Source organism: Hypanus sabinus, unplaced genomic scaffold (assembly GCF_030144855.1).
Source record: "Hypanus sabinus isolate sHypSab1 unplaced genomic scaffold, sHypSab1.hap1 scaffold_93, whole genome shotgun sequence".
Taxonomy (NCBI): Eukaryota; Metazoa; Chordata; class Chondrichthyes; order Myliobatiformes; family Dasyatidae; genus Hypanus; species Hypanus sabinus.
This window is the reverse complement of record NW_026781783.1, coordinates 645168-717256: the sequence shown is the minus strand read 5'-3', so window position 1 is coordinate 717256 and position 72089 is coordinate 645168. Positions and strand designations below refer to the sequence as shown.

Below are 72089 nucleotides of genomic sequence, written 5' to 3'. Positions count from 1 at the left end.
AGGAGCTGGTGTCGTCAGTGTAGAAGCAGCCGCGTCGGGGCAGCGGACAAAATAGGCGACCCCGGAAGATTCACAGGTGAAGTGTCGCCTCACCTGGAAGTATATCTGGACAACGGAGAGAGTCCGGCTGCCCGGCCCTTTCACTGTGAAACCCCGAACTCCAGATCAAATCCGTTCAAACGAATCTGGGCGAACTTTAATGACCAATAATTATAATTCCTCTCAGCGATCAGCTGTCTGAGTGATTCCCTGTCTCTGAGAGGAAGGGGTGTCTATGGTCCACATTGTCAGGGACGGGAGGTTTTCTGTTGTGATAATACACCGTGTGTGTACCCCGCTGGCAATTCTGGTGTTGTGACCCGAATCGAGACAAACACCAAGCAGCCGACTCCACGAACATCACGGCACAGCTGGACACATAACCGGGGACTTAACATCTCACAACACCGGATTCAGTGATGAAACCCGTGATAAATACGAGCGCTGTCCCACAGGTGACGTCACGCAGACCCCCCCCCCCCACCCCCGAGCTATTAAACCTGATTCTGATATAGATATGGGAGACCCAGTACTGGTCACATGATCCCAATTACCGCAAATCGTAGTGCGAGATTGAAGCCTTTCTATTTATTTGTGTTCCTCAGAAAAGACAACAGTTCAGTTAAGTTTCCTTATGAGGTTCCGAATCAGAAGCGCAGTCTGTCTAATATTTACACAGTAAAAGCGGGAATTTGTTTATTCTTATCACGTACTGAGATACAGTGAAAATCTTGCGTGACGTACCATCCACAGAGATCAATACATTACGACAGTACATTGAGTTGATATACGACAAAACAATAACTGTAACAAAGCATTATGGCTGCAGAAAAAATGCAGTGCAGATAGACATATGGTGCAGGGTCATGTTGGGTTACATTGTGAGGTCGAGCCATTTTATCGTTTAGTTGGCTGATAACCACAGACAGGAAGCTGTCCTTGAGCCGGGTGTTACGCGCTTTAAGGCTTTTGTGTCTCTTCCCCGATGGGGGAGCGGGTTTGCAGCAAGAATGTCCAGGTTGTGAGGATCTTTGAGTTCATATCCTGCTTTTCCGAGGCAGGGGAAGTGTAGGAAGAGTCCATGGAGGGGAGGCATGTTTTCTCTGATGTTCTCTGTTCTCCGAAGTTCTCTGCCGTTCCTTGCAGTCATGGGCAGAGCATTAGTTAGAGGAAGGCGTGAAGTATCGACAAGAAGCTCAGAGACTTCGGCCTTCACCCTGCCTTGCGTAGCTGAATCCTGGACTTTCTGTCAGATTGCCGGCAGGTGATAAGAGTGGGCTGCCTCACCTCTGTCGCTCTGACCCTCAGCATACGTGCCCCTCAGGGTTGTCTCCTTAGCCCCTCCTTTACTATCTGTGCACCCATGATAGTGTCACCACCCTAAACACTAGAACACTACAGCACAGTGCAGGCCCTTCGGCTCTCGATGTTGTGCCGACGCATATATTCATTAAAGAAAAGTACCAAACCTACGCTACCCCGTAACCCATTATTTTTCTTTCAACCACGTGTCTGTCCAAGGGGCTCTTAAATACCCCAAATGTTTTAGCCTTCACCACTATCCCTGGCAAGTCATTCCAGGCACCCACAACCCTCTCTGTAAAAAGCTTACCCCTGATGTCTCCCCTAAACTTCCCTCCCTTAATATTGTACATACGCCCTCTGGTGTTTGTTATTGGTGCCCTGGGAAACAGGTACTGGCTATCCACCCTATCCATGCCTCTCATAATGTTGTAGACCTCTATCAAGTCCCCTCTCATCCTTCGACACTCTAAAGAGAAAAGTCCCATCTCTGCTAACCTTGCTTCATAAGACTTGTATTCCAATCAAGACAACATCCTGGTAAATTTCCTCTGAACCCTCTCCATAGCTTCCACATACTTTCCATAATGAGGTGACCAGAACTGAACACAATACTCTAAGTGTGGTCCCACCAGAGATTTGTAGAGTTGCAACATGACCTCTTTACTCTTGAACTCAATCCCCTACTAATGGTCTAGCATCCCATAGGCCTTCTTAACTATCCTATCAACCTGTGCAGCAACCTTGAAGGATGAATGGATTTGAATCTTAAGTTCCCTCTGTTCATCCACACTCTTAAGTAACGAAAATTAACTCTGTACTCAGCCCTCTGGTTTGTCCTTTCAAAATACAACACCTCACACTCATCCAGATTTAACTCCATCTGACACTTTTCTGCCCAACTCCGCATCCTGTCTATATCCTCTTGTAACCTTCGACAACTTACAGCTCCATGAACAGCTCCTCCAATCTTCGTGTCATCCACAAACTTACTCACCCATCCTTCCACCTCTACATCCAGGTCAATTATAAAAATCACAAAGAACAGGGGTCCCAGGCCAGATCTTTGCAGCACTCCACTAGTCACCGACCGCCAGGCAGAATACTTTCCTTCCACTACTACCCTCTGCTTTCTTCCTTTAAGCCAGTTTTTTTGTCCAAACAGCCAAGGTTCCACTGAATCCTGGAGGGCCCTGTCAAATGCCTTGCTAAAACCTTTGTAGACCACATCTTCCGCCCTACCCTCATCAATTTCTTTTGTTATCTCTTCAAAAACTCAATTATGCTCGTGAGGCACGACCTTCCTTTTACAAAACCATGTTGACAATACTTGAGTAGACTGTACCTTTCCAAATGCTCGTACATCCTATTCTTATGAATCCTTTCCAGTAGTTTGCATACAACCGACCTAAGACTCACCAGTCTATAGTTCCCAGGATTCTCCCCATTACCCTTTTTAAACAAGGCAAATGCATTTGCCATTCTCCAATACTCCGGCACATCCCCTGCAGCCAAAGAGGATTCAAAGATCATAGCTACTGCTCCAGTATTCTTTTCTCTCACTTCCCACAGCAACCTGGGGTATGTCACGTCCGGCCCTGGGGATTTATAAATCTTGATGTTTTTAAGAAGGTTCAACACTACTTCTTCCTTAATCTTCACATTGACCAGCATATAGGCCTGTTCTATTTCGACCTCACCCTAATCAATTTCCTTTTGTCTTGTGAATACTGAAGCAAAGTATTCATTTAGGACCTCCGGAACCTTTTCCGCCTCTAGGCATATGCTGCATTCTTTATCCTTTAGTGGCCCCACCTTCATTCTTATCATCCTTCTGTTCGTCACATACGCATAGAACGCCTTGGGGTTCTCATTAATCCTACATGCCACCGCCTTCTACTGCCCCCTTCGAGCCCTCCTGTCGGTTCTTTAGCTCCTTCCTGGCTACCCAATATTTCTCATGAGGCCGTCCTACTTCCTGCTTCTTATATCTTCCATATGCTTCCTCTTTCCTCTTGACGAGTTGCCTCAGGTTTTTCATCAACCCTGGTACTCTTTTCCTACCAGTTTTTCCCTTGTCTCAGTGGGACAAACCTATCCTGAACCCAGCACAAGTGCTCCCTAAACTTCCTCCACATTACTTCTGTGCTTCCACCCTTGAGCATCTGTTTCCAGTTTACTCTCGCTAGTTCCTGCCTCATCCCTTCAGTTAACTCTTCCCAGTTAAGCACGTTCCCATTTTGTCTGTTTTTTTTTATCTTTTTCCATAGCTATGCTGAAGCTAAGAGAGTTGTGGTCACTCTCACCAAAATGTTCCACCAGCAAGAGGTCTGTCATCTGACCAGTTTCATTACCCAGAACTAGATCCAGTATGGCCTCTCCTCTCGTCGGACGGTCCTCATGATTTGTTGGAATCCTTATTGAACACACCTGGCAAATTTAGCCTCATCTGTTCCCCTTGCAGTCAGGAGGTGCCAGTCAATTTGAGGGAAGTTGAAATCACCCATAACTTCAAACCTGTATTTCCTGCAGCATTCTAAATTCTGCCTGCTTATACTTATATTGCCCCCTGCTTGTCCCTCCGAACCAACTGAGAACACATAATATCATGTCCTGGTCCTTCTACCCTAATCTCTGCACACACATTATGATTCCCACCCGCTGCCAAACGAGTTTAAACCCTCCCCAACAGCTCTAGCAAAGCTGCCCGCCAGGATATTTGTCCCTTTCCAGTTCAGGTGCAGCCCGTCCTTTTTGTACAGGTCAGAGCTTCCCAGAAGGGTACCCAATGATCCAGAAAATCTGAACCCCTGCACCAACCCTTCAGCCAGACATTTAGCTGTCATAACTTTCTGTTCCTGCCCTCTCTGTCTCGTGACATAGGCAGCAATCCCGAGATTACCACCCTTGAGTTCCTGCTTTTTAAATATTTTCTTAACTGCCTATATTCCTTCTTCAGGACGTCATCCCTACTCTTCTCTATGTCATTGGTCCCCACTTGGACCACGACATCTGGCTTCTCATCCTCCCTCTTGGGAACACTGAGAACTCGATCCGAGATATCACAGACCCTGGCTCCAGGAGGCAACAGACCATCCTGGATTCTTGATCTTACCCACAGAACCTCTTATGTGTCCCCCTAACTATCCAATCCCAATCACTGCTGCTCTTCACTTTTCCTTCCTTCCTTTCTGAGCTGACGGTCCAGTCTCGCTACCAGAGACGCGACCAATACAACTTGTCCACGGTAGGTCTGCCCCACCAACAGTATCCAAAATGGTATACTTATTGTTGATGGGAACAGCCACATAGGTGCTCTGCTCTTTCCGTCTATTTCCCTTCCCATCCTGACAGTCACCCAGCTACCTGTCTCCAGACTTTTAGGGGTGACTGTCTCCCTGAAACTAAGATCTATTACTGCCTCTGCCTGCCGAATGATCACCCACAACTCCAAACAGCTAATTGAATTTGCTGAGGACTCCACACAGACTGGCCTAATCTCAAATAATAACGAAGCAGCCTATAGAGAAGAAGTCATCACCCTGACACAGTGGTGTCAAGAAAACAACCTCTCCGTTGATGTGACATAAACAAAGGAACTGGCTGTGGACAAAAGGAGAAATAAAGACGACGGATCCGGGGTTGACAGGGTGAACAGCTTTAAGTTCCCATCATGCACAACACCGCGGATCAGAGGCACTGCAGAGCCTCTTTCACCTCAGACCATTGGGGATCCGAGTCACCCCAAGCATAAACTGTTCCAACGGTACCGCAGCATAAAAGCCAGGACCAACAGGCTCCGGGACAGCCTCTTCCACCAGGCCATCAGACTGATTAATTCATGGTGACAAAATAGCATTTCTATGTTATATTTATGGTGACAAAATAGCATTTCTATGTTATATTTTGTACATACTATTTATTATAAATTACTATAAATTGCACGTTGAATATTTAGAAGGAAACGTAAAGTAAGATGTTTTACTCCTCATGTATATGAAGGATGTAAGTAATAAAGTCAATTCAATTCCCTACCCATCTGGGACAATCACTATCCCACCACCTCAATGATATATATCAATCATCTTGTTCAACCTCTGCCCTGTCTATATCCCAAAACCTCAATGACACAATCTTGTACACCCTCAGTCCAGTCTGTATCCCACCAGCTCAATTATATATATATCAACCATCTTGTTCAACCTCTACCCAGTCTGTATCCCACCACCTCAGTGATATATATCAACCATCTTGCTCAACCTCTGTCCAGCCTGTATCCCACCACCTCAATGATATATATCAATCATCTTGTTCATCCTCTGTCCTGTCTATATCCCCTCAATGAAATGTATCAACCATCTTGTACACCCTCTGTATTACCTGTATCCCGTCTATGTTTATACATCAACGATTTCTCTACTACTGTTGTCTTCTTTGTGACGGATTTGGTCTCATTGAGTTACTTCTGAAATCGGTGTTTGTTACCTGGAACTACCGGAGGGTTTGTTGTACACATCAGGAGCCACTACAATTTTAGCTTCAACGTTACCAAATGTTGGAAGCAGAGATTACAGATTGCTAGCAGGATGGGGAGGAAGTTGTTTGCATTGACTGCATTATCCCTGTATTAGATTGAACAGAAAGCTAGTGAATGTGGGACTTACATTTGCGCAACTTTGTTCAGGCCGTCACAAACATCTTGTAATCAGTCAATAGTTGTGCATCATTTAAAGTAAAAAGAGAAAATGCTGGAAACGTTCAGCAGCTCGGGCAGCATCTTGGACAGTCCCATTTCTGATACTGGGTCTTCCACAGTTTCTTTTTACGCACATCCAATCAGATGTAATGAGTTTCCAGCACATTACTTTTAATTTTATGTTAAAAGCGTTTTATTCCTGTTAGCCTATAGGAAATGCGATGGCCAGTTGTGTTGGGCAAGAATTAATTTCGCTGGCGGAGACAATGTGAAACCTTTACGCGCCTGCGGGTGTCCCGCGCCCTGGTTTTCCAGCCTGATCTCTAGCCCAGTCAGAGGATCATCAGGTTCCCATTCTGACACAGGGTGATGGAGTGTTAGATTTTGAACTCTGAACGTCCGAGACACTGCAGCATACTTCTGGCAACAAGGAGTCCTGGGCGTTTCTGCTTGAGCTGTAATTCTGGGCATATCGAGCTGTCGGTATCTGGAATTTGGCCCAGGTCAGTACTTCCACTGATGGGGGTTGGATGTTCCTCCGTTCACAATGAATCCAAAGGCTTGGGGTGCTGGGCACTGGTTGTGTGGAAATTTCTGATCGCACCATTCGCTGTGACATGTGGGAACGGTGTGTAAGGATTCGGGGGTCGGTGGGTGGCAGATTCAGCAGCGTGACAATATGAGGTTTGGTCCTGGATTATCAGAGTTTCAGATCCATGTACAATGGAACCGGGGTTCACGCTGCCCAAGTTTATGAGGTGTTGAGCCAGTATTTCTGGTCTGGGATCAGATGTTTGTTTCTGCAGTTCCTTTGGAAGCAATGACTGCGATACTCAGGAGACGATGAGTTATCATCCCATCCCTCACAGTGAGAAGCTGTGCGTAAATGGGCTGTTCCGTGTTTGCAACAGAAATAGAACAGTGAGTTTGGTCTTCAAACTCTGTTTACAAATCCCCCCTCACAGTCACCTGTCTCTCTGTCGGTGGAAATCAGGCAGAATCTAAAGATGCTGGAAATATGCACTAAAAACGGGAAATAGTTGAAACCATTTTGTCGAACGGTTGTGAACCCAAATCGCTAACTTTGTTCCACTGGAAATGGACCTGAGCACAGACGCTTGTTTTGTGATACTTAGTGGAACAGTAAAGAAAACACAGTTTTCCCCTGTGAATTATGCTGTTGCCATATTCCCTGTTATTCCTGGATGTGTTCAGTACAACTGTTGCTAAGATTGTTCACAAGCGTAATACCAGGAATGAGAGAGTTTATGTATGACAATCATTTGATGACTCTGGGCCTGTACTTTGTGCGGTTCAGAACTAAAGAGGCGGATGGAATGTTATTTAAACCCACAGAATGCTTCCATTCTGAGAGGATGTTTCCATCTGATGGAGAGCCTGTTATCTGAGAGGATAGCTTCAGAATGAAGAAGTTTCCCTTCAAACCTGAGATGAGACAACTTCGTCAGTTAAAGACTTTTCGACCTGTGGAGTGTTGCAACAGATGGTGGTTGAGGCTGTCATTTGGTATCTTTATAGCAGAGTTTAATATATTATTGATTGCTAGCGTAAGAATCATTTTTTGTTCGCCAGAACTACTGGACGATTAATTGAATGTATGGCTAAAAGCAGCCTTTACAATTTTAGATTCATCATTTCAAAATAGCTGCAGTGTTAACATTTGTCACAATGTAACTCATAGGGTATGACGTTGAGTTTGTTATTTCCTTTTTCAGTTATCTTTGTTGAGACATTTCCTCCGTTTCCATGGTAACAAACCACGACAACTGCAAAAAGTGTTGCATAATTTTATCATTCGGTGTTCACTTCCTGTCAGGGTAGAGACAGTAGCCTCGGGAGAAAATGCAGCAGAATGACAGTGGATGCCGTCAGATTGACTGTAGAAACATAGAAAACCTCCAGCATCATACACAGGTCCTTCGGCCAACAGCGCTGTCTGAAACATGTACTTACTGTAGGAATTTCCTAGTGTTACCGGTAGACCTCTATATTTCTCAGCTCCATTAGCCGTATCCATGTACTTATCCATTAGCCTCGTAAAAGAGCCTACTCTGTCCGCCTCTAGCACCGACGCCGGCAGCCCATTCCGGGTACACACCTCTGTCTGCGTAAAAGAAAAAAAAAATGCCCTTGACACTGCCTCTGTACCTACTTCAAAGGGCATAAAGATTCTGCCCGCTCATGTTATCCATTTCAGCCCTGAGAAAAAGCTTCTGACTATCCATGCGATCAAAGTTTATCATCGTCTTCTACACTTCCGTCAGGTCACCTCTCCCTCTCATTCTCCATCGCTCCAAGGAGAAAAGGCCAGGTTCGCTCAAACTAATCCCACAAGGCATGCTCCCCAATCCAGAAAACACTTTTCTAAATTTCTTCTGCACACTTTCTATAGTTTCTACATCCTTCGGGTGGTGAGGTGACCACAACTGAATACAGTTCTCCAAGTGGGACTCAGTCCCACGGTTAATGAAGGTCAATGCACTGTATGCCTTCTGAACCACATAGCAGGTTTAAGTCTCCTGTGGACTCGGACCCCAATATCACTCTGATCCTCTACTCTTCCAGGAGTCTGATCATTAATACTATATTCTGCCATCATATTTGAGCCCAGGTTTACATCCAATCGATATCCAGGTGTAACCTCTGACAGTTTTCCGCACTATCCACAATACCCTCAACCTAGGTGTCATAAGCAAATTTACTCATCCATCCCTCCACTTCCTCATCCAGGTCTTTTATAAACATTGCGAAGGGACGGGATAACAGAACAGATTCATGAGGGACAGCACTGGTCAGAGACCTCCATGGAGAATACGATCTGTCTACAACCTACTTTGCCTTCTGTGGACAAGCCGATTCGGAATCCAAAAAGAATGGATGTCTTGGAATCTATGGCTCCTTGCTTTCTCAATAAGCCTTGTATGGGATACCTTATCAAATGCCTTGCTGAAATCCATATACACTCCATCTACTGCTCTACTTTCATCAATGTGCTTAGTCATATCCTTTAAAAAATTCAATCAAGCTCGTAAGGCACGACCTGCCTTTCACAAACCCATGTGGACTATTGGTAATCATATTATGCCTCTGCAAGTGTTCATAAATCCTGCCTCTCAGGATCCTCTCCATAAATTTACCAACCATTAATGTAAGTCGCATTGGTGTGACTTAGTCATAACAGGGTCGTCGTCGTGTTAGATTTTAATTTGCCAGGTATTGATTGGCAACTCCATAGAGTAAGAAGTTTAAATTATTGTTAGGTGTGTTCCGGCAGGTTTCTTGAAACTATATGTAGATAAGCCTACAAGAGGAGAGAGTGTACCTGATCTGTTTTTGAGAAATAAACCTGGCCAGGGTTCAGATTGCTCAGTGGCAGAGCATTTTAGAGAAAGTGATCACAATTCTATCTGCTTTACTATAGTATTGGGCAGGAATAGGAAAATATAAGTTAGAAAAGCATTTAAATGCAGTTAGGCGAAATATGACTGTATCAGGCGGAAACTTGGAAGCATAAATTTGGAACAGATGTTCTCATGGAAATGTACAGAGGCAATGTGGCAATTGCTGAGGGGGTATCTGCATGGGGTTCTGCATAGTTACGTTCCAACGAGACACGAAACAATGGTAAGGTACAGGAACCGTGCTGTAGAAATGTTGCTGAAAATCTAGTCAAGAAGAAAAGAAAAGCTTAGGAAAGGTTCAAAAACTTAGTAATGATAGGGAACCAGAAGATTATAAGGATAGCAGTAAAGAGCTGAAGAATGAAATTAGGACAGCCAGAAGGAGCCATTTGAAGGTGTTGACGGGCAGGATTAAGTATATGAAGAGCAAAAGCATAAAACGTGAGAGAATAGGAACAATGAAGTGTGAAAGTGCAAAACAAATGAATCTGGAACCGTAGGAGATAGCAGAGATACTTAATGAATCCTTTCCTTCAGTATTCACGACAGGAAAGTATCTTGGCGATTGTAAGGATGATTTACAGCTGACTGAAAATCTTGTGCATATAGCTATTAGGAAAGAGGATGTGCTGGAGCTTTTGGAAAGCATCATTTGGATAAGACACCGAAGCCGGGGAGATGTACCAAGGATCCTGTGGGAGGCGAGGAAGGAGATTGCTGACCCTCTGACGATGTTCATTGCATCATCAGTGGGGCGGGAGAGGTTCCGGAGGATGCAAGGTTTGCGGACGTCGTTTTTATTCAAGAACGGTCGGAGAGTTAGCCCAGGAAAAATATAGACTAGTGAGCCTTTCTTCAGTGGTTGGTAAGTTGATGGAAAACATCCTGAGAGGCAGGATTTCGGAAGATTTGTAGAAGCATAATACGTTTAGGAATATTCAACATGGCTTTGTCAAAGGCAGGTCGTGCCTTACGAGCCCGATTAAATTGTTTGACGATGTACTAAACACACTGTTGAAAGTAGAGCAGTAGATGTCGTGCATACGGATTTCAGCAAGGCATTTATAAGGTACCCCATGCAAGGGTTATTGAGAAACTATGAAGGCATGTGATCCAAGGGCCTACTGCTTTGTAGATCCAAAAACTCGCTTGCTTAAAAAGAAGACAGAGAGTGGTTCTAGAATGGTCATGTTCTGTTTGAAGTTCGCTGGCCAGTGCTATGTCTCAGTGATCTGTTCTGGGACCCTTTCTCTTCGTGATTATTATACATGACCTGGGTGAGGAAGTGGAAGCTTGTGTTAGTAAATCTGCTGATGACTCAAATGTTGGGGGTGTTGTGGATAGTGTGGAGGGATGTCAGACGTTACCGCCGGACATCGATAGGATGTAAATCCGTGCTGAGAGGAGACACATGGACTTCAACCCAGATAAATGTGAGATGGTTCATTTTCGTAGGGCAAATATAATGGCAGAAGACAGTATTAATGATAAGACTCTTGGCAGTGTGGAGGATCAGAGGGATCGCGATGTCCGAGTCCATAGGCTATTTAAACCTGCTACACAGCTGCTCAAAGCTTTTCTCTGTGGTTAAGCAGGCTTACAGTGCATTGGCCTTCAACAGCCGTGGAATTGAGTTTCGGAGCAGACAAGTAACGTTGCAGCTATATAGGACCCTGGTCAGAACCCGCTTGGAGTACTGTGCTCAGTTCTGATCGCATCACTGCAGGAAGGACGAGGAAACCATGGAAAGGGCACAGAGGAGATCAACAAGGATGTTGCCTGGATTGGGGTGCATACCTCATGGAAAATTGTTAAGTGACCCGGCCTTCTCTCCTTGGAGCAATGGAGAATGAGAGGTGACTTGATAGAGGTGTATAGGATGATGAGAGATGTTGATTGTGTGACCGAAGCAAACTTCTTAAAGGTTGAAATCGTCCCTGCCACTTGCTCTGGCAGCTCGTTGCACAATTTCCCCGGCTCTGAATGACGACGTTCCCCCATAATTTTCTCTTAAAGTAATGAGTAATGATCTATCACGAATCACCAGATTTCGGAGCGGTTCTGGTTGACTAGAAAGTTGCAAATTTCACCTCTCTCTATAAGAACAGAGAGAGCCAGAAGAAAGGAAATTATAGGACAGTTAGCCTGACCTCGGTGGTCAGGAAGAGGTTAGAATGTATTGAGGGTGATTTATTGGGGTACAGTAATTGGGGACGAATGATGAAGAAGGTCGACGTCAGCAGGATTCCTTTGGAAGAAATCGTGTCTGACAATCTTTTGGAATACTTTGAGGAAATAATAGGTGGGATATATAAAGCAGAGGCAATGGATGTTGTTTGTTTGAATTTTCAGATGATCTTTAACAAGGTACCCCATGCAAGACTTATTGAGAAAGTAAGAAGGCATGGGATCCAAGGGGACATTGTTTTGCGGATCCAGAACTGGCTCGCCCACTGAAGGCAAAGAGTGGTTGTAGACGGGTTATATTCTGCATGAATGTCGGTCACCAGTGGTGTGCCTCAGGGATCTCTTCTGGGACCCCTACTCTTATTGATTTTTATAGATGTCCTGAATGTGGAAGTGGAGGGATGGGTAGGTAAAGTTGCTGATGACACAAGGGTTAGGGATGCTGTGGAGAATTTGGAAGGCTGTTAGAGGTCACAACGGGACATTGATAGGATGCAAAATTGGGCTAAGAAGTGGCAGATGGATTTCGATCCAGGTAAGTGTGAGGTGATTCATTTTGGTAGGTGAAATGATGGCAGAATATAGTATTAATCTTAAGACTCTTGGTAGTGTGGAGGATTACAGGGATCTTGCGGTCCGAGTCCATAGGACTCTCAAATCTTAACTCTCTGTTTAAGAAGGCATACGGTGCATGGGACTTCACCGATCTTGGAATTGAATTTAGGAGCTGGGAGGTAACGTTGCAGTTGTGTGGGACCCTGGATAGACCCCACTTGGAGTACTGTGCTCAGTTCTGGTCGCCTCACTACAGGAAGGATGTGTAATTCATAGAAAGGGAGCAGAGGAGATTTACAAAGATGTTGCCTGGATTGGGGAGCATTCCTTATGGGAATAGGTTCACTATGAGAATAGTGAACTCGGTCTTTTCTTCCTGGAGTTACGGAGGATGAGAGGTGACCTCATAGAGGCGTACAAGATGATGAGAGGCATTGGTCGTGTAGATAGACAGAGGCATTTCTCCAGGATTGAAATGGCTATCACGAGAGGTCATAGTTTTGAGGTGCTTTGGAGTAGGTACAGAGGAGATATCGGGGTACGTTTTTTTTACGCAGTGGTGAGTGCGTGGTATGGTCTTCCGGCGGTGGTGGTATTGGAAAAATAGGTCTTTTCAAGACTCTTGGGTGTCCATATGAAGCTTAGAAAAATAGAGTGCTATGTGAAAAGACGAGGTAGTTCTAAGTTAGGGACATGTTCGGCACAGCTCAGTGGGCCCAAAAGGCCTGTATGTTTCAATGTTTCTGTGGGAATCGAACCCGCACTCTGAGAACCGAGGGCATGGAGCGAAGGGGACTGCGAAGATTCCGAGGGAAGAATTAAAAATGCAGCTGGTGTAAAATGCTGTGTGTTGGTCCGGCAGTGTGTGAGAGGTGAGGAGCAGAATCACCAGTTCAGGTGCGAGACCCTCCACACGTCATGTGATCGAGTTTCTCGCTCCCATTTCAAACGCAGATAAACAGCACACGCGGTTTCCGCTTTCGAGGCCCCGCTCCCGTTCTCACGGTTCCCGGATGGGCGGTGGTTTTCTCTCCGTTCTCTGTTGAAGGAGACCGTCGGCTGGGAGCCGGTGGACCGATCGCTGTCTGCGGGACTGATTGATCAAGTTCTCATTGGTCAGTATTGAGGCCGGTCACTAGGGGTGAAGGCGACCAACAATTTCCTATTGGTGAGTACTGAAGCCGATCCCGGGGGTGGTTGTTGGGAACCTGATGTTGGGCAGAGAGTCCCGTCAACTTCCTCGAACTGGCGGCCTCGTCCCGCTTCCTGGACACAACCTGTCGTGGTCGGTCCGGGTTATGGGACCTTCACACTGAAACGCCTGAGATGAGCCGCCGCTCAGCCCCTGGTGTTCTGGTCCCAGGAGCGGGATGAGGTGGTGATGCCGAAACTGAACCCATCCATTAAGATGTACCTGGTGAACTTTACCTCCATCACCTGGCCCGGTATCGGATCCAAGCGACAGCTAGTTCGACGCCTGGGGTCGATAATTGTTTTACATATTTCCAGCACACTGGAAGCGGCCGTTGGTCTCGTTGTGTTCTTGCAGACAGCAAGGGTTAAACAGAGTAATCGCACCCTCGGAAGACTGCTCCACGTGTATGAGTAGTTTCATCTTTCCCCCGTTCAGACAGGAGAGTGAGATCCAGATCTCAGAGGACTGGGAAGTTTATTTCCAGCATGACATGCAGTCAATGTTTCCCAATATGTGGCCCTATTAATGGGAGAATTCAGTATCTTTCATGTATCTGGGATTCTCGGCGATGTGTACACTCCCTCCAGAATTTCCAAAGGAGCAACTCAGACCGTCTAATATTTCCTCACGGTTAAAATGGAGAATCCCTATTTTTTCATGTAAGGATGTGCAGTGAAATGATGCCTTTGGTGTCATCCACACAGATCAATACATTACAACAATACATTGAGGTGATATAAGGTAAAAGAAACCCAGAAGGTATCAACTCATTATGGTTACAGAGAAACTACAGTGCAGGTAGATATGTGATGCAAGTTCACATCTTGTTAGATTGTGAGGCCAAGGGTCCATCTCATCACACTGGGGCACATTCAATTTGCTTCTAACAGCAAAATAGAAACTGTCCTTGAGCCTGGTGGCATGTTTCTGTTTTATTTGATCTTCGACCCAAGAGGAGGGTGAGAAGAGAGAATGTCCAAGACTGTGGGGATCTTTCCTTATGTTGGCTGCTTTACGAGTCAGCGTGAAGTGTAGACAGAATCCATGGAGAGGAAGTTAGTTTCTATGATGTACTCAGCTGTGTTCACAGTTCTCTGCTATTTCATTCAGTTAAAGGAAGAGCAGTAACCGTATGAAGATATGAAGCATCGGGATGGGATACTTTCTGCGGTGCATTGATAAAGCGTGTGGAGTAGAAAGGGGCATTTTCTAGAGTTCTTATTGCTTAGACTGTCTTTGTGGTATTGTAATCTGTTATCTACTAGTGCGTATTATTATTTCAGTATTTCTGTATTACTGGAGGACCATCAGAGTTTGCCCTTTATGCCATCTGATAATCCCCTGCCCATTTTGTTCATCCTCTACCCAGTCTGCATCCCACCACCATAAATGATATATATCAACCATCTTGTTCAACCTCTGCCCAGCCGGTATCCCATTGATGCAATGATATATTTCATCAATATCTCTTTCAATCTTTGTATTCATTGTGAAGTGTCATTTTGCATCTTTTCCAGAATTTTTTTTTGATAGCTGGGACTGCCAGAGGTTTAATTGAACACAGCCCGTGGCAGGGTAAAGGCAGTCATTTCAATTTTAGTTTCACCGTCACAAAATGGCTGCAGGGTAATCTTTGTCACAATGGAACTTATAGCATATGAAGCTGAGTTTGTTATTTCCTTTCTCGGTTATTTTCGGTGAGCCACTTCCTCTGTCTCCACGGTAACAGCCAGTCGGAGTTGCAGCAAGTGTTGCACTTCGTTACCGCTCTATGGTCACCGCCTTTCAGCGGAGAGACAGTGGCCTCGGGAACAAAAGTAACAGAATGATAGTGGGAGGAAAGGATGCTGTGAGTATTGACTGTATCGAATATATTACACTAGGATCGGAATGAACTCAGAACTAACAAATTGGTTGGGGTGGGGTGCCTTTTACAGTCTAGGGTGGCAATCAGTAACTAGCTGTGCATTACTGTGGCAGGAAGTTTAAAGTCAGGAGGTGAACATGCTGGAACCGCTCAGCAGATCGGCAGCATCTCGGACAGTCTCAGTTCTGAAACAGAGTCTTCCACAATCTGTCCTTTCAGAGATGTCGTCTGATGTACTGAGTTCCCAGCGTTTTCTACTTTATAATTTTTCGTTTTGTTCCTGCTACACTGCGGAATACATAACAGGCAGCTGTGCTGGGCAAGATCCCACAGAGCAAGAAGATTTTGATCAGATGTGCTCGGTTTAACTGCTGGAGACGGGCTGAAGTGTATACGCATCCTTTATACAGACCGGGGACCAGCCTGAGCACCGGCCCCGGCAGAGGGTCATTAGGTTCCAATTCCACCTTAATTTTGAATCGGAAATGGCAGGAACACCTGCCGGCAAATCGCCGGCACCAAAGCGTCTTTGTATGGGCCGGTGAATATAGGGCCGGTGAATCTGAGGACATGGAACTGGCAGTATACGGGCTTCCGTCCAGGTTCGTAATTCGACAGCTGGGATCGGAATTTTCTCAGTCTGTACTGAAGCTGAAATCCTGGGCGGTTGGGCATTGGTAATGGGGAAGTTAGCGTCTAAACAGCCAAATAGGACATCATATCTGTCAGGTATTTTGGATATTATTTAGGAGTAAACTAGGGAGTTGGGTGAAGTTGGGCAGTGATGTTGTTCATCTGAACTTTGGTAAAGTATGTAACAAGATCCCGCATGGCAGCTGATCTGGAAGGTTCGGTCACGTGGGATTCACGGGGAGCTGGCGAGATGGATTCACACCGAGCTCGAGAACAAGAAGCAGAGAAGCAGAGGGAGATGATTAAAGATGGTTTGAGCGAATGTAGCCATGTGACGATCGGGATGTGTGTGGCAGTGTTGAGCCCTCTGTACTTCACTATTCATGTCATCAGTTTAGCAAGTTTGAATTGAACTGATTTCTTACATCCTTCAGATATATGAGTAAAAGTCTTTAGGTTACGTCTCGGTCTAAATGTGCAATGTGCAATCAAAGTAATTTATAATAATTTAAAATAAATTGAAGAGTCCATATAAAATAGATTACCTCAAATCAACGTGAGTTAATTAGTCTGACGACCTGGTGGAAGAAGCTGTTCCGCTGACTGTTGGACCTGCCTTTTATGCTGCGGTACCGGTTGTCAGATGGTAGCAGCTGGTATTGATTGTGGTTGGGGTGACTCTGGTCCCCAATGATCCTTCGGGCCCTTTTTACAAACCTGCCCTTGTAAATGTCCTGAATAATGGGAAGTTTACAACTACAGATGCGCCGGGCTATTCGCACTACTGTCTACAAAGTCCTGCGATAAAGGGAGGTACATTTCCCATACCAGGCAGTGATGTAGCCAGTCAGGATGCTCACAGTTGTAGCCCTATAGAAAGTTCTTAGGATTTGGGGGCCGATACCGGACTTACTCAAACCCGAGGTGAAAGAAGGGCTTTTGTGCCTTTTTCACCACGCAGCTGGTGTGAACAGACCACATGAGGTCCTCGGTGATGTGGATGCCGAAGAACTTAAAGCTCAGCCCCACATCCATTAATGTAAGTAGGAGTTAGCCCGTCTATGCTCCTCCTGTAATCCATAACCAGCTCCTTTGTGTTTGTGTCATTGAAGGAAAGGTTGTTGTTTTGCCACTACTGTGTAGAGAGATGACTTCTTCCCTGTAGGCCACGTCGATATTGCTTGAGATGAGGCAAATCAATGTAATCTCGACGACAAACTTAACTAGGAGATTAGAGCTGTGCGTGGCGACACAGTCATGGGTATACAGGGAGACTAAATTCGGGTGACTGGTTGATAAGGCAACAGGTGAGAATGAATTTCAAAGACATCTTGGCCAATTATGGAGATGGAATGAAGAATGGCAAATTGTTTTCAACTTGGACAAGTGAGAGATGGTGCAGTTTTGACAGTCAAACTAGGTGGGACTGGTATAGTGAATGGGAGGGCACCGAGTGTTGTGTAACAGAGCGAACTGGGAGTACAGGAGTACAGTTCACTGAAAGTGGACATTCAGGTATAGAGGGTGAAAAAGAAGGCTTTATTCAGCAGTTAGGGCATTTAGTTCCGGATTATGGATATTATATTTTAGTTATATAAGTTGCTGCTGCGGATACACAGTATATCATGTACAGTTGTGTTGACCCTACTGCAGGAAAGATATTGTCAATCTGGAGAGGGTGCAGAAAATATTGATGAAGATTTTGCCTGGACTAGAACATAGTAATAGAATACTACGGCAATTTACAGGCCCTTCGGCCCACAAAGTTGTGCCGACCCTCAAACCCTGCCTCCCATATAAACCCCCCAGTTTAAATTCCTCCATATAGCTTTCTAGTAGTCTCTTAAACTTCACTAGTGTATCTGCCTCCACCACCGAATCAGGCAGTGCGTTCCACGCACCAACCACTCTCTGAGCGAAAAACCTTCCTCTAATATCCCCTTTGAACTTCCCTCCCCTTACCTTAGAGCCATGCTCTCTTGCACTGAGCAGTGGTGCCCTAGGGAAGAGGAGCTGGCTGTCCACTCTGAATATTCCTATTAATATCTTGCACACCTCTATCATGTCTCCTCTCATCCTCCTTCTCTCCAAAGAGTAAAGCCCTAGCTCCCTTAATCTCTGATCATAATCCATACTCTCTAAAACAGGCAGCATCCTGGTAAACCTACATGTACCCTTTCCAATGCTTCCACTTACTTCCTATTCTGAGGAGACCAGATCTGGATACAGTACTCCAAGTGTGGCCTAACTAGAGTTTTATAGAGCTGCATCATTCCATCGCGTCTCTAAGACTCTATCCCTCGACTTATGAAAGCTAACACCCCATAAGTTTTCTTAACTACCCAATCTACCTGTGAGGCAACTTTCAGGGATCTGTGGACATGTACCCTCCGATTCCTTTCCTACCCCACACTACCAAGTACCCTGCCGCTTTCTTTGTACTCTGCCTTGGAGTTTGTCCTTCCAAAGTGTACCACATCACACTTCGCTGGTTTGAACTCCATCTGCCACTTCCCAGCCCACATCTGCATCCTATCAATGTCTTGCTGCAATCTTCGACAATCCTCTTCACTACCTACAACACCACCAACCTTTGTACCGTCTGCAAACTTGACAACCAACTCTTCTTCCCCCACATCCAGGTCGTTAATAAAAATCAGAATAAGTAGAGGTCCCAGAACAGATCCTTGTGGGACACGTCAAGTCACAACCTTCCAATCTGAATGTACTCCCTCCACCACGACACTCTGCCTTCTGCAGGCAAGTCAATTCTGAATCCACCTGGCCAAGCTTCCCTGGATTCCATGCCTTCTGACTTTCTGAATAAGCCTAGCATGTGGAATCTTGTCAAATGCCTTACTAAAATCCATGTAGATCACACCCACTGCACTACCCTCATGTATATACCTGGTCATCTCCTCAAAGAGCTCTGTCAGGCTTGTTAGGCACGATCTGCCCTTCACAAAGGCATGCTGACTGTCCCTGATCAGACCATGATTCTCTAAGTGCCCATAGATCTTATCTCTAAGAACCTTTTTCAACAGCTTTCCCAACACAGACGTAAGGATCTCTGGTCTATAACTACCTGGACTGTCCCTACTATCTTTTTTGAACAAGTGGACAACATTCGCCTCCCTCCAATCCTCCGGTAGCATTCCCGTGAACAACGAGGACATAAGGATCCTATCCAGAGGTTCAGCAATCTCTTCCCTTGCCTCGTGGATCAGCCTGGGGAATATTTCGTCCTAATCCGTCCTAATGTATTTTATTGTATTAATGTATTAATGTATTTTAACAAATCCAACACCTCCTCTCCATCAATATCAACATGCTCAGAACATCAACCACACTCATTTTGTCCTCACCGTCATCAAGTTCCCTCTCAGTGGTGAATATCGAAAAGAAGTATTCATTGAGGAACTCGCTCACTTCCACAGCTTCCAGACACATCATCCCAATTTTATCTTTAATCGGCCCTACCTGCACTCCTGTCATCCTTTTTTTCATTACATAATTGAAGAATGCCTAGGGGTTTTCCTTTACCCTACTCACCAAAGCCTTCTCATGCCCCCTTCTTGCTCTTCTGAGCTCCTTTCTTGCTACCCTATATTCCTCAATAGACTCATCTGATCCTTGCTTCCTAAACCTCATGTATGCTGCCTTCTGCCACCTGACTATATTTTCCAATTCACTTGTCACCCATGGTTCCTTCACCCTACCATTCTTTATCTTCCTCACCGGGACAAATTTATACCTAACATCCTGCAAGAGATCCTTAAACATCGACCACATGTCCATAGTACATTTCCCTGCAAAAGCATCTTCCGAATTCACACCTGCAATTTATAGACTTATAGCCTCATAATTTGCTCTTCCCCAATTAAAAATGTTCCTGTCCTCTCTGATTCTATCCTTTTCCATGATAATGCTAAAGGCCAGGTCACTGACCTCCAGATGTTTACCCACTGACAGATCTGTGACCTGACCCGGTTCGTTACCTAATATTAGATCTAATATGGCATTCCCCCTAGTCGCCCTGTCAACAAATTGTGACTGGAATCCATCTTGGACACACTTAACAAACTCTGCCCCATCTAAATCCTTGGAACTGATCAAGTGCCAATCAATATTAGGGAAGTTAAAGTCACCCATGATAAGAACCCTGTTATTTTGGCACCTTTCCAAAATCTGCCTCCCAAACTGCTCCTCGGTACCTCTGCTGCTACCGGGGGCCTATAGAATACCCCCACTTGAGTAACTGCTCCCTTCCCGTTCCTGACTTCCACCCATACTGACTGAATCATAGGGCTGAGTCATAGGAAGAAGTTGGCCATTCTGGATCTTCATTCCAGAGGACCATAAGGATGACATTGTAGGTGTTTATGAAATCAAAAGGGAGTATAGATAACGTGGTTGGTCGTGTTATTTTCCCCAGGGGTCAAGATTCAAAATTGTTTAATGTCGTTCCAGTAAACAAGTGTAAATGAGAACAAAATAATTTTTACTCTGGATTCAAAGTCAGACAGAAAACAACGATAGAGTCCACAATAATAAACAAAACACAATACATAAAGTATGATGGTATAAAAAAATTGATCGTCTGTCCATACAGTGACGTTAGGCACAGGAGAGTCCAGACATATGGAGACTGATATTGATTGTCCGTAAAGTGACGTTTGGACACTTTATGTCCAGGAGTGTCTGGACATCTGGAGACTGACATTGATTCTATGTCCATAAAGTGACGTTAGCTACAGGAGTGTCTGTACATATGAGACTGACATTGATTGTATGTCCATAAAGTGACGTTAGGCACGGAATTGTGTGGAAATATAGACTCTAAAATTGATTGTCTGTCCATAAAGTTACTTAAGGCACAGGAGTGTCAAAAACTGTCAGAAAATGTTAAACTAGTAGTCGGTGTGGTGTGGAGGGTGGGCTAGTGAGTAGAGGTGTTAATCAGGCTTACTGCCCGAGGAAAATAACCGTTCTGAGCCTGATAGTCCTGGCGTGGATATTACAGATCCACAATTCCTTTAAGGTAACACCAGAGTCGTAAAGAGAGTTTTTGGCATATCGACCTTTATAACGCAGGCTATTAGGCAGAGGGGTAGGGATATTAATGCTAAAGTTGTAAAAGACACTGTGATTCCAAAATATGCAGAAATGTGGGCCGTTCTAGTCAACCACTTGGAGGAATGATATCCATAAGCTTGAAAGAGTGCGGGAAAAATAAACGGACGTTGCTGGTATTTCAGGAAATAATTATGGTGATAGATTGAACAGGTTAGAACTTGATTACCTGGAATAAAGGGCAATGAGGGGCTTTCCTAGCTGGTTTCCAGCTTTTCTATGCATTTTCTCCTACAATTAAAAATGTCCATGGACCCCAGGCTGGGAACCCCTACTAGAGATCTAGAAATCTATGATGGTATAAATAGGGTGAATAGACAATCGACAATAGACAATAGGTGCAGAAGTAGACCATTCGGCCCCTCGAGTCTGCACCGCCATTCTGAGATCATGGCTGATCATTCACTATCAATAACCAGTCCCTGCCTTGTGCCCATATCCCTTGATTCCCCTATCCATCAGACATCTATCTAGCTCCTTCTTGAAAGCATCCAGAGAATTGGCCTCCACCGTCTTCCGAGGCAGTGCATTCCACACCTCCACAACTCTCTGGGAGAAGAAGTTTTTCCTCAACTCTGTTTTAAATAACTGACCTCTTATTCCCAGTCCATGCCCTCTGGTACTGGAGTCTCCCAACATCTGGAACATATTTCCTGCCTCAATCCTATCAAATCCTTTAATTATCTTAAACGTTTCAATCAGATCCCCTCTCAATCTCCTGAATTCCTGTGTGTACAAGCCCAATCTCTCCAATCTCTCTGCGTAAGACAGCCCAGCCATCCCAGGAATCAACCTAGTGAATCCACGCTGCTCTTCCTCAATTGCCAGAATGTCCTTCCTTAAACCTGGAGAACAAAACTGTACACAATATTCCATGTGTGGTCTCACCAGGGCCCTGTACAAATGCAAAAGGACATCCTTGCTCTTGTACTCAATTCCCCTTGTAACAAAGGCCAACATTCCATTTGCCCTCTTCACTGCCTGTTGCACTTGCTCATTCACCTTCATTGACTGGTGAACTAGGACTCCTAGGTCTCTTTGCATTTCTCCCTTACCTAACTCTACACCGTTCAGACAATATTCTGCCCTCTTGTTCCTGCTTCCAAAGTGGATAACTTCACATTTATGCACATTGAATGACATCTGTCAAGTATCAGCCCACTCACCCAGCCTATCCAAGTCTCCCTGTATTCTCCTAACGTCCTCTTCGCATGTCACACTGCCAGCCAGTTTAGTATCGTCAGCAAACTTGCTGATATAGTTTTCAATGCCCTCATCGAAATCGTTGACATAAATCGTAAAGAGCTGTGGTCCCAATACAGAGGAGCCCTTTGGTACCCCACTAGTCACCTCCAGCCAGTCCGAGAAACACCCATTCACCGCTACCCTTTGCTTTCTATCTGCCAACCAGTTTTCTATCCATGTTGAAACCCTGCCCCCAATGCCATGAGCTCTGATTTTACTCACCAATCTTCTATGTGGCACCTTATTGAATGCCTTCTGAAAATCTAGGTACACTACATCCACTGGCTTACCCTCGTCTAACATCCTTGTTACACCCTCAAAAACTCCAACAGATTAGTCAAGCATGATTTGCCCTTGGTAAATCCATGCTGGCTCGGCCTAGTCCTATTACAGCCATCAGGATATGCCACTATTTCGTCCTTAATTATGGACTCAAGCATCTTCCCCACGACTGACGTTAGGCTAACAGGGCGATAGTTCTCCGTTTTCTCCTTCCCTCCCTTCTTGAAAAGTGGGATAACTTTAGCCACTCTCCAATCTTCAGGAACGGATCCTGAATCTAAGGAACATTGGAAAATGATTACCAATACATCCGCAATTTCCTGAGCCACCTCTTTTAGAACCTTCGGATGCAGACCATCTGGACCCGGGGATTTAGTAGCCTTCAGTCCTATCAGTCGACTCATCACAGTTTCTTTCCTAATGTCAATCTGTTTCAATTCCTCTGATATCTTATGACCCTGGCCCATCCATACATCTGGGAGATTGCTTGTGTCCTCCCTGGTGAAGACAGATCTAAAGTATGCATTAAATTCTGTTGCCATTTCCCTGTTTCCCATAACAATTTCTCCCAATTCATTCTTCAAGGGGCCAACATTGTTCTTAACTATCTTCTTTCTCTTCACATAGCTAAAAAAGCTTTTGCTATCTCCGTTTATATTCCTGGCTAGACTGAGCTCATACCTGATTTTTTCTCTCTGTATTGCTGTTTTTAGTTAAGATCTGCTGTTCCTTAAAACTTTCCCAATCATCTGTATTCCTACTTATCTTAGCCCTGTCATACTTCTTTTTCTTTAACGCTATACAATCTCTGACTTACTTTGTCAACCACTGTGGACCCTTCCCCCTCTTTGAATCCTTCCTTCTCATTGGAATGAACTGCTTTTGCATCTTTTGTATTATGCCCAAGAATATCTGCCACTGCTGATCCACTGTCTTTCCTGCCAGGGCATCCGCCCATTTAACTTTGGCCAGCTCTTCCCTCATGGCTCCGTAGCCTCCTTTATTTAATTGCAACACTGACACATCTGATCTGCCCTTATCCCTCTCAAATTGTAGATAAAAACTTATCATGTTATGATCACTACTTCTTAATGGCTCCTTTACTTCAAGATCACTTATCAATTCCTGTTCATTACACATCAACAAGTCCAAAATAGCCTCGTTCCTGGTTGGCTCAAGCACAAGCTGTTCCAAAAATACATCCCTCAGACACTCCACAAACCCTATCCTGGGTTCCAGTACCGACCTGATTCTCCCAGTTCACCTGCATGTTGAAATGTCCCATAACGACTGCTTTACCTTTAGCACATGCCAATGTTAAATCCCTAATCAACTTGTACCCAATATCCACGCTGCTGTTTGGGGGCCTGTAAACAACACCCATTAGGGTCTCTTTACCCTTACTGTTCCTCAGCTCAATCCACACAGACTCTGCTTCCCCTGTTCCTAAGTCACCCCTTGCTAAGGACTGAATCTCATTCCTCACCAACAGGGCCACCCCACCACCTCTTCCCATATTTCTGTCTCTACGATAGCACGTATACCCTGCAGGTAGGCATTTTCCCCTCGGGTTGGGGAATATCATGGATTATGGCAAAAAGTCAGACAGTTAAGCGGAATCTGAGTGAGGAATACTTCAGTCAGCGGATGGAGCGAATGTGGAACAAGCTCCGAGAAGAAGTATGAGATGAAGGTTCAATTGTGGTATTTGAGAGATGTTTGCTTGGGTATATGGATGAGGGAGGTACAGAGGAAAATGGTCTGGGTGCAGGGGGATGGAACCACACCGAACATGGCTGGAACTGAATGGGCTATCAGCACTGTGTCTGTGCTCAAAGGGCTTTGTGAATCTACATTGAAACTTCCACACATAATCGACATTTATTGCAGACGGGTCGTATCCAACAATGTGTTTTTTTATTTTGGAACAGCGTCTGCACTGCTAAGAGCTGTGTAGAACTGGAACTACCATGAGATTTTGTGAGTGCACCACAACAGGGAAAAAACAACCACTGGAAATTTAGTATCACCATTACAAAATGGCTGAATGTTCAGTTCATCTTTGTCACAATGAAACAGGAAACCTGTGACATTGAGTTTGTTATTTCCTTGCTCGTTTATCACTGCAAACCACTTCCTCCGTCACCAGGGCAACAGCTCACTAGAGCTGCAGAGAGTATTGAACATGTTTATCGCTCTCTGGTTGCTGACTCTCAGCGGAGAGAGTGTGGCCTCCGACACTTTGAGCATTTACTGTCCGGGATGGAATGAAGAAGACTGTAGGGATTGTATTTATGCAATATTGTTCAGGGTATCAAACATCTTGCAGTCAGTCAATCGTTTCTGCATCAAAAGAACAAAAAGAAATTCTCCCGTACTGAGTTTCCAGGGCTATAGTTTCAATTTTATGTTTATAACATTTTGTTCCTGTTACACGACGGGGAAAGTGGCTGCTAATTGACCTGGGCTACACCGCACTCAACAATAAATTAATGAACAACTGTGCTCAATGTAACTGTGGAGGCAAGTTGAAATGTATCAGCACCTTCTTTGTGACCCAATGCCCAAGTTTCCCGGCTGATCCCCGTCCAGACAAAGGATCATCAGGCTCCAGTTCTCTCGAGGAGTGTACGATTTTGAACTGGGATTAGCTGAGGAACTGACGCATATTACCGGCAACAATGAGCCCTGGGAGAGTTGATGCTTGAGATGCAATCTAGGGAAGGGGGCTCCAGGAATATGGAAATGTCAGTGTTTGGGCTTCGGTCCACGTTGGTGCTTTTACAGATGTGGCTGGATGTTCCTCCTTCCGCAATGAAGCAGACGTCTCCGGGGGCGACGTGATATTGGTAGAGTGAATCTCTCAGTGTGAGATGTGAGAACACCCAGTGTGAGATGTGGAAAAGATGTGCGAGGCTCCCGGTGTGGGCTCTGACCCTCTGAGGTTGCATCCTGGGATACCCACACATTTTTTGACCCAGATAGAATGAATCAGAGGATCAGGTTTTCCGGGTTTCCGAGATGTTGAGCGAGTATTTCTGTGCTCAGGTGTTTAGTTCTTAAGTTCCTTTGGAAGTAAAGCAGAGAATGAATTCCCATTCCATCCCTCACAGGGAGAGGCTGTGAGTAAATACGCTATTTTATGTTTGCACCAGTAGAAATAGACCGGGGTTTCAGAATTAAATTCGCATTTGGGAATTCCCCATCACTCTCACCTGTATAGCTGCCAGTGGGAGTTAAACAGAAATTCAAGATGCTGAAGATAGAATAGAACATAGAACTGTGCATCACAGGAACAGGCCATTCATTCGGCCACAATGGTGTGCCAAAACCAGCTGAAAAGTAAATCAAACACCATCCCCCAAAAACTAACGGCTCCTACCTACACTATGCCCATATCTTTTCAATCTTCCTCACACACCTGTGCCTATCTAAACGTCTCTTAAAAGCCTCCAATGTATTCGCTTCCAACCGTAACAGACAGCGCAATCCAGGCATCCACACCTCTCTGAGAAAAACAACTTGCCCTCACATGTGCTTTGCATCTACTCCCTCACTCCTTCATTGCATGTCCTCTGGTAGTAGACATTTCTAAACAGCGAAAAGATACTCCCTGTCTACTCTATCTATGTCTTTCATAATCTTTTATACCTCTATCAGATCTTCCATAAATCCCCACCTTTCTGTTACTCTGAACAACCCAAGATTTTCCACTAAAAACTGGATGATGTTTGAATCAATTCTAACGAAATGTCAGGAAACCGAATCGCTAACATTTTCCCTCTCCTCGCAGCTGTTCCTTAACTGCTGAGCGTTTCTAGTGATTCCAGTTTCTCTTTATTGCATTCACCCTGGAACATTTCAAATCTCCTGCGAATGGACCAGTGCACCAGTGCTCGTTTTCTGAGAGTTGATGGGAAAGTAAATAATCCACACCTTTTCCCAGTACATTAAACTGGTAACAATTGTCCTGTTCTTCCCAGAAATGTATTCAGTATAGTTATTTCCAACAAGGTTCAAAGAATAATCTGAGGAATGATAAGCATTATGCATGTGGAGCATTTGATGTCCCTGGGCCTGTGATCAGTGGAGTTCAGAGGGATGGTGACAGGGTTGGGGGGGGGGGAGTTGGGGCTGTAGTGATTATTTACATCAACTGAATAACAACAAGTCTGGACGCAGTGGGAATGGAGAGAATGTATTGATTAGATGGAGAGTCTGTGATCTGAGAGAGCAGCCTCAGAATAAAGAAGCTGAGATGAGAGCAATTACTTTAGCCAAATGTTGGTTGATCTGTGGAACTTGATACCACAGAGGGTAGTGGAAGCTTTCGTTGGGTATATTCATGTTCTGTATTGCTGAATAGATCGAGTGGTAAAGCAGGGGAGCAAAAATACAGCGTGAGAAAATGAATCCTCCGTGATTGATTATGGGGTAAACCAGAATGACCGAATCACCTAATTCTACTCCTATACATTATGAATTGTAACTTATACCATGACTGAACGATGACCTATTTGTATCCTATCACAAAAAAAAGAGAAAACATGCACTTTCTGGAAATATAGGCAACACACACAAAACGCAGAAGGAACTCATCAGGCCAGGCAGCGTCTATAGAAGGGAGTAGATTCGACGTACTAATGCTGCCTGACCTGATGAGTAACAGTTACAGATTGTTTTTTCACTCGGATAAATGTATATGCGTTCAAGAATTAATGTTCAATGAGGTAATGCTTTGTTCACCTTTGTGTTAGTAACGTTCTTCATTATCTGGTTAGTTAGATCTGGGCTGAGAGATTTGTTGGAAGAAAGGCCACGACTCGAAGAAAAGCATAACTGACGACGAAGGAACAGCAACAAGTGAACCAAATCGAGGAGTGAGAGCACTAACTGGCGAGATCCCTGAGTTTCCATTGATTCACTCAGGAGAAAGTTTGGTGAGTCTCATTTACTGAAAGGCTAGACCTTTAGACATTACATTTCTGTACCAAGGAGGGTAGGAAATACCTGGAGTGAGACTGAATAAGCCTAGAAATACCATTTATGCCTCTATCAGACCCAGATGAAATCATTCGAGTTCTGCTACTGTGCTGTCAGCATGAGTTCCGTGAAGCTACGCACATTCCCTCATATTGTGATCTCATTGCAAACATCACTTCTGATGTTTCCTTGCTTGGCTGTGCTAGGTCACAATTATCTCGAAATGCGTTGAGAATTTCCTTGCTTTAGAAGACGCCACAGTTGTTTCCTGCTGTAGTGATTGCAGAAATGAGAAATTACCATGAAGTACAGCGACATGTCATTGATTACTCTGTCTATTGCAAGCTGTATGGATATACTTGCCCTCCAGTGTATAGCCGTGCTAGCCTCTGCTAAGAGAAAAACTTAAGGAAACCAAGTCTCCCAGCATCACATTTCATTCAGTCCAAACTAGCAAATGCCAATCAATAATTTACATTTACATACCCTTTTGTCGTAAAGTACTTTTCTACTAATAAATTGTCAGAACCTACCCATCAATGATTAAGCAGAATTAGGTTTTTCAATGAAGTTATGTTCCCGTTTGATCCTGTACCAAACCTGTACTTGAAATGAACAAATGTTCTTGCTGCCAGGACTGGTGGAGCTGCCGGGGTCGGTTTAAACTCAGTCGTTGCGGGAGGGGAACCAGAGTGCTTTGGCAAATGATAGAAGAGTTGATATATAGGTAGAAGCGACGTTCAGAGACACTGTGGAAGGATCGGTTGTAGACAAGGCATCATATAGCCAGTTGGAAATATGATTAATTCAGTACAATAAGTATTAAGAATAACAGTAACATAGATGGTACATGTTATCACCATTGCACAGACCTGACAGTTACAAGGGCAGGATTGGTGTTAGATGCTCCAGGTTTTAGTTGTTTCATAATAAATATGTCGGGGTGTTGAAAGGGCGAGAATTGTCTAATTAGGGATGGTATCACAGCTACATAAACAGAGGACATCAATGTAGGTGAAAGCCAGAAACGGAAAGGGGGCTATCATTCTGGGAGTATTCTATAGGCCTTCCCCAAAGCCACTGGGATAATGAGGGCAGATAACTTGTCAGTTTTGGGAAAGGTGCAAAAGCAACAAGGTTGTTATGATTGTTGGCCTCAACTTTCCTGATGTTGATCACCTCTATGTTCCAAAATGTGTCGGGGGCGGAATGCGTTGTGTTCCCAGGAAGGACTCTTGACATATTACGTGGATGGGCTAACTGGAGAAGGTGCCAAACTGCATCCTGAATGAGGCAATGATGCTGGTAAAATGACAGATGGCACTATGGGTGACCTTCTTGAGATAGTGACCACAACACTGGAACTTTCATCATGCTCATGGACAATGATCGTAGCAGACGATAAAAGGCAGTATTTAATTAGTGGATGGATATTCGGAGCACAAATTGGGAAAACATTTTCAAAGGGAAATGCACAACGGAACTGTGAAGTTTGTTTCAGGAACACGTGAATGCGGTTCAGGGTAGATTTGTTCCACACACAGTGAACGAATGTTTATATAAACGAACCGTGGTAAGCAAGAGGGAAAAGGAAGCATTATTTAGGTTTAGCAAGCAACATTCAAGCAAGGCTGTACAGAATTATAAGGTTGCCTAGAAGGAGCTTAAGAAGCGACTTAGAGGTCGAAGGGAACTTGAGCAGTCCTTGGGAAGTAGGATGAAGGAAAGTCCAAGGTGTTATACATGTGGGTGAAGAAGAGGAGGGTGAAGAAGAGTATAAGACTACTCAGGAGCAAAGGTGGAAACGTGGCTGGAGGATGCGGTGACAGGTGAAGTGCTTAATGAATGCTTTGCTTCAGAGTTGCCAATGAGATAGGCAGTTGTTGTGACGATAGCATAGCAGCATGATAATTTTACGAAATAAATGTTGTTCAATCTACCTGTAAACAACACATTACTACAAGAAATGAGGGAGGAGATTACGGGGCATTGACAATGATCATTATATCCTCTCTGGCCACAGGGATAGTAATGCATGATTGGAGGCTGTCAAATGTTTATCCGTAATTCAACCCAATGGATTTATTCCTGGGGATTATAGACCAGTGAGTTTTACAACGGGGGTGGGCCAACCCATGGAACGGATACTTGGGGACAGCATTTGGAGAAGCATAATCTTATTAAGGGTTGCCATTTGGGCTTTATGATGGTGAGTGGAGTAAATGGAAGGGGAGGTGCTGGGGATAATTTTCCACAGTATGGACCAGTCACACACAGAATATCTACCAACATTTGGATCGGCAGAGTGTGTTCAGGAGACACCATGGAATTGTGCATGGAAAGTTGTGTTCAACAATACTTTTTAAACATTTTTGAAGGTGATTGTCAATGGAGATAGCGGAGTGTATGTTGACCTACAGTAAAGCCTTTGGCATGGTGCATCATGACAGCTTGGATGGAAGATAAGGTCCCATGTGGTACAGTGAGAGAAAGTTAGATAGATTCAAAAATTGCCCTGGAGGTAGCAAGCAAAGAGTCGTGGTTGAAGATTTCTCCTCGGAATGGTGGTGGGTAACTAGTGGTGTACCGCAAAGCTACAAGTTGGGACATTTGATATTCTTCATTTCAGAGAAATGATTTGAATGCAAATGCACACTACTTGACCAGTAAGTTCGTGGATGACACAAAATTATTTGATGGTGTTCTAGGTGAAGATTATCGTAGCTTATAGGGGATCTAAATGGGCAGAGGAGTGGTAAATAGATTGCAAAACCAACACGAGCAGCAACGGTTTCATGCAGAGACTGGTGATGATGCGAAGGAACCTGCACATGAGGCATAATTCTAGAAGCAGTTGTGATGTAAAGATAGAATGAAGAGGCCAGGAGGGAAATGGGCCTAACTTAGGAATTTAGGACCATCTCTGTGGGCACTGTGGTCGGCATTGTCTCTTTGGGCTGAAGGGTCTGTATCTGTGCTCTGTTGCTCTGTGACTCTATCAGTAGGATACTCCAGGTATCACTGGACAGACATACAGACATGGTGTGGGTGTTGATGTTAACAGTGAATGTTTTGTTCCTAAGCGAACTGCTGCTCTGATGCAGAGGATTGCGATACTGTCACATTTTCAAAGTAATCCGCCTCTCTCTGACGCACTGTCTGCTTGTATCGTGTAATTCAGCGCATTACCGAAATGCAACACTGAGCGTCATAGGAAGTCATTCCTGCCTGTGGCCATCAAACTTTACAACACCTCCCTCGGAGTGTTAGACACCCTGAGCCAAATAGCTGGTGCTGGACTAATTTCCATTTGGCATGATTAACTTATTATTATTTAATTATTCATGGTTTTCTATTGCTATATTTCTTCACTATTCTTGGTCGGCGAGGCTGCAACGAAACCCAGTTTCCCTCGGGATCAATAAAATATGTCCGTCTGTCTACCAGCAGGTGGGACTGATCTGCACCGTGACCAAAGTGCAAACAAAACGAAGACAATCAGCAATCGTCAGTCAGAATCAAAATGGCTACAGGTATGTTCATTGGGATCTTTACAACTAAACTTCTGCCCTTTTGCTGCACAATAGTACAGATGAAGAAACTTATACAGCCTCTAACAGGGCAGAGAAATGTTTCTTCAAGCAGTGTCATTGAACCCACTGGTAAAGATGCATTGTGTAATCAATCAATCCAACAGTTCCAGCATAGGGATCTGAAACCAGTAATGGTCGAATGACTCCGCTCACCAGGCAAAGCTTCACCTGAGTGAAAGGAGCCGGAGACCCTGAATCAGCAGGTTGAGAGTGAAACACAAACAGGAATGTGACAGCGGTGTCGTTTGTTACGTAAAAGTCCAGATTCGGGGGTTATTGCACATTGGGGCCTGTTTAGAGGTGGAAGACATCTCCAACTTTTATTTATAAAACTCAGAGATAGTTGCTAAGAGTATTTCCGGGATTTCAGAGATTGTATGATAATACAACATTTCTGGTTATATCGTGTGTTACGTATTCAGGCAACAATAAATATATGAGTTCGGCAAGGGTTTCTTATAACAAACAACACGTTTATTAAACACAGAAAACAAACCCCCCAAAAGAAAACAAACACTACCGTAACCGGAAACAGCTGCCGAGCGGCTGTTCAAACAGTTCGTAAAGTGATATTCTAAAACAGTTCTTTAAAGTGGTATTCCAAAACAGTTCTTAAAGTGATATTGCCAAAAGTTCGATATGCTCACAGTCCATTTAAAAGGAGAGACTTTATAGGACGATTTAGGTTCTCTTTCACGTCGCTTGCTTCGATCCCCGACGTCGAACTTCCCACGAAGAATTTACGAAACAGAACGGCTTAAAGGCACTGACCTTTCCTTCCACACTACCTTCAATCCTTTCTAGGTAAACCTAGGGATTAGCACGAAGATAGTCAACGAAATCCTTCCAAATAAGGATCAAACAAAGGTCGCCCCCGTTTCACCGTAGAAAGCGATTCTCCTCGATCTTTAACTTCCGAACTTCCAATCTTCACTCTCCACTAATTTCGAACTAACAGAATCATAAAGAACCTGCTGGCAATGACCTTTTAAACTTTAGACATTAAATAAAAACGTCATCCTTCAGCTAAACTGTGTCATCACTTCAAACACGCAGTGGCATGAAGTCAACCTGGCAAATCCAGCCACGAACTGCCCCTCCTCACAGGGTGGGGTCTACCTTTTATAACCTGTAAAAAATACCCGTCACATGATCTCTACTGGCGGGAAAATGACGTCATTCCACCATCACAAGACCATCACCTCAAGTCCAGTACAGCTTCAACCCCACTCACATGACAAGGGCTCCACTGTCATGTATCACGAGTACGTAACACCTCCCTCCAAAAAAACATTTTTGGTCTGACAAGAACAAAAATTTTTAACAATTGCTTACAAGAAAAACAAAGGTATAAATTTTATAACATATACAATACACAACACCATCATATAACAGCTTATAAGTCACAATACAGTAGGAGTGTTACAATTGAAAAAAAAACACTCCTTAAAAAAAAATTACAGTGTACATTCAACATCAAGATAGACAATCAGCAACCACATTATCTTTACCTTTAATATGAGTCATCGCAATATTGTACTCTTGTAACATCAAACTCCAATTTAATAACCTGTTTTTGTTTTTCATCTTACTCAGAAAAACTAACGGATTATGATCAGTGTAAACAATAAGTGGTTTCTGATTTGTACTAACATATACCTCAAAATATTCCAAAGCTAAAACAAGAGATAACAATTCTTTCTCTATTGTCGAATAATTTCTTTGATGCTTATTAAATTTCTTAGAAAAGTAAGCTACTGGATGATCAACCTCATCACCCTCATTTCTTTGCATTAATACTGCTCCTGCAGCCTCATCACTAGCATCCACAGCCAATGAAAAAGGTTTTCCAAAGTCAGGTGCCTTAAGCACAGGTTGTTGACATACCATTGTTTTCAATTTTTCAAATGCTTCTTGACAAGGCACCGTCCATACAAACTTCTCATTCTTCCGCAGAAGGTTAGTTAATGGAAGGGCAACATCAGCAAAATTCTTACAAAATTTCCGATAATATCCTACCATTCCCAAAAACCTTCTGAGAGTCTTTTTCCCCGTTGGAGTGGGAATCTCTAAAATTGCCTGAACTTTTGCCTGAACAGGAGCTACCTTACCTTGACCCACAACATTACCAAGGTAAGTCACAGTGGCATGTCCAAATTCACTCTTAACTAAATTAATAGTTAAGTTAGCTTTTGAAAGCCTTTCAAACAATTTTTCCATTGCAATACTGTGTGCTTCCCAAGTATCATTTCCTGTCACTAATCATCAATATAAGCATCAGTATCTTTCAATCCCTGAATCACAAAGTTAATCATCCTCTGGAAAGTACCTGGGGCATTCTTCATCCCAAATGGAAGAACATTATACTCATATGATCCAGATGGAGTTACAAATGCAGAAATCTCTCTACCTCTGTCCCTCAATACCCTTTCAATAAATCAATCTTTGTAAGGAACTTTGCCTTTCCAACTTTATCTACACAATCATCTACTCTAGGAATTGGATATGCATCTGTTTTCGTTCCAGCATTCACCTTCCTATAATCCGTACAAAACCTAATACTACCATCTGGCTTTGGCACCATAACACATGGCGAACTCCAATTCGAGTTAGAATGTCTAATGATATTATTCTCTAACATATATTCAATTTCTTTCTCAGCAAGTTCACATTTTTCCTTGTTCATCCTATATGGATGTTGTTTAATAGTTTTGGCATCCCCAACATCTACATCATGTGAAGCTATAGAAGTCCTTCTCGGAACATCTGGAAACAACTCCTTATATTTAAAAATCAACTCCTTCATCTGTTGTCTCTGCTCTAACTGTAAATGTGCTAATTTTTCATCAATATTTTCTAGAATGGTTAAATTTGGTAACCTAACAGAAACAATGTTGGATTTAGAATGAAAGTCAGATGAATCATCTATCATGTTCCTAGTTAAATCAAACTCATTCTCACTAACCACCACAGTCACAGTATCAGATTGTTTCTCAAAATATGGTTTCAACATATTTATATGGCAAAGTTGTGTTGACCTTCTACGATCTGGAGTTTTTACCACGTAATCCACATCATTGATTTTAGACACAATTTCATAAGGACCATGAAATCTAGCTTGTGAAGGATTTGTCTGCACTGGGAAAAGAACCAACACCTTACCTCCAGCCTTAAACATTCTCATCCTAGCGTCTTTATCATACCAAGTCTTCATTTTCTCCTGAGCCAACTTTAAATTTTCCTTAGCTAAGCTACAAGCTTTATGTAACCTGTCCTTAAATTTCAACACATAGTCCAACAAATTAGTGTGTACTTCCTTACTAATCCACTGTTCTTTCAACAAAGCTGAAGGTCCTCTATCTCTATGCCCAAACACAAGTTCAAATGGACTAAAACCTAAAGATTCCTGTACCGATTCCCTTACTACAAATAAAAGTAAGTTTATCCCCTCATTCCAGTCACTTTCATTTTCCATACAAAATGTCCTAATCATATTCTTGAGGGTAGAATGAAACCTCTCCAAGGCACCCTGCGATTCTGGATGGTATGCAGACGAAGTGATTTGCTTAGCTCCCAATTTATAAACTATCTGTTGAAACAATCCAGACATAAAATTACTGCCTTGATCAGTCTGTATCTCCTTAGGTAATCCAAAATAAGTAAAAAAAATTATCAGGGCCTTTGTCACAGTCTTAGCTTTTATATTCCTAAGTGGTACTGCCTCTGGAAACCTAGAAGAAGTACACATGATAGTCAACAAATACTGATAAACAGTTTTTGTCTTTGGTAATGGACCAACACAATCTACAATAACTTTAGAAAATGGTTCACCAAATGCTGGGATAGGTTGTAATGGAGCTACTGGTGTAACCTGATTTGGTTTACCCACAATTTGACAAGTATGGCACGTTTTACAAAACATCGCCACATCTTTTCTTAGACCAGGCCAGTAAAAATGTTTTAAAATCTGGTCCACAGTTTTCCTTACCCCTTGATGTCCACCTAAAGGCACACTATGAGCTAAAGTCAAAATCTCATTTCGATAAGCTTTTGGAACAACTACCTGGTAAACAATATTCCATTCATCACTTGCAGGAATGGTAGGCGATCTCCACTTCCTCATCAACACTCCTTTTTCCAAGTAATATCCTACTGGCACCTTATCAATTTCACTATCTAGTAAAACCTGCTCTCTTAATTTTATAACCTCAGAGTCTCTATTCTGCTCTGCTATCATCTCCTTCCTAGACAAAGATAAATCTTTATAGTCAGACTTACTCCCAGAATCTTGTTCAAACAACGAAGATAAGAAAGTCTCTGACACATCCTCAAAACTCGAATCCTGAGTCGAACAGTCCTGAATAACAACCTCATTCTGCGCATCAATCTTTTTAGCCATAGCTCTAGTCACAACACAGGAAGAATCTGTGTTAGAATTCAACTCTGGTTCCTCTGACTCCATTGTCAAACGCACTTCAGGAAAAACTTGTCCACCTGCCAAGTCATTACCTAACAATAAAGAAATACCCTTCACAGGTAAGCTATGCTGTAATCCTACTTTAACAAATCCTGTAACTAACCCTGACTTTAAATTTACTTTATGTAAATGTACAGGCATAAAATCACTTCCAACACCTCTTATGTAATTTACCTCACCAGTATCAGACTCTTCATCAAACTTCAACACACTGTCTAACATCAATGACTGAGAAGCACCAGTATCCCTAAGGATTTTTATTGGCACCAGAGTAGATCCTTCATTCAAGGATACAAACCCTTCAGTTATAAAATGATCATATCCCTTTCTAACTTGGTCAGACTCTAACAAAGCCTCATTTGTTTTTATCAAACCCTGTAACTTTACAGGTGCTTCGGTATGTTACACACAAGCATCTGGAACTGCTTCCTTCTCTTTCTTTTTCAATTTGTAACAGTTAGCTATTACATGGCCAGGCTTCTTACAATAGTTACAAGTAAGACCAAACTGTCTTTCCTTCACAGGCTTTCCTTTCTCATCAACTTTCTCATTAACCTCCGATTTAATTTCAAATTTACCTGGAGTCTCTGTGTTGTTTTTCCTCTTAAAAATTCCGCCCTGAGGAAATTTGTTCTTATGGATCAAAACATACTCATCAGCTAATCTAGCACAGTCCTGCAATTTATCAGCATCCTTCTCATTTAAGTAGGTCCTTACTTCAACAGGAATGCTTCTTTTAAATTCCTCCATTAAAATCAGCTCTCTCAATGTATCATAGTCCCCATTTACATTTTTAGAAGAAACCCATCTCTCAAAACACATAGCTTTATCATAGGCAAATTCCACATAAGTTTTTTCCACAGACTTTTTCAAACTTCTGAATCTTTCCCTATATGCTTCTGGGACTAACTCATATGCGTTTAAAATATGTCTCTTTACAATATCATAATCAAGAGCTTGTGCAGCTGTTAAAGCTGTGTAAACTTGTTGTGCTTTGCCTTTAATTACACTCTGTAACAACACTGACCATTTATCTTTCGGCCACTCTGACATCCGAGCAATAGTTTCAAAATGTTGAAAAATCCTTTCCACTTCTGTTTCACTAAATGGAGGGACCAATTTAATTTCTTGACTAGCAACAAACGTTTTTTTAGAACCAGAAGACTGATTCCCAGACTTTAATTCCTCCATTGCATATGCAAATTCTCTCTGCTTTTGTTCCATCTCCAATTTACACCTCTCCAAATCAGCTTTACTTTGTTCCAATTTCATTTGTTCGATTTGCAACTGCATCTCCAGATTACTTATTTGAAACGACTCTAAAATCGATTCATCAAAAACACCCGAATCCACATAGTGTGACGCGATTGTCCTCTGTATTACAGCCTTAGAAGTAGTCTGCAAAATACCTTTAAGTCGCAATCTACTAGCTATCTCAAACACCTCAGTTTTTGTCGCCTTCGCCAACACCTCCGCAGCTGGCGAAGCCAGAAACTCATCAATATTCATTGCTGCCGAATACCACAACAAGCCAAACAAAAGAACCAAGTAATCCCCGTTTCCAAAACACCGATTTAAAAGTCAGCAAGCATTCAAACTCAAAAGTTTCAATCCAGACGCAGCCCCCATATTTAATGTTACGTATTCAGGCAACAATAAATATATGAGTTCGGCAAGGGTTTCTTATAACAAACAACACGTTTATTAAACACAGAAAACAAACCCCCCAAAAGTAAACAAACATTAGCGTAACCGGAAACAGCTGCTGAGCGGCTGTTCAAACAGTTCGTAAAGTGATATTCTAAAACAGTTCTTTAAAGTGGTATTCCAAAACAGTTCTTAAAGTGATATTGCCAAAAGTTCGATATGCTCACAGTCCATTTAAAAGGAGAGACTTTATAGGACGATTTAGGTTCTCTTTCACGTCGCTTGCTTCGATCCCCGACGTCGAACTTCCCACGAAGAATTTACGAAACAGAACGGCTTAAAGGCACTGACCTTTCCTTCCACACTACCTTCAATCCTTTCTAGGTAAACCTAGGGATTAGCACGAAGATAGTCAACGAAATCCTTCCAAATAAGGATCAAACAAAGGTCGCCCCCGTTTCACCGTAGAAAGCGATTCTCCTCGATCTTTAACTTCCGAACTTCCAATCTTCACTCTCCACTAATTTCGAACTAACAGAATCATAAAGAACCTGCTGGCAATGACCTTTTAAACTTTAGACATTAAATAAAAACTTCATCCTTCAGTAAAACTGCGTCATCACTTCAAACACGCAGTGGCATGAAGTCAACCTGGCAAATCCAGCCACGAACTGCCCCTCCTCACAGGGTGGGGTCTACCTTTTATAACCTGTAAAAAATACCCGTCACATGATCTCTACTGGCGGGAAAATGACGTCATTCCACCATCACAAGTCCATCACCTCAAGTCCAGTACAGCTTCAACCCCAGTCACATGACAAGGGCTCCACTGTCATGTATCACGAGTACGTAACACGTGGCAGCTATCAACTCCCCCCTCGATGGGCAAAGTAGATGAGGGGAGTTTTCAAAACTCTGTTTCTGTAGCAGAGCTGAGAAGATTGCCAGCCTTGGAAATGGCTGAGGATCAGGAGACACTTCATCTTAGATAAACTTGAGGTCTGCTTCAGTGAATTACTGTCTGGTATGGAGGGGCTACTGCACAGGACCTAAATACCCTGCAGAAAGTTGTAAATCTAGTCAGCTCCATCTTGGGTACTAGCCTACAAATTATCCAGGACATCTTCAGGAAGTGCTGTATGAGAAAGGCAGCGTCCATTATTAAGGACCTTCAGCACCCAGGGCATGCCCTTTTCTCACTGTTACCATCCGAAAGCAGGTGCAGAAGCCTGTAGGCACACATTCAGTGATTCAGGAACAGTTTTTTCCACTCTGCCATCCGATTATTAAATGGACGTTGAATCTTCGGACACTACCTCATTTTTTTTTCAATATACAGTCCTCTGTTTTTGCACGTATTAAAAAAACAACTATTCAATATACATAATTGGTTTACTTGTTTATTGCTATTATTTTTCAATAGATAGTAGGTGCTATTCGGCCCTTCTAGCCAGCACCTCCATTCACTGTGATCATGGCTGATCATACACAATCAGTACCCCGTTCCTGACCTCTCCCCATATCCCTTGACCCCGCTATCTATAAGAGCTCTATCTAACTCTCTCTTGAAAGCATCCAGAGACTTGACCTCCACTGCCGTCTGAGGCAGAGCAATCCACATATCCTCCACTCTCTGGGTGAAAACAGTTTTTCCGCTTCTCTGTTCTAAATGGCCACCCCTTATTCTTAAACCGTGGCCTCTAGTTCTGGACTCACCCATCAGCGGAAACATGCTTTCTGACTCCAGTGTGTCCAATCTCTTAATAATCTGATATGTTTCAATCAGATCCCCTGTCATCCTTCTAAATTTCAGTGTATACAAGCCCGGTCGCTCCAATCTTTCAACATATGACAGTTGAACATATGACAACATATGACAACATTTTTCCCTGCTAGATTATGTATTGAAATGCTGCTGCTAAGTTAACAAATTTCATGTCACATGCCGGTGATAATCAGTTTGATTCTGATTCTGTTTTACTACCCCAATCCATGTTTGATCTGTGGCCAAATGGTGAACCATTTTTTTAATATACCACTTTTTTAATATACCACTTTTTTTGCACGGTCTTTTAAAATATATTCAACATACGTAATTGGTTTACTTGATGATGATGATGATGATGATAATGATGATGATGATGATGATTATTATTATTATTATTTTCATTATTATTTTTCCCTGCTAGATTATGTATTGCATTGAACTGCTGTTGCTAAGTAAACAAATTTCACGTCACATGCCAGTGATAATAAATCTGATTCTGATTCTGTTTTCCAATCCATGTCTGGTCTGCGACCAAAAGAAGAGCATGAGTTTCTCAATATTTCCCACTTGAGATGATCTGCTACCTGAATTTAAATTTCCTGTATCTCTTATGGGAGATCCGGTATAACCAATGACCAACTGTCTCTGTCTCCGGTAGGCAGTTTGATTGTGATCAACACTGTGAATAAAGTTGGAACTAAACAGAGATTACATTCTGGAAACGGTTCTTTCGGCCCAACTAATTCATGCTGTTCCAAATGTCTATGAACTTGCCCGATTTCCCAGCAGCTTTTCCCAAATTTCCCTTGCAGACTTCTTCTATACTTTTTCCTGCCCACACCTCAACTTTGTAATTTTGTTTGTGTTTTCGGCCTCCTCTGGCTGCACGTCGTTTATACCCATATTCCGCCATGTGAAAAAAATACCTCTTTGGTCCCTTTTCAATTTCTGCCCAAAAGTCTCAGACTCTCCTACACTGGGAAAAGCACTATGACCAATTACCCTATCTACAGCCCTGATTATTTTAAGTATGTGTGTAAGGTTAAGCTTTATGCTCCAATGAGTCAGGGCAAACTGACCCACCTGAACCTTATACGGTAACACAAAAACAAAACAGTGCCATCCAGTAACGTACTTGTCAATCTCCTCGACACCTTTTCTAGCTGAATCGCACCCATACTGTCGATTAGCAACTGCAAATGCACGCAAAACTCTCTGAGTGAGACTTTAAATTTAGATACTAGAACTGCATGCCAATGACTTATATAGTTGTTACATGACGATAATGATCCAGGAGATGGGATGGGACTCAGTGGAACAGGTATCATAGACTTCAAGGTTATGGTCAGTCTGTAACCCAGGGGACTGGGCATTTTTTGTTCAATGCACTGGTTAGTCTGAGACCCAGGAGGCAAGACAGTGTGTGACAAATCAATTGGAGAACGTGTGGTCTGGAAGATCGGACCATGAGTAATCCAGTGGCTTGTCTGTGAGTGACACAGTTGACTGGACAGTATGTGATCCGGAGAGATTTATTTTTGTGTAAGATAACCCCAGCGATAATTCCCGGTATCAGGGATGCCGGACTATTAATAATCGCTGCTTATCAGTGTGTTCAGCTAATGTGTAGTCGGTGATCAGTATTATTATGTCGATCCATTTCTTTTTCTGAGAGTGGGTGTGTCCAGACACCGGCTTATCGGGATGGTCACCTAGCAGGAAGTGTGTTTCAAAATCATTCACCAGCATAGTCTCACTTCCAATCTGGTCCCCCAGAGTCTCGGCTACATTGCAGGCACCCATTCTGAATCCTTGTTCAGCTCCAGTATAAATCACTCTAAACCAGTTATTCATCGTTTACTTCAGGTGGAAAATTAAATCGGATACGGAAGGTACTCAATAGGTTCTTACCATGCAGCCCATCGAGGGCAGATGATCGTGACACGGGATGCAAGGGACCAATGCTGGGTCGAATTGAGAGCAATGTCCCTCTAGAATATGGTGTGGCCTCAGCGGAAGAGGAGCAAATTCAGCCCAGAGACAGTGACGTAAGAGACACTGGGCAGGACCCTGGAACTGGCACAAGTCAGGCGACTGCCTGTCAGCACGGAAGCTCATTAAACACGGAATTGTCAAGTGCCCAACAGGGAGTGGGTGAGTGAAATATAAGCATGATAGTGTCACAGAATGTGACAGGGGGAAGGGAAAATGCGTTGCCTTTTTGAAGGCTTGTTCAAAGAAAAGGGAGAATGTGTGCGTTAGGGTCAAGTGGTTTAGTTAGGCACGCGTTAACCCACTGCAGGAAATGTACTACATGCTCTGAGGATTTCCTAGATGTGTATTGGAGGAAATGCAGCTGTCCAGATAAGAGAGTATTTCCGGGATATGAATTAAGGGAAACGTATTCGCCAAATGGAGAGAGCATCTCTTGTACGCGAGCATCATTGACAGCCTCAACAGCCATCCTCAATTGAAACAACTGAACTGGGTGGGATGGGGGTGTGTCTGTTTTTCGCTAAATTGGTCCTTCCGGTAAGGCAAAGCCCAAAACGTTGTTGGGTAGGTTTTAAGGTCTGTGACACGGACGTGAAAGGAAAACGAACCCAAGTGCAGGACTCCGACGCAGAGGTAGGATTAAGAGGCAGAATCTCCGTAACGAGTGTAGAATCGGGACCAGGCTGTGTCAGGACCTGGGAGACTTGGTTTACGGAGAGATATGGGGTTGAAGACGTGGAGCAAGTTTCCTCTCTCTCTGAGAGTCGACTAACAATCTGGCAAGAGCTAAGCGGAGCTGTCGGTGTCTTATCCTCCAGTGGCTTATGGACAGCAGGTGCTGGTGATTGACAGAAATAGGGAAAGATTGGGAATCAAGTCTGGAGATTAAGGATCAATTAAGGACGACAGGGAAAAGGTGGTGTATGCCAGCCAGAACCATGACAAAGTCAGTGTTTGAAATTAGTCCAAAATCCGTGCTTGGTGCTGAACACGGGTCAATATTGAGTTTCGAGACATGATTGGTTTACTGAGAGGTGTGAGAGCCGTGGAGATGAGGAATATCGGAGTTCATGTGTACATTATCTTATTATATTCACAGAGCTCGAGTTTACAATTTCTGACCTCCTGGCACAGGGGGGTGAATATCAACTCTACCAACTGACAAAGTTCTACTGGCACAGACTCCAACACGCAATTGAAGAAAAAGTTGAAAGACTTGGTTGGATGTTGACAAAGGAGGGACATTTCAGTAGAGAAGAAAATGAGGTGAGCGTATTTTGTGTATTGTCCCCTACTGCTGGTACCGGAGGGAGTGATCAGTATTAATCTCCTGCACGTCCAGGAGTTCGAAATGGCAGTCTAGACTTTGTTCTCTAGTTGTCTCCAGCAGTTCTGTTTTCAACTGTTAACGTGGGGAATACTGGGATCTGCAGGTTCAGCGTCACATATCCCTTCACACCTACTGCATTTGTCAGTGTGATGTAAGTGCAGTGGTTCCATATCTGGACTGCTGATCATGCAGTCAGTCTAAATGTAATATAACATAGAAAACATAGAATACCTACAACACAATACAGGCCCTTCGGCTCACAATGTTGTGCCGAACATGCCCCTACCTTACAAATGACTAGGCTTACGTTTCGCCCTCTATTTTACTAAGCTCCAAGTACCTATCTAAAAGTCTCTTAAAATACCCTATAGAATCCGCCTCCACCATCGTTGCTGGCAGCCCATTCCACGCAGTCACCACTCTCTGAGTAAAAAATCGACGCCGACATCTCCTCTGTACCTACTCCCTAGCACCTTGAAGTTTTGTCCTCTTGTCCTTTTAAGCACTGGGAAAAAGCCTCTGACAATCCACATGATAAATGCCTCTCATCATCTTGTACACCTCCATCAGGTCATCTCTCATGCTCCTTCGCTCCAAGAAGAAACGGCCGATTTCACTAAACCTATTCTCAGAGGGCATGCCCCCCAATCCAGGCAAAATCCTTGTAAATCTCCTCTGCACACTTTCTATGGCTTCCACATACTTCTTGTAGTTAGGCAACCAGTAGTGAGCACGGTACTCCAAGTGGGGTCTGATCGGGGTCCTATATCGCTACAACATTACCCCTCAGCTCCTAAATACAAAACCACGATTGATGAAGACCAATACGCCCTACGCCTTCTTTACCACAGTGTAAATATGCGCAGCTGCTTTGAACGTCCTATGGACTCGGACCCCAAGGTCCCTCAGAACCTCCACACTGCCTAGAGTCTTACCATTAATACTATATTCTGCCATCATATTTGTCCTACCAAAATGAACCACTTTACACCTATCTGGGTTGAACTCCATCTGCCACTTCTCAGCCCAGTTTTGCATCCTACCAATGCTCCGCTGTAAACTCTGATAGCCCTCCACACTATCCGCAACACTTCCAGCCTTTGTGTCATCAGCAAACGTACTAACCCATCCCTCCACTTCCTCATCCAGGTCATTTATTAAACTCACGATGAGTAAGGGTCCCAGAACAGATTCCTGAGGCAGTGCACTGGCGACCGACAGACAAGAGGCACTCCACATTGCTCTGTGTCCACAGAGCAATGACCCTTGGATCCCTCCTTACTTTCTCAATAAGCCTGGCATGGGGTACCACATCAAATGCCTCGCTGAAATCCATATACACTACTTCTGCTGCTCTTCCTTCATCAACGTATTTAGTCACATCCTCAAAAAATTCAATCAGGCTCGTAAGGCACGACATGACCTTGACAAAGCCATACTTACTATTGCTAATCATAATATATCTCTCCAAATGTAAATAAATCTGCCTCTCAGGATCTTCTTCATCAGCTTATCAACCACTGACGTAAACCTCACTGGTCTATAATTTCCTGGGCTGTCTCTTCTCGTTTTCTTGAATAAAGGAACTACATCCGCAACCCGCCAATCCCCAGGAGCCTCTCCCGTTCCCACTTATTTTTCTCCCGTGGACCCGGTGTGACTACCTATCTATAACTCCTTTTTCTCACCTCCTCGTCGAGCTGCATCTCCAGTTCCATAACTCGGGCCCTGACGAGTTGCAGCTCGACACATCGGGTGCAGATATGGCCGTCCGGGAGTCTCGGAGACACCAGGACTTCCCGCATTTGAAATCGAGCACAGAGAACACGCCTCACACACATATTACTTTCTTTCCCGCAATTAGCACAAGTTGACCTATCTCGGCGCTGTACAGCCTAAGCCCGTTCTAGACGAAGCCTTACCACTCTACTAACTCCCACTCCACTGCCCGCTCTGAACGCTGCCCGCTGGGTATGGCGGTCTTCGTTTTAATCCTTTCGTGGTCTACTTTGATGAGCTCTGGGAATGAACTTAATTCACTTCACAGCTTTGTGATTTAGTACTTACAAACTTTTCCCGCTCTACTGGCCGACGTCACGTGCCTGTGCAGTCTTGCCTCTCTTTTACTCCGAGTCGTAAAACTGCCTCGCTCCGAAATCCTTAGCCGTTCACCCGCAGCTTCTCGCTCCGAATTGATGGACAAGTAAATTAATCACGTAGCATCTACTGCAGGGTATCGGTAAATCCTTATTCTTACACAATAGTTATTTAGAATTTCCTTCAGTTACGTTCCCAGGTTAATGACTGAACCCAAGGAAGATGAGGCAGTAGCTGGTGACTGCATCAGCTCAGAAGCTACCGCGACCATGAACAGATATTTTCCTTCACATTTTCCATGTCTGTCTCTCTGCTGCAGAGTTAATTCATTGTATTCCTTTTACAGAAGGTCACTGAAATGACAGAGAAGGGAAACCGGACAGAGGGGTCCAGACTTTTCCTCAGTTTGGTGATGGACAAAGGCTCCCAGGCCCGGAGGTCGATGTGGGAATCCTTTGTGACGTGGAGGACTGAGCTACCGAAGTTGGACAGAATACTGAGGGAAATACAGGAGTTCGGTATGTTAAAAACACTCACTGAACACAAAGGCACATTGAAATAAACAATGTTAATTATTTTGGCAACACACACGAAATGCTGGTGGAACGCAGCAGGCCAGGCAACATCTGTAGGAAGAAGTACAGTCGACGTTTCGGGTCGAAACCCTTCGCCAGGACTGAGAGAAGAGATACGAAGAGATTTGAAAGTGGGAGTGGGAGGGGTAGATCCGAAATGTTAGGAAAGACAGGACGGGGAAGGATGAAGCCAAGAGCTGAAAAGTTGGTTGGCAAAACGGATACACAACTGGAGAAGGGAAAGGATCATAGGACGGGAGTCCAAGGGTTGAAATAAAGGGGGAGGGGAGCACTAGAGGGAGATAGAGAAAAGGCAAGGAGTGATTGTGAGAGGGGCAGAGAGAGATAAAGGGGGAGGGGGGTGTGGATAATAAATAAATAAATAAATAAATAAATAAAATGGGGTAAGAAGGGGAGGGCTTTAACAGAAGTTAGAGAAGTCAATGTTTATGCCATCAGTTTGGAGGCTACCCAGACAGAGTATAAGGTGTTGTTCCTCCAACCTGAGTGTGGCTTAATCTTGACAGTAGAGGAGGACATGGATAGACATATCAGAATGGGAATGGGACGTGGAATTAAAATGTGTGGCCACTGGGAAATCCTACATCCTCTGGCGGACAGACCGTAGGAGTTCAGCGAAACGGTCTCCCAGTCTGTGTAGGGTCTCACCAATATAAAGAAAGCCACACCGGGAGCACCGGAAGCAGTATATCACACCAGCCGACTCACAGGTGAAGTGTCGACTCACCTGGAAGTATTTTCTGGGGCCCTGAATGGTGGAGAGGGAGGAAGTGTAAGGGCAGGTGTAGCACTTGTTCCGCTTACAAGAATAAGTTCCAGGAGTGAGATCGGTGGGAAGGGATGGGGCGGGGGGCGATTGCGGGCGAATGGACAAATGGACAAGGGAGTCGCGTAGAGGGCAATCCCTGCAGAAAGCAGAAAGTGGGGGGGGGAGGGAAAGATGTGCTTTGTAGTGGGATCCCGTTGGATGTGGCGGAAGTTACGGAAAATTATATGTTGGATCCGGATGCCGGTGGGGTGGTACGTGAGGACAATGGAAACCCTATCCGGAGTGTGGTGGCGGGAGGATGGGGTGAGAACAGATGTGCGGGAAATGGGAGCGATGCGTTTGAGAGCAGAGTTGATGGTGGAGGAAGGGAAGCCCTTTTCTTTAAAAAAAGGAAGACATCTCCTTCATCCTGGAATGGAAAAAACCTCATCCTGAGAGCAGATGCGGAGGAGACGGAGGAATTGTGAGAAGGGGATGGCTTTTTTGAAGAGATCGGGTGGGAAAAGCATTTGTCCTGATACCTGTGAGAGTCCAGAGATGGAGACATAAAGGCCATGAAAGGGGAGGGAGGTGTTGGAAATGGACCCGGTAATTTGAGGGCGGTGTGAAAGTTGGAGGCAAAATTAATGAAGTCAACGAACTCAGCATGCGTGCAGGAGGCAGAGCCAATGCAGTCTTCGATGTAGCGAAGGAAAAGTGGGGGACGCATACCAGTATAGGCTTGGAACATGGACTGTTCCACAAAGCGAACAAACAGGCAGGCATAGCTGGGACCCGTGTAGCTGTCTATGCTGCACCTGTAGTTTGCAAAAAGTGGGAGGAGGCAAAGGAGAAATTAATAAGAGTAAGGATTAATTCCGCCAGACGGAGGACAGTGGTGTTAGAAGGTAACTGGTTAGGTCTGGAATCCAAAAAGAAGCGGAGAGCTTTGAGACCTTATTTTATTTTAGACCTTAATTATTTTAGGTCTGATTTCATGGATTTTTAAAAAATTTAAACAGGTCCTGATCGACAGGTGTACATGAACATTGCCCCGGTGTTATCAGAGTTACCCACTGAACTGATAGGTGAGTGATGAAATGCCACAACTCAAATAGCAGACTGTGACACGACAGAACCGCTGTATCAAAATTCACCATTAATCATTCTCTGATCTCTCGAATTCAAGTAACAATTCATAGAATCTCTCGTTGCAGCCTGACTATTATAAAATGTATTTTTCTATTAATCCAGTTGGTTCTGCAGACGGCTTCAGTCTAGGTTCAAATGCTCTGGGAATGCCCAAACACTCCTGGCGGGCTCCTGATACACTGTATCATCCAGTCCAGGCGACATTTCTATTTTCAGACCTTTCAGATACCGAAGCACCTTCTCCTTTGCAATAGCACTGAAGACTGAATTCTCTCCGGTCATATTCTTTATATTTTGTAATTTTCTAGTGACTCTCTGCGTGAAAAAAAATCTTTCCCCTGACATCTCCTCTGTATCTACCTCCAAGCACCTTAAAATTATGCCCTTTCGTGCTGGCCTTTTCATCCTTGGGGAAAAAATGTCTATGACTATCCACACAATCATTAGCTTGTACACCTCTATGAAGTTACCGCTGATCCTCCGTCGCTCCAAGGAGAAAAGGACGAGTTCACTCAACCTATTCTCATAAGGCATGCTCCCTAATCCAGGAAACATCCTTGTAATTCTCTTCTGCACCATATCTATGGTTTCCACGTCCTTATCTTAGTGAGGTGAACAGAACTGAGTACAGTACACCAAGATGGGTCTGACCAGGGTCCTATATAGCTACATTACCTCCCGGACATTAAACCCAAACCCACAATTGATGGGGGCCAATGATGAGAACCACAGTGTGAACCTGCGTAACACCTTTGGGTGTCCTATGGACTCGGACCCCAAGATCCTCTAATCCTTCACACTCCGAAGAATCTTACCATTAACCCTTTATCCTGCCATCATATTTGACCTACCAAAATGAGCACTCTTACACTTATCTGGATTGAACTCCATCTGCCACTTCGCACCCCATTTATGCATCGATCAATGTCGCGTTGTAAACTCTAACAGCACTCCACACTATCCAAAACACCCACAACCTTTGTGTCATCAGCAAATTTACTAACCCATCCCTCCACTTACTCATCCGAGAAATTTATAAACATCACGAAGAGTAGGGCTCCCAGAACTGATCCCTGAGGCACACCAATTGTCACCGGCTTCCATGCAGAATATGTTCCGCCTTCTACCACTCTTTTTCTTCTGTGAGCTAGCCAGTTCCGCATCCACAAAGCATTGTCCCCTTGGATCCCATGTCTCCTTACTTTCCTGGTAAGCCTTGGATGGGGTACCTTCTGAAATACCTTGCGAAAATCCATATACACTGCATCTGCGGCTCTACCATCATTAATGTGCTTAGTCACATCCTCAAAATACTAATTCAGACTCGTAACGCACGACCTGCCTTATACAAAGCCATGCTGACTATTCCTAATCATATTAAGCCTCTCCAAATGTTCATAAATCCTTCCTCTCAGGATCTTCTCCATCAACATACCAACCACTGAAGTAAGACGCACTGGCCTATAAGTTTCAGAGCTATCTCTGTTCCCTTTTTTGAATAAGGGAACAGCATCCACAACCCTCCCGTCCTTCCGAAACTCGCACGTCGTCATTGATGATGCAAGAATCCTTACCTGAGGCTCAGCAATCTCCTCCCTCGCTTCCAATAGTAGACTGGGTTACATCCCGTCCGGTCCCGATTGACTTATCCAACTTGATGCTTTGCAAAAGCTCCAGTACATCCCCTTTCTGAATACAGTGAAAACCCGTTATAAATGATTGTTTAGGTCCATAAAATGTCATCGGGGTCGCGCTAAAACAGCGTTGTTCTTACTATAGAAATTAAAACACAAAATAAATTTAGTAAAGGTTTTTAATGCACAAAACAGCAAAGAAAAACATTGAAGAATATTAGTAATAATCATTTACAGTTTATTTCTTTAATAAGTGATCAAGTGTTCCTTGCTTGCACGTAGCTTGTCGCTGGCTGCGAATTTCTCCTGACACTAACTCTTGTGAGATCCTGTGACGGCGTTTAAACCGGTCTAGTCATCTATTGCTAGCTTTGAATTGTGAAGTTCCTCCGTTGATCTGCTTGTCAAATCTGGACTTGAGATTTCAGAATAGGACCAGAATTTAGAAGACCTTCTGAGCGGGCCTGAACGAATCACTCGTACAAGGAGTCAGCGAGGCTGAAATCTGCGGCAGTCTTCAGGCGTTTGGCTTTTATTCTTGTTTCTTCTTCAACTTTGCAAAGCGACGCGCGTAACTTTTCTTTGTGAAATTTCCAACCACGAAGGGTTGATTCCGGTTACCCGAGGTGCAACTTGAGTTTGACTTTTAGTCTTGATTGCGTCAAGTGCGTGAAGCTTATCTTTCACAGAAAATGATCTTCTTGTTCTGGCAGTTTGTTCCATTTTGAGCAAAAATAGGTCCAATGACTCACACAAAATGCTGTTGGAAAGCAGCAGGCGAGGCAGCATCTGGTCGGGACACTTCGTCAGGACTAACCGAGAAAAGGGACAGCAAGAGATCTGAAAGTGGGAGGGGTAGGGGAGACCCGAAACGATAGGAGAAGACAGGAGGTGGAGGGGTGAAGCCAAGAGCTTGGAAGTTGACTGGCAAAAGGGATACAAGGCTGGACAAGAGGGAGTATGGATTGACATGGGTGGAAATAGAGTCAGATGATACATCGCGTTGTATCCGAATTCGCGTTGTCGAGGCACGTAAAATCGTAGTTTCACTGTATTTATATTCTCAAACTTTTCAGTGCCCTGGAAGTTATCCCAACAATCGTCAAGATCCTTTTACGTAGTGAATACTGAAGCACAGTATTCATTAAATACCTCCGCTATTTCCTCCGGTTCCGGACGTACTTTTCCATTCACACTTGATTGGTCCTATTCTCTCACGTCTTATCCTCTTGCTCTTCACATATTTTTTGAATGCCTTGGGATTTTTCTTAATCCTTTCCGCCAGGGCATTCTCATGGTCCCTTCTGGCTCTCCTAATTTCATTCTTAAGCTCTTTCCTGCAAGCCTTATAATCTTCTAGATTCACATTATTACCTGTTTTTGAACCTTTCGTAAGGTCTTCTTTTATTGAACAGATTTACAACAGCCTTTGTACACCACGGATCTTGTACCCTATCATCCTTTTCATTTCTCATTGGAACGTACTGTATCTACTCAGAAACCCCACGCAAATATCCCCTGAACATTTGCCCCATTTCTTCCGTACGTTTCCCTGAGAACATCCCTTTCCAATTTATGTTTCCAAGTTCCTGCCTGAAAGCCCCGTACCCCGTTTCCTCTTATCCTGATTAAACGTTTCCCTAACTTGTCCATTCCTATCCCTCTCCAAAGCTATGGTGAAGAAGATAGAATTGTGATCACTGAGAAACCTGTCACCTGACTAGGTTCATTTCCCAATACCAGATCAAATACAGCCTCTTCTCCTGTAGGCTTAGCTGCATATCGTGTCAAGAAACCTTCCGGAACACACCTAACAAACTCTACCCCATCTAAATCTCTCACTCTCGGGAGATGGTAATCAGTATTTGGGAAATTAAAATCTCCTACCACAACAACCCTGTTGTACTATTGGGTGGTCTACAAGTGCACCCAGTAGAATTATTGACCCCTTCGCATTCTTAACTTCCACCCACAGAGACTCCGTAGACAACCCCTCCATGTCATCTTCCTTTTCTGCAGCCGTGCCAACAGCGCCACGCCACCGCCTCTTTTGCCTCCCTCCCTATCCTTATTGAAACATCTAAAATCTGGCACTTGAAGTAGCCATTCAAGTATCTGTAATGGCCACCACATAGCTCCAAGTGCTGATCCACGCTGTAAGTTTGTCCGCTTTATTCATGATACTCCTCCCATTAAAAGAGACACATCTTAAACCATCAGACTGAGCGCGTCCATTCTCTATCATCTGCCTATCCTCCCGTTCACAGTGTCTCCCAAGCTTTCTCTGTTTGTGAACCAAGCTCCCTTTCCTCCGTATATTCTGTTCTGTTCCCACCAACAACCCCCCCCCCCCGCCTCACCCCGCAACGTTCACAAAAATATTGCTTAAACTACAACTGAAGAAAGACACCACACTTTACCTTAAGTACAAGCCGGCTCCACTTTTAGAGTTGGACTCCTCCAAATTCAACTGTGACTAATCCACTGTTACAGATAGGACAATACATAACAACTCTATGGCTATAATATTACAGAATCAACAAGCAAAAACAACGTCTTAAAATAGATATAGCCATTCTAAGTACACATAATTCTTAGATATCAATTAATGGAAAACATCAGAAATATGCTGAATAAAAGGGGAATTGAAAGACAGTGGAACACGAACAAGATGTTCATTGTCCCGATAGTAATATCGACAACTTGTCGCATCACAAAAGCAATACGCATTAGGATTTAACAATTAGTTCCACACATGTATATCTTCCTTAAGCCACAATAGTATAGACCACGAAGCCCGCACCTCAGGATTTAACAGTTTGGACTGCGAAAAATAGAAATAATAAGTTATTTATAAAGCACCTCATTTTGACGATGTAGTTCAATTTGCATTTCAATGTTATACAGTGCAGTGCAAATTCGACAATAAAAGACAACATAATGGCAGTGTTAAGAAAAGTTCAATGAAAAAAATAGTTTAGCGTTGGTGTTCAAAAGAAACAACCAGAGTCTGCAGCCACTTACACATTACTTACGAAAGTCTTAGTCTCCATAGTTATGTACATGCGTCTAAGACTTTTGCACAGTACTGTAGTTCTAAGTGCTGTACTTTATAGTTTAGGACCTAGTTAAAAAAACCCTAACCTGACAATGATGCTTTGTACCTTGTAGTCTGCTAGCACTATATGAACTTATCTATTTGGATCGCATGCAGGAAAGTTTTCCATTGTACCTCGGTACATGTAAAAATAATCGACCAATTTACCGATTTATCATTGTCAATAGTTCAGAGCCTCTTGGTAACCTGAGACTTCATACTGGGGTTGGGAGTGGGGATACGTAGGCGGAAGCATTCTATCCGACAGCAGATGGACAAAGGCTAGTTATTGGTACTTAAAACTAGTCGCTTCGGTCAGCCATGATTGGCCGCTCATCCAGAAGAAGGTAAACTCTGATCTCCGCTGCCTTGCAACTTTACCCTCACGGGGAAGACTTTGGGAATTAACCCAGTGGAAGAATCTGGAGCTGGAGCCCCTAAGGCAGCCTTAGGTTGTTTTCAGCTCAGACTGGCAACGACTGTGGTGCTTCTGGTGCCGAATTGTATTGGGCTCTGCTGTCCCTTTGGGTTCATCAGATGCATGGAGAGAGAGAACTTGCTACAGAGGCAACAGTTTGCTCTCCATATCATAGTGTCCTGGCTTGCGTATGTAATCAGCGGACGCAATATCGTAGAGACAGAAATATGGGAAGAGGGGGTGGGGTGGCCCTGTTGGTGAGGAATGAGATTCAGTCCTTAGCAAGAGGTGACTTGGGAACAGGGGAAGTAGAGTCTGTGTGGATTGAGCTGAAGAACAGTAAGGGTAAAAAGACCCTAATGAGTGCTGTGTACAGGCCCCCAAACAGTAGCGTGGATATTGGGTACAAGTTGATTAAGGAGTTAACATTGGCATGTGCTAAAGTTAATGCAGTCGTTATGGGAGATTTCAACTTGCAGGTGAAATGGGAGAATCAGGTAGGTGCTGGACCCCAGGATAGGGATTTTGTGGAGTGTCTAAGGGATGTATTCTTGGAACAGCTTGTGCTTGAGCCAACCAGGACTATTTTGGACTTGGTGATGTGTAATGAACAGGAATTGATAAGTGATCTTGAAGTAAAGGAGCCATTAGAAAGTAGTGATCATAACATGATAAGTTTTTATCTACAATTTGACAGGGATAAGGGCAGATCAGAGGTGTCAGTGTTGCAATTAAATAAAGGAGACTACGGAGCCATGAGGGAAGAGCTGGCCAAAGTTAAATGGACGGTTGTCCTGGCAGGAAAGACAAGTGGATCAGCAGTGGCAGATATTCTTGGGGATAATACAAAAGATGCAAAAGCAGTTCACTCCAATGAGAAGGAAGGATTCAAAAAGGGGGAAGGGGCCACAGTGGTTGACAAAGGAAGTCAGAGATTGTATAGCATTAAAGAAAAAGAAGTATGACAGGGCTAAGATGAGTGGGAATACAGATGATTGGGAAAGTTTTAAGGAACAGCAGATCTTAACTAAAAAAGCAATACGGAGAGGTATGAGCTCAGTCTAGCCAGGAATATAAAAGGGGATAGCAAAAGCTTTTTTAGCTATGTGAAGAGAAAGAAGATAGTTAAGAACAATGTTGGCCCCTTGAAGAATGAATTGGGAGAAATTGTTATGGGAAACAGGGAAATGGCAACAGAATTTAATGCGTACTTTAGATCTGTCTTCACCAGGGAGGACACAAGCAATCTCCCAGATGTATGGTTGGGCCAGTGACATAAGATATCAGAGGAATTGAGACAGATTGACATTAGGAAAGAAACTGTCATGAGTAGACTGGTAGGACTGAAGGTTAATAAGTCCCCGGGTCCAGATGGTCTGCATCCGAGGGTTCTAAAAGAGGTGGCTCAGGAAATTGCGGATGCATTGGTAATCATTTTCCAATGCTCCTTAGATTCAGGATCAGTTCCTGAAGATTGGAGAGGGGCTAATGTTATCCCACTTTTCAAGAATGGAGGGAAGGAGAAAACGGAGAACTATCGCCCTGTTAGCCTAACGTCAGTCGTGGGGAAGATGTTTGAGTCCATTTTTAAGGACGAAATAGTGGCACATGATGGCAGAAATAGGATTAGGCCGAGCCAGCATGGATTTACCAAGGGCAAATCATGCTTGACTAATCTGTTGGAGTTTTTTGAGGGTGTAACAAGGATGTTAGACGATGGTAAGCCAGTGAATGTAGTGTACCTAGATTTTCAGAAGGCATTCGATAAGGTGCCACATAGGAGATTGGTGAGTAAAATCAGAGCTTATGGCATTGGGGCAGGGTTTCAACATGGATAGGAAACTGGTTGGCAGATAGAAAGCAAAGGGTAGCAGTGAATGGGTGTTTCTCGGACTGGATGGAGGTGACTAGTGGGGTACCACAGGGCTCTGTATTGGGACCACAGCTCTTTACGATTTATGTCAACGATTTCGATGAGGGCATTGAAAACTATATCAGCAGGTGTGCTGACAATACTAAACTGGGTGGCAGTGTGATATGCGAAGAGGACGTTAGGAGAATACAGGGAGACTTGGATAGGCTGGGTGAGTGGGCAGAAACTTGGCAGATGTCATTCAATGAGAATAAATGTGAAGTTATCCACTTTGGAAGCAGGAACAAGAGGGCAGAGTATTGTCTGAACGGTGTAGAGTTAGGTAAGGGAGAAATGCGAACAGACCTAGGAGTCCTAGTTCACCAGTCAATGAAGGTGAATGAGCAAGTGCAACAGGCAGTGAAGAGGGCAAATGGAATGTTGGCCTTTGTTACAAGGGGAATTGAGTACAAGAGCAAGGATGTCCTTTTGCCTTTGTACAGGGCCCTGGTGAGACCACACCTGGAATATTGTGTACAGTTTTGGTCTCCAGGTTTAAGGAAGGACATTCTGGCAATTGAGGAAGTGCAGCGTGGATTCACTAGGTTGGTTCCTGGGATGGCAGGGCTGTCTTACACAGAGAGTTTGGCGAGATTGGGCTTGTACACACTGGAATTCAGGAGATTGAGAGGGAATCTGATTGAAACGTTTAAGATAATTAAAGGGTTTCATAGGATTGAGGCAGGAAATATGTTCCAGATGTTGGGAGAGTCCAGTACCAGAGGGCCTGGATTGGGAATAAGAGGTCAGTTATTTAAAACAGTGTTGAGGAAGTGCTTCTTCTCCCAGAGAGTTGTGGAGGTGTGGAATGCACTGCCTCGGAAGACGGTGGAGGCCAATTCTCTGGATGCTTTCAAGAAGGAGCTAGATAGACATCTGATGGATAGGGGAATCAAGGGATATGGGGACAAGGCAGGGACTGGGTATTGATAGTGAATGAGCAGCCATGATCTCAGAACGGCGGTGCAGACTCGAGGGGCCGAATGGTCTACTTCTGCACCAATTGTCTATTGTCTATAATATCCATGGTCAACTCTGACAGACAGAAGACTCATAATACAGCGCCCCACATCCGCTCTGCCAGACTGATGAGTAACAGCTCCCTAGACTTTACCGCCTTCCCCCAGAAACACGATGTTCATCACTGAGACGCTTGTGATCTTTCAATTGACAGAGATACCGTCTTTCCACCGCTCCTCAGTCTTTGAAACTGAAAACAGCCCATTTTCGTTCTTGTCATTCCAATAGGTTATAGATACAAAACTTCACTGTTTTTCTATCCACGGTTGCTGCCCGAATTCATGCATATTCCGCTCCTGTTTTCATACAAAAACTGTGGACCTGTGACTTCCCAGAGTGCAGATTTGCCAGAATGCAGAGTGCTCTGCTATTCATAGTTCCACACCAGAAGAATATTACCAGCTTCTGTTAATGATGCAAACAGTCCTTTAAATATAGTGAAATGTTCTAACGGGAGAACAGTCAGGCTTGCAATAGGATACCGGGGGAATGTTCACCTTCACAAGTAATAGGTACCAGAACATGAGGACTGGGAATGTTCTGGGATATTCATCGCTGTTAATTCAGGTGTCTGTGAACAACATTTTACTTTCTGTCCTGATATCCAAAGAGCCTTTAATTAATTCATGTAATTTCAAACAATAAATACTAAAATGCAGTTATAATGTTCTTTGTCATATGAGCCATTTAACATTTTGACAATGTTCTCATTTCCCGTGAAAGATGTTCAGCAGAAACACAAAGAGACTCTACGGGCACAAACTGAAAAATTGAGAGTCAACACGATCCTGATGACTGAGAAGGTGAAGGTTTTCCAGTTGGTTGATCGATACGCTGAGCTCACGGTCATTTCTACTGTTCGAGATCGGAGACTGGTGGAGCATGAGCTGTTGGCAAGAGGCAGAGACCACGAGCAGTGGAGAGAGAAACATCTCCGCAGAGAGCTGGAAAAAATCCGGACTGATCATCTATTTCAGAGCAGTTATTCACATGGCTTATGGGACAGAATTAAAAGATTCATCACACGGTCAACTTCGGGCTGTTCGGCAGCAGTGGCCGGAGTCCCGGGGATCGGGAAAACAACGATGGTACAAAAGATTGTTTATGACTGGGCCACGGGGAAAATATATCAGCAATTCCAGTTTGTGTTCAGTTTCAAATTCCGGGATTTAAACTCCATTAACTGTAGAATAAACCTAAGGGAACTGATTCTTGATCAGTATCCTTACTTTGGGAAATTCCTGAGAGAGGTCTGGAAGAACCCAGAGGGATTGCTCTTTATATTCGATGGTTTGGATGAATTCAAGCAAAGAATCGATTTTGCTGACAGTCGGAGAGATACAGAGCCCAGGCACCAGTGCCCAGATCCCGAGTGGTGGTGTGAAGTGTCTGACATTGTGTACAGTTTAATCCAGGGCAAGCTGCTCCCAGGGTGTTCAGTCCTGGTGACCACACGTCCCACTGCGTTACATTTATTAGAAAAGGCAGAGATCAGTATCTGTGCTGAAATCCTGGGATTTGTTGGTAAGGAACGGAAGGAATATTTCATTCGGCATTTTGAAGATGAGACGGTTGCAGCTGCTGTTTTCAAACACGTGAAGGAGAACGAGATCCTGTACACCATGAGCTACAACCCCTCCTACTGCTGGATCCTCGCTCTGGCATTAGGACCCTTCTTCACACAAAGAGACAGGGACCCACAGCGGGTTCCCAAGACCATCACCCAACTGTACTCCTACTACATTTACAACATCCTGAAAAACCACGGCCGTGAGATTGAGAACCCGCGTGATGTGTTACTCAGGGTTGGTCAGATGGCCTTCAGAGGAGTGTCCCAGAAGAAGATTGTGTTTACAGATGGTGATTTAATCAACTACAATCTGCAGCCTTCCCAGTTCCTGTCCGGGTTCCTGATGGAGCTTTTGGAGAGAGAGGATTCTGCCCAGTGTGTGGTGTACACATTCCCACACCTCACCATCCAAGAGTTTGTAGCTGCAGTCGCACAATTCCTGAATCCACATCCCGGGGATATCCTGAAATTCCTCACTGAAGCCCACAATACAATAGATGGGCGATTGGAGGTATTTCTCCGTTTTGTTGCTGGACTCTCCAGCCCAATGACAGCTCGGGGCCTGGAGGAGTTTCTGGGTCCATTTCCTCATCAAACAACCTGCCGGGTGATTGATTGGGTGAAAGAGGAGGTTAAACGCCAGATTGGAAACATGAGGAGTGAAGCCGGTAATAGGAGCCTCCTGAACACATTGCACTACCTGTTTGAGTCTCAGAATTGTAGACTGGCCCAGGCCGCACTGGGATCTGTGGAAACACTTTCATTCCGTGGAATGAGACTGACCCCGATTGATTGTGCGGTCCTGTCTCATGTCATCAAACTCTGTGAAACAATAAAACAGCTCAAACTGGAGTACTGCCTGATTCAGTGTGAAGGGATCCAGCGGCTGGGACCCGGGCTGCACAAATGCCAGGACCTGAGGTAATTTGTTTTTAACTCTCACTCTGAGCAGCGGAACTGTTCCGTTGTTTTGTTTCAATGTAAAGGAATTTTTGTAAAAGTCTAGTAACTCAGATTGTGAAGAATTGTGAAAAATGCCCAGGGGTGCGGTCGGTATTCCTCAAGGACGAGAGGGTTCGGTGATTCCTTGTGAAGGGATGTTGGAGACTTCATCAGATCGGGGAACAACGTCCAGTGGTTTAATGGTAGAAGATCACAGGAACGGCCGTGTTTCTCTCTGCCTGTGAAAAGTCCATTCATAATGTTCCTTCTCACTGTTACTGACACCCAGAACGACAGGCTGCAGCAGGCGGGTCAAAGCTTCACACCCCGTTCCCGTTGAGGGACAAGAGACCTTCAGCAGACTGTCTGAGTCAGAGGGAGACTCCTTCATCTGTGAGATTCCCTCTCCCTGCCCTTCGCTGTGGGTTGCTATTTCCATCAGTCCACCCGTGTAACTGTTCTCACAACAAAACACCCAGATCTCATGGGCGCATTTCTTTTCTCCAGATTGTGGGGCTTCAATTAGACCAACTCGTCCGTGCGATCTATATCTGTCTCCTTGTGTTGTGGATTCATGTTTTCCACATAATGGATCTCTCTACCTCATCCACCTTCCTCCTGATTGGATCTGTTCACCTTATTTTCCTACCTCCTGTGGAATCACTTTCTATCCTACTTCCTTCTGTGGGATCTCTATTCCCCCTCCCCCTATCTCCTGTGGTATCTCTCTTCCCCATCCACTTCCCATCTTTGAGGACCTCTTCCGCAATTTCCCATGGACATTTTCCAAAACACATCTCCTCCTTACCATGAAACTTTCTCCCACCCTTCAGCTATGGCCCTTGCTACCCTCTCAAGTCACTAGCACTTTTCTAACCATCGTGAAATGGGACAAAATTTGGGGACATTACAGTGTAACACTGATGGACTGAATCATTGACGTTCGTTGAACACCCCGGAGTTGGTCAGTGAGGGACATTGACAGTGATGGGAACTCCGATTGGTGATTTAATGAAGGTTTTAATGTTTCCTGTAATATCCGCGTGACAGAATTTCCTCAGACCCATAGTTCGAATCACTTTGTTCATCCAATTATCTGTTTGTGTTTAGACTTGGAGATAATAAACTGGGAGATTCAGGAGTGAAACTGGTGTCAGCAGCTCTGACGAACCCAGAGTGTAAAATACAGAAACTGTGGTAAGTACCAGACTGTGGGAGATTGTGCCGACAGTCACTGGGTGTCTGACACCAAACATTAATGTGATCAGTAAATGTATTATTGATAAACACTGGGATTTTGTATCTCCTCTCTCTACATCCTTCACCCTCACTCTCCCATATCTATATAGCCCGATGGGAGTTCGGGGAGCTGGGTTAAGCACAATAGGCAGCGATTCAAACAGAGAGAGGAGAAATGGGCTAAAAATTCTATATCTGAATGCACGGAAAAAAGGCGGATGAGCTTGAAGCCCAGGTGCGAATGGGTAACTATGATGTTGTTGGGATAAAGGATATATGGCTGCAGGGAGATCAGACCTTGGATATGAATGTACAAGGGTATATGTGCTAAGGTAGGGACAGAAATGTGGGAAGACGGGGTGGGGTAGACCTGTTGGTGAAGAATGAGATTCTGTCCTTTGCAAGGGGGGACATAGGGTCAGGAGAAGTAGAGTCTGTGGATAGAACTGAGGAACAGTAAGGGCAAAAGGACCCAAATGGGTGTTGTCTACAGGCCACCAAACTGTAGCATGGATATTGGGTGCAAGTTGAATAGGGAGTTAACATTGGCACGTGGCAAAGGTAATGTAGCAGTAGTTATGGGGGATTTCAACATGCAGGTGAACTGGGAGAATCAGGTTGGTGCTGGACCACAGGATAGGGAGTATGTAGAGTGCCTACGGGATGCATTCTTGGAACAGTTTGTACGAGAGCCGACTAAGGACAGGACTATTCTGGATTTAGTGTTATTTAATGAACAGGATTTGATAAGCGATCTTGAAGTAAAGGAGCCATTAGGAGGTAGTGATCACAGCATGATAAGCTTTTATCTGCAGTTTGAGAAGGATAAGGGCCAATCGGAGGTCTCAGTGTTGCAGATGAACAGGGGAAACTATGGAGCCATGAGGGAGGAGCTGGCCAAAGTTGACTGGACGGATAGCCTAGCAGAAAAGGTACAAAATCAGTTCATCCCCCAGAGAAGGAAGGATTCAAAGGGGGGAAAGGAGCCACAGTGGTTGACAAAGGAAGTCAGAGATTGTAACCAGGATGATAGACAAATGAGATCAGTGGATGTAGTGTACCTTGATTTTCAGAAGGCATTTGATAAGGTCCCACATAGGAGATTGGTGGGTAAAATCAAAGCTCATGGCATTGGGGGGAAGACATTGCCATGGATAGAAAACTGATTGGCAGATAGAAAGCAAAGGCTAGCGGTGAATGGGTGTTTCTCGGAATGGCAGGTGGTGACTAGTGGGGTGCCACAGGGCTCGGTATTGGGACCACAGCTGTTTACAATTTATGTCAACGATTTAGATCAAGGCATTGAGAATAACATCAGCAAGTTTGCTGCTGATACTAAGCTGGATGGAAGTGTGACGTGATGAGGATGTTAGGAGAATTCAGGGTGACTTGGATAGGTTGGGTGAATGGGTAGATACTTGGCAGATGAAGAGGATTTGATAAGGGATATTGAAGTAAAGGAGCCATTAGGAGGTAGTGATCACAATATGATACGTTTTTATCTGCAATTTGAGAAGGTTAAGGGCAGCTCGGAGGTGTCAGTGTTGCAGTTGAACAGGGGAAACTATGGAGCCATGAGGGAGGAGCTGGCCAAAGTTGACTGGACGGATAGCCTAGCAGAAAAGACAGTGGAAGAGCAATGGCAGGTATTCTTGGGAATAATGCACAAGGTACAAAATCAGTTCATCCCCCAGAGAAGGAAGGATTCAAAGGGGGGAAAGGAGCCACAGTGGTTAACAAAGGAAGTCAGAGATTGCATAGCATAAAAAAAAGAAGTATGACAGAGCTAAGGTGAGTGGTTTTTAAGGAATAACAGAAATTAACTAAAAGATAATACGGGGAGAAAAAATGAGGTACGAACGCAAGCCAGCCAGGAATATAAAGGAAGATAGCAAAAGCTTTTATCGGTATGTGAAGAGAAAGAAGATAGTTAAGAACAATGTTGGGCCTTTGAAGAATGAATTGGGTGAAATTGTTATGGGAAACAGAGAAATGGCAGAAGAATTTAATGAGTACTTTAGATCTGTTTTCACTAAGGAAGACACAAGCAATCTCCCAGATGTATGGATGGGCCAAGGACATAGGCTAACAGAGGAAATGAAGCAGATTGACATTGGGAAGGAAACGGTGATGAGAAGACTGATGGGACTGAAGGCTGACAAATCCCCAGGTCCAGATGGTCTGCATCCTAGGGTACTAAAGGAGGTGGCCCTGGAAATTGCGGATGCATTGGCAATCATCTCCCAATGTTCTTTAGATTCAGGATCAGTTCCTCAGGATTGGAGAATGGCTAATGTTATCCCACTTATTAAGAAAGGAGGGAGGGAGAAAAGAGAGAACTATCGACCTGTCAGCCTGACATTGGTGGTGGGGAAGATGCGAGAGTCCATTATTAAGAACGATATAGTGGCATATCTAGATAGTAGTGATAGGATTGGGCCGAGCCAGCATGGATTTACCAAGGGTAAATCATGCTTGACTAATCTTTTGGAGTTTTTCGAGGATGTAACCAGGAAGTTAGATGGGGGAGATCCAGTGGATGTAGTGTACCTCGATTTTCAGAAGGCATTTGATAAGGTCCCACATAGGAGATTGGTGGGTAAAATCAAAGCTCAGGGCATCGGGGGGAAGACATTGATATGGATAGAAAACTGGCAGATAGAAAGCAAAGGGTAGAGGTGAATGGGTGTTTCTCGGAATGGCAGGTGGTGACTAGTGGGGTGCCACAGGGCTCAGTATTGGGACCACAGCTGTTTATAATTTACGTCAACGATTTGGATGAAGGCATTGAAAATAACATGAGCAAATTTGCTGATAATACTAAGCTGGGTGGCAGTGCGACATGTGATGAGAATGTTAGGAGAATTCAGAGTGACTTGGATAGGCTGGATGAGTGGGTAGATACTTGGCAGATGATGTTTAGTGTGAATAAGTGTGAGGTTATCTACTTTGGGATTAAGAATAGGAAGGCAGATTATTATCTGAACTGTGTAGAGTTAGGTAAGGGAGAAATACAAAGAAATCTAGGAGTCCTTGTTCATCAGTCACTGAAGGTGAATGAGCAAGTGCAGCAGGCAGTGAAGAAGGCTAGTGGAATGTTGGCCTTTATTACAAAGGGAATTGTGTACAAGAGCAAGGAAATCCTCTTGCATTTGTACAGAGCCCTGGTCAAACCACACCTGGAATATTGTGTACAGTTTTGGTCTCCAGGTTTAAGGAAGGACATCCTGACTGTTGAGGAAGTGCAGCGTAGATTCACGAGATTAATTCCTGGGATGTCTGGACTGTCTTACGCAGAGAGGTTACAGAGACTGGGCTTTTTCACGCTGGAATTAAGGAGATTGAGAGGGGATCTGATTGAAACATATAAGATTATTAAGGGATTGGATATGATAGAGGCAGGAAATATGTTCCAGATGCTGGGAGAGTCCTGTACTAAAGGGCATGGTTTGAGAATAAGGGGTAGGTAATTTCGGACAGAGTTATGGAAAAACCTCTTCTCCCAGAGAGTTGTGGGGATCTGGAATGCACTGCCTCGGAAGGTAGTGGAGGACAATTCTCTGGATGCTTTCAAGAAGGAGCTCGATAGGTATCTTATGGATAGGGTAATCAAGGGTTATGGGGACAAGGCAGGGACCGGGTATTGATGGTAGTTGATCAGCCATGATCTCAAAATGGCGGTGGAGGCTCGAAGGGCCGAATGGTCTACTTCTGCACCTATTGTCTATTGTCTATCTCCAGGCTGGACTATGTCGGTCTTACAGATTCTGGTGCCAAAGATCTCGCCTCCGCTCTCAGTACAAACCCATCACTGGCGGAGCTGAACCTGAGTGGTAATGAACTGGGAGATTCAGGAGTGAAACTGGTGTCTGCGGCTCTGAGGGACCCAGAGTGTGAAATGCAGGAACTGTGGTAAGTACCAGATTTGGGAAGATTGTGTTCACAGTCACTGGGTGTCTGACACTAAACATTAACGTGATGAGTAATTGTGGGACTCTTAAACAGTGGGGATTTGAACCGTCTCCTGTCTCACTGCGTCCTTTACGCTCATTCTCATTTCCAGTCTGAACAGTGTCGGTCTCACAGATTCTGGGGCCGAGGATCTCGCTTCCGATCTCAGTACAAACCCATCACTGACGGTGCTGAGCCTGGCATCAAACTCGCTCACAGACCGATCTATCCCCGCTCTCCGGCGCCTCATACTGACCCTCTCGTGTTTGGAGTGGATCCGGTGAGTGTTTATGTTAATGTTCAATGTGATTAAAATATCAGCGGATCTGCGGGTTTTCTGTTGATATTTACCTGTAGCTGTTGTTGAAACATTAACCCCAGCCCCCTGATACGACACTATTGTGTAATCCATTTATTCCTCCATCTGTTTCAGCCTGGCTGGGAATCAATTCAGTGAGACCGGGAAGAAGGAATTGCGATCTCTGAAGGAACCCAGACCCGGACTGAAAGTGGATCTATGAATATCGGCATGTTTGAAAATCTCAGACCTCTGTGACGTCAGCGATGGATCCGCAGTGACGTAATTCCGTCTCACGTCCAGAGTCGCTGTTTCCGGCGTAGTCCGGGTTGAGAGCTCCGCCAGCTGTGACACCGAGAATTACACAGACAGGAAGACACCGTGGGTGGGGCTGTTCCCGGGATGGGATTATTCCAGGAGAGAATTTTTTTTTTCAGTTTGGGATGACGATGCATTCGGCAGTCCGGCCGATATAATGATGTTAAATTAACAGACTCCTCGGCAGTGACCCTGGATCTGCAAAGATCTCGGACACGGCCCTTAAGTGTGACTTTATAATCATTGGTGAGAAATGGGACTGTTTCTTCAAACTGTCACTCGTTGTCGCCGATTGTGTGTAACCGTGAGTGAATCGCGAACAGTGTATTTATTCCTGCACGTCAGCAGCTCACATATTGTTTCATTTACTATTGTCATGATTAAATCAGTAAACCGCTGCAATTTCCTGTCTTGGTATCTGACTTGAGTGTCATTAGAGGAGAAACAGTGGCCTGGGGTTACTGCTGCCCCCCCGCACACGATGGACTGCAATAATGGGTCTCAGCTGCTTACTCTGGTACAGTGGTGTCTCAGCTTCCAGGCTGAGGGATGTCAGTCGAATAGTACCTTGTCCCCAGGTCCTCTTCACTCTCCCATCCCCATCCAGGCTGACCACCACTTCCTCGCACCCCAGATACGCGCACTATCCTGATCCCGATCTAAATCCCCGAAGGATCACGAGGTACCCGAGTCACCCCAACCACAAACTGTTTCAGATGCTACCATACTGGAAGCGGTACCGCAGCATAAAAACCAGGACTAACAGGGTCCGGGCAACTTCCTCTACCAGGCTATCAGACTAATTTATTCGCGCTGATACAATTGTACTTCTGTGTTATTTTGTCTGTCCTCTTGTACATACCATTTACTACAAATGACTATAAGTTGCGCATTGCGTACTTAGACGGAGAGTTAAAGTAAGGATATTTACTCCTCGTGTGTGTGAGATATGTAAGTAAAAAGTCAGAGAAACATAGAACATAGAAGCACTACATCACAGTACAGGCTCTTCGGCCCACAAAACTGTGCCGAACATGTCCTTACCTGAGAAATTACCTAGGGTTACCCATTCCCCTCTATTTTTCTGATCTCCATGTACCCGTCCAGGAGGGTCTTAAAAGACTCTATCATATTCGCCTCCACTACTGTCGCCGGCAGCCTATACCACGCACTTGCCACACTCTGCGTAAAAAATTACTACCCCTGACATCTTCTCTACACCTACTTCCAAAAGCACTCAGCAGAGCCTCTGCCTGCTTATGGATCCTCCGTCAAGACCACTCGTGAAATCAATAAAGACGTCCGCTTATTCTACTGGTCCTTTTTCTCACTACACCCGTCAAATGCAGAGGCGTGCAATGATGTCTGGAAAGATTTGCCTAGGATCAGTCCCGAGGACATAGTGCGGCAGGACGCTCCACTGACTCGGTAGGAGCTGTCTGCTTCCCTTCGGCAACTCCGGAAGGGTAAATCCCCTGGCTTAGATGGACTGAGTGTGGAGTTTTATCAGGCTTTCCGGGATGTCCTAGGGTTTGATTACAGCCTTGTCCTAGGGGAGAGCCTAGTCACCGGGAAAATTCCCCTCTCATTTCGGAGAACTGTCATGGACGAGAAGGGAGATCTCGAAATGGCGTCCGGCCTCCCTCTTGTGCGTGCAATATAAGATCTTCGCCCGGGCAATGGCCAACCTTCTTGTCTCGGCATTGAGACAGCTGATCCATTCTGACCAATCTTACACTATCCTGGGCCGCACCATCCAGTACGAGTCCTGTTCCACCTAGAGGTTTTCTCGGAATCGTCCTCCGCTAGGATCAACTGGGTGAAATGTTCTGGGCTCTTATTGGTCAGTGGCAGGTGGACTTCCTGCCGGAGGAAATGAGAACGTGTGAGTGGAGCACCAGCATTTCCTCTATCTGGGAGTCAAACCTGAGTCCTTCTGGGGAGACCTGGCTGGCGAACGCGCAGGACCTGAAGATGAAAGTCATGGCCCGGCTGGGGCGTTGGTCAGGCCTTCTGAGGGTGCTTTCCTATCGAGGCAGGGTGGTGGTCATAAACAAGCTGGTGGCTTCCGTATTGTGGTACCATTTGGTCACCTTGACCTTAACCGCCCCCTTTGTCACGAGATTGCAGAGGTTGTTAGTGAACTTTTTACTGGGCTAACAGGAAACACTGGCTCTCTGCAGCTGTCCTGATCATGACAACGGCAGAGAGCGGGCAGTCGCTGGTATGTTGCCGTACGTGTTTGCGGCTTCTCTCGTCAGTACTCTATCTCTTAATCAATTTGCAAACTCAATAGTAAATGCCTTAGGTGGCGGAATAAAATGGCATGAACAGGGACATCTGCAAATAGTTTAGTATGTATTAACTGGTGAGAGAGAGAGAGAGAGAGAGAGAGAGAGAGAGAGAGAGAGAGAGAGAGAGAGAGAGAGAGAGAGAGAGAGAGAGAGAGCGAAAAATTGAGAAAGTCTGTATGCGTGTGTTTCCATTCACTGTATGAAGCGATAATGGTTTTTACTTTGAATTTAATTGGTTGGTGGGTGACCATTTTGGCTGTGCTGCCCCTATTTCCACCAGGGCACTGCGGAGGTAATCCTAGGTACACAGGTTTATATGTTAAAGTAGTAGGTGATGACATCTGTTTACAGAGTGCAATCTATCGAACATTAAATACCACACCAGTATTCACACCAGAGAAAGTGTTGGTAGATGTGTTCGTAACCCAGAGGGCAGTGAACGGCAGCCTTATCAGCCCATCATATTCTTACAGTTAATTCATCGCCACGGTATTTCAGCATCGAACTGCTCCTCGGGTGGATTCAACAGCGGTTTTGCCCGTCAAGATCCACGGCACATGTTGTATTCTACACACATATAGACACACACATATAGACACGTACACAGACACATACGCACATACAAGCACACACACAGACACCTACACACACACACACACACACAGACACGTAAACACACACAAACACGCTTACACACACGCACGCACACACACACACTCACGCACACACATACACACACACACACACACACACACACACACACACACACACACACACACACACACACAAGCACAGACACAATCATTACAATCATTGATTACAATCATTGTCCGTTACTCGGTACCGGATCCGATATCTGTCGCAGACTCCCTCCACGGCGACGATGCTGCAGATTCTCAGCTCCTGCACCGACACATGTATTTACACCGTGACTCCGGGCAAGCTTAGCGATTTCTGTCGCAGACTCCCTCCACGGCGACGATGCTGCAGATTCTCAGCTCCTGCACCGACACATGTATTTACGCCGTGACTCCGGGCAGGCTTTGCGATTTCTGTCGCAGACTCCCTCCACGGCGACGATGCTGCAGATTCTCAGCTCCTGCACCGACACATGTATTTACGCCGTGTCTCCGGGCAGGGTTTGCGATTTCTGTCGCAGACTCCCTCCACGGCGACGATGCTGCAGATTCTCAGCTCCTGCACCGACACATGTATTTACGCCGTGTCTCCGGGCAGGGTTTGCGATTTCTGTCGCAGACTCCCTCCACGGCGACGATGCTGCAGATCCTCAGCTCCTTCACCGACACATGTATTTACGCTGTGACTCCGGGCAGGGTTAGCGATTTCTGTCGCAGACTCCCTCCACGGCGACGATGCTGCAGATTCTCAGCTCCTGCACCGACACATGTATTTACGCCGTGACTCCGGGCAAGCTTAGCGATTTCTGTCGCAGACTCCCTCCACGGTGACGATGCTGCAGATTCTCAGCTCCTGCACCGACACATGTATTTACACCGTGACTCCGGGCAAGCTTAGCGATTTCTGTCGCAGACTCCCTCCACGGCGACGATGCTGCAGATTCTCAGCTCCTGCACCGACACATGTATTTACGCCGTGACTCCGGGCAGGGTTTGCGATTTCTGTCGCAGACTCCCTCCACGGCGACGATGCTGCAGATCCTCAGCTCCTGCACCGACACATGTATTTACGCCGTGACTCCGGGCAGGCTTAGCGATTTCTGTCGCAGACTCCCTCCACGGCGACGATGCTGCAGATTCTCAGCTCCTGCACCGACACATGTATTTACGCCGTGACTCCGGGCAGGCTTAGCGATTTCTGTCGCAGACTCCCTCCACGGCGACGATGCTGCAGATTCTCAGCTCCTGCACCGACACATGTATTTACGCCGTGACTCCGGGCAGGCTTAGCGATTTCTGTCGCAGACTCCCTCCACGGCGACGATGCTGCAGATTCTCAGCTCCTGCACCGACACATGTATTTACGCCGTGACTCCGGGCAGGGTTTGCGATTTCTGTCGCAGACTCCCTCCACGGCGACGATGCTGCAGATCCTCAGCTCCTGCACCGACACATGTATTTACGCCGTGACTCCGGGCAAGCTTAGCGATTTCTGTCGCAGACTCCCTCCACGGCGACGATGCTGCAGATTCTCAGCTCCTGCACCGACACATGTATTTACGCCGTGACTCCGGGCAGGGTTTGCGATTTCTGTCGCAGACTCCCTCCACGGCGACGATGCTGCAGATCCTCAGCTCCTGCACCGACACATGTATTTACGCCGTGACTCCGGGCAAGCTTAGCGATTTCTGTCGCAGACTCCCTCCACGGCGACGATGCTGCAGATTCTCAGCTCCTGCACCGACACATGTATTTACGCCGTGTCTCCGGGCAGGGTTTGCGATTTCTGTCGCAGACTCCCTCCACGGCGACGATGCTGCAGATCCTCAGCTCCTGCACCGACACATGTATTTACGCCGTGACTCCGGGCAAGCTTAGCGATGAGCTCAAGAACGCGGTGAAATATTCGCTGAGTGTTAACTAAATTCTCTAAATGACAGAGCGACCGGCTGGTTTCTGCAGTAGAATTAAGGCAAACAACGTGTTCCCTCCATATGCTACCCACTTGCCGAAGTGTAGAGCCACGGTTAACAACTAAGCGCTCTGAAATTCGCAGACACTTAGTGATGCTATGTTTCACTCGCGATCCACCACGTATAGATGAAATGTGTCCTTCATCAAGGTTCCCTTAAAAATGTCGGACTCGCCTCAGTGGTAATTCACCCTGATGGACTCTCTGTGGAACTCGGGAACTGTCCGGGACGGTCCACTCTGGACCCGCCCGTTTAATTATCATTCACTCTGTTGCATCTCTTTCTTAGCTCTGGTGATGCTGACAGCGCTTTATTCTGGGTCTGCTCAGTCAGGATGCATCGGCTCCCTTTCCTCCACCCTCTCCGCTGATTCTCATTCTCCCATTTACTGATCTCTTCTGCACCCTTTCTATGAATTCCACGTTCTTCCTGTAGGGAGCATCCAGAAATGAGCACAGTACTCGAAGTGGAGTCTGAACAGGGTCCTATATAGCTGCAACGTTTCCTCTAGACTCCTGAATTCAATTCCACGATTGATGAAGACCAATGCACTGTACGCCTTCTTAACCGTAGAGCCAACTCGCGTAGCTGCTTTGAGTGTCCTATGGACTCGGACCCCAAGATCCCTCTGATCCTGCACACTGCAAACAGTCTTACCATTAATACAATATCTGCCATCATATTTGATCTAACATAATGAACCACCTCACACTTATCTGGGTTAAATTTCGTCTGTCATTTCTCAGCTCAGTTTAGCATCATGTCAATGTCCCGCTGTAACCTCTGACAGCCTTCCACATTATCAACAACACCCGCAAATGTTGTGGGATAAGGAAGTTTACTAACACACCCCTCCATTTCCTCATCCAGGTCATTTATAAAAATCACAAGGAGTAGGGGTGGCAGAACAATTCCTGAGGCACACCACTATCACCGGCCTCCATACACAATATGACCCGTCTACAACCACTCTTTGCATTCTGTGGGCAAGCCAGTTCCGGATCCACAAGGCAATGTCCCGTTAATCCCTTGCGCTCTTACTTTCTCATTAAGGCTGGCATTGGGTACCTGATCAAAATATCCATATAACCTACATCTATCACTCTACCTTCAACAATCTGTTTACTCACTTCCTCAAAAAATTCAGTCAGGCTCGTAAGGTACGAATTGCCTTTACAAAGCCATGCTGAATATTCACAATCATGTTATGCCTCTCTAATGTTCATAAATCCAGCCTCTTAGGATCTTCTCCATCAACTTACTAACCACTGAAGTAAGACTAACTGCCCTATAATTTCCTGGGCTGTCCCTACTCAGTTACTTGAATTAGGGAGCAGCATATGCACCCCTCCAATACACCAGAACCTCTCCCGTCCCCATTGACGATGTAAAGATCATTGTTAGAGGCTCAACAATCTCCCCTCTCGCTTCCCACAGTAGTCTGGGGTACATCCCGTCCGGACGCTGTGACTTATCCAACGATGCTTTCAAAAAGCTCCAGCCCTTCCTCTTCCTCAATAGCTACATGGTCAAGCTTTTCAGTCTTCTGCATGTCATCTCCACAATCGCCAAGATTATTTTCCGTAGTGAATACTGAAGCAAACTATTCATTAAGTACCTCCGTTATTTACTCCGGTTCCGTGCACACTTTCCGCTGTCACACTTGATTGGTCCTATTCTCTCACGTCCTACGCCTTGCAATTCACATACTCGTGAGTTAGATTGGCGAGTCTCATTCTCGCATCCCACAACAACCTTGACCAGCTGGAATACATCACAGCAAATGTGGAGAAGATCCTGAATGCCGGTGGCTCTTTTTCTGGGAATAGTGGGAGGAAAGAGTGCAATGGGAAGCTGGAAAAGTCCAAGACAGGGACCATAGTCTTGCCAAACCAAATGCGCGTGATGACAACAAGGCACTTGTACTGGGATACATAGTAGAAGAGGACGAGCTCCATGCTGATTGCCATCAATTTCTCGAAGAGAAAGAAAAAAAAAAGATGAGACGTGGCCAAGACCTTCTATAAGAGCAAATCAGAGAGGAGACGCCAAACCCCCTGACACGATGAGAACTGCTCAGCCAAGTATCAGGCTGCATGACCCAGTTAGCCTGGTAACTCCTGCTAAGCAGAAAGGAGCTGGTCTGGTACATAGTAGGCGTTCCAAGAGGCAAAGGGAGAATGGTGTCTAGTCAAAGAGACATAGGACATAGAGCTTTTAAATGTCCACAGGGAGAATGCAATTAAGCTCTTCGAGGAGTAAGTTCATCTTGGCAAGGTAAAGTTCACCAGGGCAATGACTACCCCATGCTTCATTGAGGAACCCTGGGCAATCACGTTCTCTGATGGAAGCGAGCACGCTTATGGAGCAGTGATGTACCTAAGGTGGAAATCGGACCAGGGCTCAATCGTCAGGCTAGTGGAGTCTTAAGCCAGATTAATTCCCCTGATCATAAAGGCGATGCTGTCAAAGCAGAGATCTGTGGAGCAGTGTTTGCCTCACGCCTGAAAAAGTACTTTGAGCTGCATAGCCGAGCCAAGTTGCGAGGTGGTACCATTTCGTTGATAGCCAAACTTTGTGAAAGCTATGGCTATCAAATATTATTTGCAAATAGGATCCCAGAGATTCAAAACAGCACAAGGATCCAGGACTGGCGGTGGATTCCTGGTACGCAAAATATTGTTGATGTAAACACCAGAAGAGTCAGCCCTCAAGACCTAGATGAAGACTCAGGGTGGCAAAATGGGTCACAGTTTTTGAGTTTGCCAGTGAGAGAGTGGCCGATGAAATCAGCCTAAGAACTAGCAGCTACCGTCCGGGAAAGCATCAACGTTGCAAAAGAAGGCATTTGTTGCTGCTTTGATAAGGGCTAAGGCAAAGAAACAATCTTCAGCACAAAAACATTACCAGGACAAAACAGAACAAAGTGACCGCCTGCAGCATCAGCCTTCCGAAACCTTGTGGACAGCAAGCGGTTCAGTGTCCAACTCAGTTATATTGGTCTGCAGAAGAGCAAAAAATTCATTGGACGAAATCAAGCCGCGGACAGTCCAAAATGGCAAAATGGGAGGCAGTTTCTTTGGCAGGAGTCATCTCAGTAAGGGAATGAGACGATGCTCTGAGAGACATTTTTCTGGCAGCAAAAGAGCGCGCAAACTTCCCAAGTACCACTACAGTCAGGCTGGTAATCTACAAACGACTCTGGGCTGTTGGTTTGCGGTGGCCGAGTGGAAATCTTCAAAGAAGATCAAGTTGGTGTCTCCATCTTGCCCTGTGATGTCTGGATGTCCACACCCTTAACTCGGGAGGCCCACAATGAGAGTCATGCGGAGTGGATGGAACCTTGCTCCAGGTGAGAAGAAAGGCATGCGTCATAAGGGGAAGGAAAATCGCCCGAAAAGTTGTCGATGGCTGCATGCTCTGCGAGAAGGCAAAAGCAAGGAAATGTCAACAAATAATGGGTGACTTGCCGCCATAAGAACTGAAGCTTCTGCACCGTTCCAGTTCACAACGGTGGACTTCTTCGGACGATATCAGTTAAAGGCTGACAGAGCAATACCAGTCTTGGTGGAGCTGTGCAATTTCTTGAAGCAGCCCTGCAGGAGACCGCAGCAAATAATGGGACGGAGTGGATGTGGGAAATCCATCCGCCGGATTCTCCAGACAGGAATGGTGCTACAGAAGCCGCTATACACATTGTGAAGAGAGCGCTCCAGAGTCCTGGGACGGAGTCTGGGCTCAGGTACAGCGAGTTCCAGACAACTCTTCGCATAGCATCCAACCTTGCCAATGAACGCCCAATTGACGCCAGGGTACAGAGTCGGGAAGACAGTTTTCAGTGTG

At 44.7% G+C, this 72089-nt stretch overlaps 1 protein-coding gene across 1 annotated transcript; it reads left to right on the top strand.

The window, feature by feature from the left end:
* Window positions 1-40898: 40898 nt before the first annotated feature.
* Window positions 40899-63682, top strand: LOC132390496 (NACHT, LRR and PYD domains-containing protein 3-like). The gene is made up of 9 exons (XM_059963111.1): window positions 40899-41178; window positions 42119-42285; window positions 44793-44964; window positions 46813-46878; window positions 55747-57514; window positions 58646-58732; window positions 62516-62686; window positions 62838-63005; window positions 63159-63682. Exons 1-9 carry the CDS (start codon window positions 40986-40988, stop codon window positions 63244-63246), a joined length of 2880 nt encoding a protein of 959 aa, XP_059819094.1. The 5' UTR covers window positions 40899-40985; the 3' UTR covers window positions 63247-63682.
* Window positions 63683-72089: the final 8407 nt, after the last annotated feature.

Bases quoted from the DNA above. Each gene is read 5' to 3' on its own strand.
- LOC132390496 (XM_059963111.1), top strand. From the start codon at position 40,986: ATGCTGGGTCGAATTGAGAGCAATGTCCCTCTAGAATATGGTGTGGCC. The intron at 58,733-62,515 runs GTAAGTACCAGA...GTCTATCTCCAG, and splicing joins TGTAAAATACAGAAACTGTG to GCTGGACTATGTCGGTCTTA. The intron at 63,006-63,158 runs GTGAGTGTTTAT...CATCTGTTTCAG, and splicing joins TCGTGTTTGGAGTGGATCCG to CCTGGCTGGGAATCAATTCA.